At 38.4% G+C, this 72,089-nt stretch overlaps 1 protein-coding gene and 1 long non-coding RNA gene across 2 annotated transcripts in view; one reads left to right on the forward strand and one right to left on the reverse strand.

The window, feature by feature from the left end:
- Positions 1-894: 894 nt before the first annotated feature.
- On the reverse strand, positions 895-17,258 carry LOC309504999 (fragile X messenger ribonucleoprotein 1 homolog B-like). The gene is made up of 15 exons (XM_082178350.1): positions 16,965-17,258; positions 15,444-15,496; positions 15,127-15,220; positions 14,924-14,995; positions 14,237-14,385; positions 14,006-14,099; positions 13,804-13,920; positions 11,077-11,247; positions 10,884-10,962; positions 10,662-10,774; positions 8,014-8,100; positions 6,390-6,588; positions 5,717-5,902; positions 5,406-5,485; positions 895-3,623 (listed from the first exon to the last, which is right to left on the reverse strand). Exons 1-15 carry the CDS (start codon positions 17,013-17,015, stop codon positions 3,456-3,458), a joined length of 1,713 nt encoding a protein of 570 aa, XP_082034476.1. The 5' UTR covers positions 17,016-17,258; the 3' UTR covers positions 895-3,455.
- A 27,324-nt stretch (positions 17,259-44,582) lies between these two features.
- LOC309505175 overlaps positions 44,583-72,089 on the forward strand; it is a 336,588-nt gene continuing 309,081 nt past the window's right edge. Inside the window, exon 1 of the long non-coding RNA XR_014208353.1 lies at positions 44,583-44,831. This is a non-coding gene — a long non-coding RNA (uncharacterized lncRNA). The remainder of the gene's footprint in view (positions 44,832-72,089) is intronic.

Here is a 72,089-nt window from a genome sequence, read left to right on the forward strand (position 1 = left end):
TGTATCACAGATTCCACAAAAATATGAAGCAGCACAACTGTTTTCAACATTGATAACCAGAAATGTTTCTTGAGCAGCAAATCATCATATTAGAATGATTTCAGAAGGATCATGTGACACTGAAGACTGAAAAGTCAGCTCTGATCACAGGAAAAAAAAAACATTTTATAATATATTCAAATACAAGTTATTCTAATTGTAATAACATGCAATAACATTTGCATAAGAGGCTTCTTTCAAAAACAAAATCTTAATGACCCCACACTTTTGAATAGTAGTGTGTATTATATACATATACATATGTGTGTGTGTGTTTGTGTGTGTGTGTGTGTGTGTGTGTGTGTGTGTGTGTGTGTGTGTGTCTGTATGTATGTCTGTATGTATGTCTGTATATATATATATATATATATATATATATATAGCAGTCAAAACATGAAAATCTCACATCTTTAACAAGAGTAAACAATCTTACCTGACATGATTTTCCTTTTGAAATAATGCACAGTAATTGCTATACAAAAGACAAAGACTAGTTAATGGAGCCGCTACATACAGGGTGAGTTCAGGTAAAGCATTTCAACGTCAAAAGAGTCCCAACTTACCCTATGCCATCATTCATTAGTTAAAGGAGCAGTTGCAGCGCCATTGTTGTGCAGGATTCTGCTGAACTCTGCACGGCCTGTGCCGAGAGCGCCACCAAGTGGCGGAACAAAAAAACGACAGCTACAAATGACCCGAGCACTGGCAACATGCATTTAACATGCAGAGGAAGCCGCTGGTGTTACAGAGAGGACTAATTAAATCTGCTGTCGCCTTTAATGACGCGCAGATTTATCGCCACATACGGAATTGTAAAACGTCCAATTCCCTGCGAGGAATAAAAAACACTTCAGATTGCAGAGGAAGATCAACCTTTATTTATTGAAACTGCTTGCATACAAAATATATTGCACTATAACCAAACAATGTCAACATAAAACCCAGTCTGTTCTGCTATTATGTACAAAGAAATTATTACCCAAAGTGCAGTAACATACAAGGTCAGTCTACCTCAGTTCATTATCTACAGTATTTCATGTTTTTTTTTTTTTTTTTCTTGTTGTTTTGTTTTTCTTTTCAGCTCTTTTTTCAATCACAATAGCCTATGATGTGTGCAAGAGATGGTTTTACAATTTGTCATTTTCATATACATTCCAAAAAATAAATAACTAGAAAACAGTCTGTTTGGCAACACTTCAAAGATTCGGAACAGTATTATTATTAATTTTTTTTGTATTTTTTTTTGGAACAGACTGCAGTGAACTGAGCCATCTTGCCAGTTTACAGCCCGCCGTGGATGTGCAGGTTTTTAAAAATACTGATAGTAAACCATTTAACACCTTATTTTGAAGTAAAGGCTAAATTTAAGAGCCACGCGAGAGGGGCCGGACACAGCCGGGACCGCCTCGGTTTTCGAGAGTGGTTTGTCTTTCCCGACCCACAATCCTCTGCCGCCGGTCACAGGTTCTTTTGACGTCTCCGAAGCCGTTCGTTCCGTTTTTCACAGGCAAATCACTTTAAAACTGGTGTAAAAGCTTAACAGGTAGAGCTGGTAATCTGCCAAGGTGACTAGCGAGAGTACAGGAGCATAAAGAGAAGTCGAAACGTATAGGAAAAAGAGCAAAGAGGATAACAAACGACCGGTTTTCTTGCTGTACAGTCAAAGGAAAAGCAGAAAAAACTACCATGGTTACCGTCACAGTAGGTTTCGAAAGAGTCGTGGGTTAAGAAACAGCATCGCGTCTTAAAAATGTAAACTAAAGTTTAATGCACAAGCACTAATCGGATAAGACAGACGGTTTTCATATCAAAGTTAACATCGTGTCGCCCCTTCTTCTCCCTCTCGAAGCGAATTCAGCTGCAAAAAGTACAGTAGACTCAAAATTAGCGAAGATATCTAAACTTCCGTTTAGTTATGTTGACAGCATACATGTGATTCACCTGCCGAGGAAGTCTTATCACATTCTAGTTTAGTATAGGTTTATAGATTATAAAGTACTTGCAGAGTAACACAAACATGATAAGTGCACATTTAAAGTTCAATCTAAAAAGAACAGCAACAATCTCTTAACGGATGACATAATATACAGAATGCAACCCCACAGTTCAACATTTTTCAGTCTATGATGAGCCATTGTTAGGACGAAGACAATGTTACAGAGAGTTGATATAAGTGCTTCAACACCTGATGCTGAAAAATACAGCAGGAACGATGGCAGTTTACTGTGGCCAGCGTGAACGGAAAAGAAAAAGAGCATTTCCACCCTGTTTTGCGAGAGAAATAAAAAGAATCACCTTGTGTCGTTTATCATGATGGGAGGTAAAATAAGAGAAATCAAAGACATTTATTTAAAGGAACCTGCTTTGCTACTTCTATAAAAAAAAAGTATAAAAAAAATCAGAATTGTTCTACAATGCAAAGATATGCTAAACGTCAAAATGTATATTCGGTGATGCTTACGTCACTGAATTAGCGTTGATATTCGTCTCTGGGTGGTTGGTTACAATTTATGACTTCCACAGTTGACTAGGTTAGTTAGGTTAATACCTTTACTACTATGGTGAAATATAATTCGGCCGACTTGATAGAATCCTGCTTTTCAGACATACAAAATGTTCATGAATTACATGCAGCACAGAAGAAAAAAAAAAAACACCTCTTTTTTTTTTTAAGTCGTCGGCTGAGATTTCAACACTCAGTCGGGTGTTGTTCACGTCTTCTTCCCTGATTTAAACATCCAAATTATGATACTATCCACACTAGTTAAAGGCACAGATCCAGACAGGAGCATTTTTTTGTTGTTGTTGTTTACATGGTTTGCCATTTTTTTTTCTTCTTTTTTTTTTTTTGCTAATGATGTGGCTAAGATCTCACATCAGAATGGGCTCGAGTGACCACGGACACCAAAGCGCGTAAAAACAATGTATGCCATGAGATGTGGCATAAACTTGTGCCCCGAGCGCTTGAGTTCATCCTCCAATGTGTTACTTTCCCTTTATTGGACATTGTGGAAAACAAAACAAAAAAAACGTTAAAAACCAATTGCTTGGAAAACATTTTTTTTTTTTTTTTTTTTTTTTTCACGATTCCATTTTCGAGAGACATTTAATCCACAGCTTCTTTAAGTTTCATAGGTAGTTATTTAGAAAGTCAATTAGAAAACCTGTAGCTTCAGTTGTGATCTAGAGACCGGTCTCTCTAATCCACGAAGACTACCAAATTCCAAATTCCACACACCATACACCAAGAGGCCTCGTCTTTATACCCCCACTAACAATTACAAAGTGTGCTTTATGTCATGTCTTGCGACAGCCCTACTGACCTGGTTCTCTTTGGCCTAATGTGTCTCTAATGAAGAAGCATCTGGATTGGTGGAGCTGAGTGGGAGAATGAGGGGAAGGGGGCAATTTATTCTCTACGAAACGCCGTTCACAACGGCTTGGCTGTCGGGGACATCCTGCTTCTCTTTCTTTAGCACTCGGTCCTTTATGGGTCTCTGCCGGTTCCCTCCACTGTCTCCTGCCAGAGCTTGAGAGCCTCGGCTGGTGTGGACGCTCCTCTCGTTATTGCTGTCGATGCGGATCTGGCAAACGAACAGATTGGACAGGTTGTACAAGATGAAAGCTTTCACACATTAAGCAATGCATTTCTTCTTTTTAGTTGGGATGTCAGAAGTACCAGTTCCAAGTGAGTTTTTTGTTGGACACTGCTAATAATAACTCAAAAACTTCCATTTCATGTCAATTGGTTATTTGTTATTACTGTTAAATAACCACTTGGTTCCAAAGTTTGGGGTCAGTACGCTTAAAACTAAGAAAAACTAAATAAATTAATACTTTTATTCAGAAAGGACGTATTAAATTGGTCAAAACGACAGTAAAAACAATATAATGTTACAAAAGTTTTCTATTTCAAATTAATGTTGTTTCTTTGAACATTCTATTCATCAAAGAATCCTGAACGGTATCACGGTTTATATAACGTATTAAGCCTGGAACACACCAAGCCGACGCAGACGAACTAGCGCTGATGAAAGCCGACTGTGTTGTCGCCTCGCGTCGGGGTAAAAAGCTGCACTTGAACACACCGAGAGAACTACAGCCGACTGTCAGCTAGAATGCGCGTTCTGCGCCTGCGTGTAAATGAGACAGCTGTCTATTTCTGCAGATATATTCGTCTATATTCGTCATTCAAAAAGGGAAACCGGCGCTGCCGGCTGCAGTTACACAAACCGTAAACAAAGCAGTGCGTGCTTACCGTTTTGAATATCAATCCTGCTAAACACTGTCTTTATTCCACTCCTCTCGTGTTAATATTGAAATATTCGCCAAGGAACACTCAGATAAGATGACATATCATTAGAACAGCCTTCTATCTGTACCGTTTTGACTTTGCTCGCTATTTTGCTATTATTCTCGTGCACTGACTCGGTCACTAAGCTGAACAGCCAATCAGAGTTCCCTCTTTCACCGACGGCCCGACGCCGATTCAACATGTCGAATCGGCCGTTACAAAGCCGACGAGGACCAATTTCAGCCGACGGTGCGGAACACACTGAGAAGATTTAGTCGGCCGACGCACGGAAACTGCCCGACGGCCGACCGTCGGCTTGGTGTGTTCCAGGCTTTAAGCAGCACAACTGTTTTCAGCATTGATAATAATCAGAAATGTAACTTGAGCAGCAAATCAGGATATTAGAATGATTTCTGAATCTGCATTTTCTGAATGATCATGTGACACTGAAGACTGGAGTAATGATGCTGAAAATTCAGCTTTGCCATCACAGGAATAAATTACATTTTAAAATATATAAAAGTTATTTTAAATTATAATAATATTTCAAAATACTACTTTTTTTTCCTGTATTGTTTTAGTAAAAAAAAAAAGCCTTCAGCCTCGGTGAACAAAAAAAACGAAACAAATTATAATAAAAGAAATTCTTACCAAACCTAAACTTTTGAATGGTAGTATAACCTAAAGTAATGTTAAATTTATATAAACTAAATGCCATGTAGTCTTCAATTTGCAAATTTGTATTAATATTTTAACCTTTTAAATAGCATATGTACTTTTTTTTTAAATCGTGAAAATTAACTGGTATTGTAAAAAATATCAAGACATGTATAAATAATTAAACCTAAAACAAAAACAACACAATGTATACTGCAAACATTACTGATAATCTAGTAGGCAAATATAAAAAATAAAGAAATAAATATTGGCATTAGCATCTAACAGCATTTTTTATAGACAAAGAAAAATGGTGTGTATATTGTAAATATTGTATTTAAATTTACTAAGTGTAATCTGCTATAATTATAGTGAATAAATATTGAAATAACTGATTATATATGTTGATTCAGACCTGCAATGAGTCTTCCTGGGGTCTCAGCTTTGAGTCTCTGGAACTACGAGAGCGGGACTCGTTCCAGTGCATGTCTTCAGCTGATTCAAGACAAAAACAAAGACTGTTACAAAAAACTAATACATGACTTAAAAATAAATCAAAATCAAAATGAGAGAAGCTTGTTAATGCAGAAATGTATAATGTACAGTCCATTTATACAATCTAGATTTCAACAGATTTACAATCAAGTATTTCACTTTTTTTTTTTTTTATAACTGTACGTGACATTGTAAAGTCCCTTCAGACAGGTAACAGCTCTAAAAACTGACTTTTGTATCCTCCTCCTCTTCCTCTCCCTCCACGACCCCGGGGTCCACCACCCCTTTTGCGTCCATCAGGGGCCCTTTTGGGGTAACCCATGGACTCCTCATCTGTGGGGGCCAGGGACCAGTCGCTGAGCTCATCTCTGTGGTCGGATTCGGTCTCAGATGCATTGGAGGCCTCAGAATTGGTGCCTGGGACAAATACAGTCCATAATCAAGAAACTGATAATCAGATAATTGACACTATGCTTTAATTAGTGGATGAGTGATGCTTAAATATTAAACCAACGGCTATTATGTTACAGAAAGTAATACTATCACATGAAAACAATTGTCTTTAATAGAAATTCCCGGTTTCACAGACAAGGCTTAAGCCTAGTTCCAGACTAAAATGCACGTTCAAGCTGTTTTAACTGAAAGCAACTTGCACGAACACATCTTCAAATATATCAGTGCCATTGTTTTGTCTCAAGATGCACACCAGTAAGTTTTTTTTTTTTTTTTTTTAAGTCACGTTTATAAAAGCTACTTAAATGTCCTAATTTAACTAAGGCCTAATCCTGCCTTAATTTAAGACCTTTCTGTGAAACCAGGTCAAACTATTTTAAGTGTGATGTTTAGGGCCACCAATTTCCATAACTAGTCAAGCTCGACTTTTATCATTTGAGGCCGGTTATACCTGAGGCCAGTGTCGGGCCCCGTCTCCCTCTCCCTCCACGACCGAAGGGTTTGCCGCCCCCCCGTGAGGGTCCCATTCCATTATCAGCCATGAAGGGTTTTTCCTTCTCGGGTCGTCCCGGCAGAGCTCTGGGTCCTCCTCCGATCTGTCTGAGCTGTTCATCGATCTGCAGTCTCTCCATTCTCAGCTGATCAACCTCCTAAACAAGACCAAAGAAACATGAACAATGCACCGTCACACAAGAACAACGAGGCTAAATCAGAGCAGTGAACATCACATGATTATCTTTGAGGCATTAAGTATGTCACTAGTCAACAATTGCTGCTTTGCAACGAGTACTAATGTGCTCTGTGATCAAAATCTGCTCAACGAGAACAACAAGTATTCTGAAGAAAATGTAAAATGCTTATTCGAGCAGAACTCGTACTAAACAACTGCACAAAACAACAAATGCTAAGGTCTAAAAACAACCCCAGGTGTCTTTGATATTCTGGGGATATATTAAGGAAATTCTGTTTTCTTTGGAATATGAGAGGCTTTGGATTACTCTCTGATTGTATGGCAGTTCTATCAGAAAACTTGCTGATCAACTCAAACACCTCAAAAGCTGTTCGCGCTTTTATAAAGGTGCAGGAAGCGATTTCTGAGAAACGCTGTTGAAAGTGGATAGGACTGAGCACAACAACACGCTTTGAACCAATCAGCAGTAGGAAGAACAGACGGGGAAGGAGAGAGAGTGAGAGACAATACAAAAGCTCACAGGAATACCACTGGAAAAAGAAGGGTGATGATTAGAAATATAATTTTGCTATAATCACAGAATCAAGATATGCTGTTGTTGTAATGTTAGCTGGAACAGGACGGTTTTGAGTGTCATTGTTTGTCTGGAGCTGCTGGCGACTAACAAACAACTCTTGCTTGTATACTCGGTGTTCTGTCTGCTCATTTTTTTGTTCTTCCTTGTCATTCATTCGCCATCTTAGTTTTATTTTGCTTCGCTTCAGCTATGATACAGAGACACTCTAGCATTGCATGTTTGTGCATTTTGGGGGCGGAGCAATGAAGGGAGGGGTGTGTTTGTTTGTGTTGATTTCAAATATCAACAGTGTTTTCTAGAAATTGTATTTTGATTATTTTTAAAGAGCCTGTCTGGTGCATTCATTTGCGCTCTCCAAAAATTCATTAAACATCTTATTTTGTGGATTTACGACGAGTTTAAGGTTATGGTGATTTTTAAGAATATTATTTTCAGGAACTCAAATTCCTCTTAAGTTTTGTCTAAAGAACTATCTTAAGAGAAAACAATATGATAATATTCAAGAGAAATGTTTTAGGGAATACAGTATTTTTAAACTTATTCTTCAGTTAAAAAAATAAAAAATAAATTGCAGTTAAGAATAATTTTATTCTCAAGAATGTTTGTGAGAATGCAGCCCATGGTCTCTAGTCAATTCTTTATTTCTTTTTTGTTGCTATTTTATTGACCGCCAAACGGAAAATGTAAATTAAACGGAAAGAGCTAAACACCAAAGTTTAATAGTCAGGGTTTTTAATCAATAACCTCAAGTATGACCCAAGTATGATCAATAGTAATTATCCAAGCAACCTAAAAAGTGGTTCTTACCTTTAGATAATTCAGATGGTAGTCCAGCAGAATACGTGCATTTGAAATGCTTTCCTTTGTCCCAACAAACACAAACGGCACCATTCCCTGCAGTTGCAATTAAAGTATGCAAAGTCAGTATGAATGATCATTTGTCAGCATGAATGATAAATTCCATATTGGATAAATACACAGTCGACTTAGGAGTAGGATGTATATATATATATATATATATTAGGGATGCTCCGATCAGGATTTTATCAAGCTTTATATGTTTATAAGTGATATGTAGGCTCTCTGAATGATTTCATGTGATTTCAAGTGACATACTTAACCCTTGTGCATCCTTATGGACACTTTTGTTGTTTTCAGTGTTTTTGTAAAAAAAAATTATCACTTTGCCTGTGTGCCAAAATTTGCCACAGGTCTGTAGTTTTAAATAAATTGTACTATTTCACTAGCCTGTAAATCCAGACCTAAATCTAAAAGATTAATGGTCTGGCATCGACTAATGAAAATCGCCCAGCTCGAGGGGCGGCACCAAGCATGCATTTGAAAATCTCACAGCACGCAATTGGATAACACTACGACCAATCACAACAAGAACCCCCATACGCTTAGCTACCAGCAGAGCTAACTGGTAGATTAGACTCTTCCGGTCGGCAAAACAGCAAAAACACCCTACTTGCAAAGGAACGATTCGAGCGCCGTCTTCTGTTCCTCTTTTGGGAAAAAGCCAAGTCTAACTCGTTCATTGTAGCGGCCAAAGCCGTTTCAAACCACTGCTATTTAGCCAATGTTTACTGATGACTTCGACGTCACACGCTGTCGTCATCTGTTTAGCTCGCGTCTGGCCCGCCTATATCAGATAACCCGATGTGATTGGTGCAGCTCAGATCGAGGGGCATATTTAATGAGCTCCATGGCTCGACACCAGAGTAACTCGCTGAGCAAATTCAACTTGTGCTCTCGCGAGAACTCTGGTTTACCAGGGTACTATTTCACCCCCATTTCCTTTAAAAAAAATCTTCTTCTTTTTTTTTTTGCACTAGGTACACAAAATACTTTGTCCACATTGAAACCAATTAAAACTGCTATTTTTAATCCCGGGGCCATTTAACTATAAAATGATGGAATCTTTGTTAAGAGGCTTTCATTCTGTCGGCAAGGCTTCAAAATTATGATTTTTTACAATTTTTTACCAAGATGATGCCATTTTTTCAGGTTTGGCCTATAAAGCAAATACTCGCTTTATTCCTGTTTTCTGCTTCGGCATATTATAGAGCCAATTGGATAATTTATGCAACGATAATTGTGTGGGTGTTTTGATATGGATGTCAGAGTGTGGTTTGTACGTGTGCAATAAAAAAAAATGTGTGTGTGTACGTGAGTGTTTGTAATATTTGAGAGAGAAACTCAACTGCAAATCACAAATCCAACCACTGTGTGCACCGGTGGAGTTTTGCTGCATCTAAATGGGGAAAATCTGTTACTGCGCCCAAACAAGCTCTTACTGAAAGCTCATTTTTTGAGATATCAACCTCAAATTTGGAACACAACTTGTTTAGATTTATGGCTTTGATTTTCTAGCCGTTCAAAATGTTTCATAGAACATACATTTTATATAAAATAATGTTCATATATAATTTTCATAAACTTAAACTTTACTTTTACTTTCTACAATTTATTTACTTCAGCAATAATCTGCCAAGAGTCGTCTTTAAAATGAGACCAAACTTAAGTCTGTGCTCCCAAGCTTCACATTTTTATGGAAGTTTTTTTGACAGACGTTTCTGTCCACTATGGACCTATGTGCAACTTTTTTAAATTGATGCAGAAGGGTTAAAAGTAATGGCTTATAAAAAATAAAAGGTATCAAGTACATGGTCTCATTTGATAGAAAACCTTTAAAATTGAGGAAAATCTTAAGTTACAACACTGTGGAGAAAACCCCAGAAAAAGTGTTTTTTTTTGCTAGTAAATCAAGTTTGGGCTTGTTCACAATCATGACAACTGCATCTGGGCCAAATTTTGTCAGTTTCCATTTGTTGAAAATTCAAATGACGTTGGAAAACACTGAATCATGATCGCGACGCGATCGGATCCCCGAGGTTCCATATTAGACAAGCAGCATGTCATGTTTCTCCATGAGGATTTTCTCCAGATCTACGCATCATGTTATGTTGTGAGTGGGCTCAATTGAATCGCGACAACCTGCTCTAAATAAAGATGTGCGATTTACTATAGTTTACAAATACTAATTGCAAAGTTACAAAACAGAACGTGGTGCAAAAGCCTCATCTGTATACCGTTTACTTGCATGTTTTACGTGATCAAATTGCGATCGGTTCGTGACTATTGGCCATTATCAATCTGCGTCCAATCGATCAGAGCAACTCTAATATATATATATATATAGCTCATTAAATATATAATTCATTAAAAAAAGATTCAATGCCTCAAAATATATATATATATATATACACACACACACACACACACTCACTAGATTGCATTGTGGATGGCTTTGAAATATGTATTCCTAAAATTGATTAGTAGGCTAATGCAGTCTTCAACAATTACTATGAATTAATGCATTTTCTCATGCATCATCATTTCTGCCACCCATAAATACAACAACGAGTGTGTTCAGCCGCCCACTCACTGACCTCCTCTAATGGAGAAGGCTTTTTGTCATTTTCAGGTTCCACTCGAACTCTGACAACTCCCGATTTATCCACAACCTCTTGAATCAGCTTCCCACTCTTGCCAATGACTTTTCCTGCAGGACGGGGGTAGAAAATAATTTAATGATTCACATTAACCATCTTGGTGCAGGACAGAAAGTCCAGTCCGTGAAGGAGAATGTTGTTAATTTTGTTTGTCCTCACCGACTAAATTCTTAGGAACTTTGATAATATCTTCAGAAAACTCCAGGTAGCTTCTGGCCTTCCGTACAGCTTCCTGGTCCTGGAATTGAAATCACAAAGACCCATCTCAGATATGAGTTTTAGGCTCACATATTCTAACAGCCATCACAGTTAATTGACTTTACATACAGAAAGTCCCCAATAAAGCAGTTACCTCTCCATAGATGTGAAACGTGCAGGTCTCTTCATCCAGATCTATGGTTGTGACTCCAGGAATCTTTCGGGCTTGCTGGATATTCGCCCCATGGGTGCCTATGGCCAATCCCATGAGGTCATCACGCACCACAAACTGCTCATGGAACCTTGAAGCCAGTTGCCGAGAGCTCTGGAAGGGAATTTTTTTATTTATTAAATAAGCGGATGTTGTACTTAATGGAAAACCATGATGGCATGTGTTTTAAAAGTGGTTATTTGTTTAGATTTAAGCAGTTTAAATGTTATGGTTAAAAACATGCATGTTCAGTTCAGTTGTGGCTTTTGAGGAGGATATGCAAGGACGCGTCTACAGCATTAGATTTTGAGCACATATTCACGTGTGAAATTTCAGCGCTGCCTGATACACAAGAGTGCTCTCTGTACGAAACTCAACAGTGGGTTCAAAAGCCCTCAGCAGGCCAGCTACACTTGAACCGTAAAAAAAATCAAATTAAATCCAGCACTGTTTAGTCACAAATTTGATAGCATTTTCCAAATCAAACGCACTTATGCAAAGAAATAACTGCATTAATCAAGTAGTTGTTAGATTATGGATATAAAACATTTATTCAATTAAACAGAAGTCAATAGTGAAAAACTAAAAATCAAAGAAGAGATGATTTTTAAAGACATTTCAAACCATAAAAAAACATACAAATTCAAACATTGGTTGAAATACTACAATTTAATTCATTAAAAAAAACTATTCAATGCCTCATATGCGCTAATTTGAAATATATATATAAGTGTCTTCCATACATTGATTTATGTGGCAGCCTCTATTTGTCTCTATTTAAACTTCTCATAACAACATAAAAGGTCTTTCAAGTCTTGTTTTGCACCATTGCTGTTAAAGGAACACTCCACCGTTTTTTGAAATAGGGCTTATTCACCTTCTTTCCTACATTTAGATAGGTGGGCAAATGCATTTTTGTCTCAGTGCATGCATTGTTTTAGTTTGACAGGGTCGGCGCTAGCTTAGCTTAGCACAATGAATGGAATCCTTTGTTGCCAGCTAGCATGTCCTGAGTAAAAGTGATATAATTTTTTTTTAAAACCCACCTAATTACTTCTTGTGGCTTGCGTATTCACAACAAGTACAAATAGCGATGCAGATTAACACTAGGCGATTTCCTATGCAGATAGTGACTTGGGACTATATTAGGGGGAAGAGATATCACGCCCAAGTAGCAGTGCTTCGCCTGTGCTTCCCCCTAATATAGTCCTTAATATATAAGTCAATATCTGCCTAGGAAATCGCCTAGTGTTAATCTGCATCACTATTTGTACTTGTTGTGAATACGCAGGCCACAAGAAGTAATTAGGTGGGTTTTTTTAATTTTTTATATCACTTTTACTCAGGACATGCTAGCTGGCAACAAAGGATTCCATTCATTGTGCTAAGCTAAGCTAACGCCGACCCTGTCAAACTAAAACAATGCATGCACTGAGACAAAAATGCATTTGCCCACCTATCTAAATGTAGGAAAGAAAGTGAATAAGCCCTATTTAAAAAAAAAGTGGAGTGTTCCTATAAACAAACTAAAATCGAAAGCGCAACAAGGCTTTGTGTCCTTATCAAAAGACTGTTTGCGCTGCGCAAAGAGAAGTGCGCACTTCTCTCACGCGATAAGCACGTGATTAGACCCCAGTGAATGAATGCAGTGAACTTCATCTGTGCATGTGCTGAGTTTAGCGTGCATTTGGGAACATAGCGGTCACCAGTAACGCATTATTTCCATAGTTGCCGAATACAGCATTTCACTAGATTTGTAATGAGACGCATTTGAAAACTTGTTTCCGCCAAAATAGGGACTACAAAAGCAGCAGCCGGAAGTAAACGGTTAACTGTCATAGGAATAATTTTACATTATTATTATTCGTAGTAGTAGCATGTAGTGTAATGTAGACTGAGACACTATATCACAACTAAAAAGAGGTTTGAGTTCCCTTTAAAGTTCAGGTACAAGTGAATGCACTGACTTTTCCTTTGTTCAATTTGCACAATGAATATGGGTTGAAGCTCTTAAGTTTGAACTCTCAAAAGTGCACCAGATTTATGAATTTAACTTCAAAATGTACAAAGTTATATATAAACATAACTTTGTATGTGTAAATATATGTGTGTGTGTGTGTGTGTGTGTGTGTGTGTGTGTGTGTGTGTGTGTGTGTGTCCAGGCCAATCCGTCACATTCAACTGTGTTTTCAAGTGTGTATATGTATCACAACATATAATACACAAGATTTCATTATACACAAATTTAAGAGTTAAAACAATACCTATATGGAGCCAATGCATCTGTAAATATAGCTCTGCATATCAACAGAGTATCATATTATGCCATAGCAGGAGCATGGGCCATCACAGTGGTGCATATATGCACGTAATACCCTTTTGCACCTTTTAAATATAGACAGCCATTCCATGCATTAGTGTGTCCAGTGATATGCTGCATGACTTTATAATAGTAAGTAATAAACCAGCGAAATTCATGATAACACTATCAGCCTTCCTTGATTCAGCTACATTACAGCAATAAAATATGATTGCACTACTGCAAAACAACAAGCATTTTACATAAAATGATCCAGTGACCGCTTGAGAGTATCAGTTAGGTCTTTGTGGACTAGTTGTGAGTGAGTGTGTTAAACCTGACACTAAGCGTCAGGGAGTCCAGGACAGTACCTCCAGCTGTCTGGTTGCTTCCTCATTCCTCAGTATCAGCGTCAGCTTTGTGCGCAGACTCCTGAAGTGCATGTCACTCAACATGCCTATTCGCTTGGAGGTGACCTCATTAACAGACTGAAAGAGAAAGAAAACCATCCACTTAAGAAAACTTCAAAATCAGACATGCATTCAAAACTGGATTTGAAACATTCCAAATTACCAAAATAACCAACTGCTTTTCTTCCGAGTCATAAGTGACGTTAAAGGCTCCGATCGCTTTTTTAAAGTCTTTATGTGCCGAGTCTTTTGCACACCTATCCAAAAACAAAAACAAAACACTAGTTAAGATTGTACCACATACACAAATTTGTGTGATAGCATCCCCGGTTTAAAGTTTGAAACAAAAGACAAACAAAGAATCCACTTCGATATTTAAAAGACATGAACTTACATCTGTCTCAAGTCTTCAGGAACATCTAGTCTGATTTTGAGAAAGGTGTTCTTTGATGCTGCTTTGTTGGGGTTCACAGGTCGTAGCCTCTCTAATGTGACGATTTCATTTAGCGTTGCATCACAGGCTGCGTATTCTATCACATAAAACTAAGTGCAGGACAGAACAACAAAACAGTTACAATACATCACATAAATCAGCATTCAACTTCATGCCTATGTATAGTATTCAGGAGAACCCTTACTGTAGCTCACTATCATTTTAATAAACATGTTTAAGTGTTACATATTTTGCTTGTACTTATTTGTACATAAACTACTAAAATGGAATCTTCTACTTTTATAGACATTATGTAGCTCCGCCCCTTTTCAGTCTTCCAGTTTGTATTTCTACAGCATGAAGGTAAAATCTTATGAATTTATGAATGAACCACTCATTTTGAAATCTTCCCGATCTACTGGCATTTATGACAAATTCTTCATGCTTCACATATTGTAATGCTCATGATAAGTATATCCATTTCACCAGCTAATTGCTCTTCGACAGCGATGCCACAGAAATACAGGCTTCTCACTGAAACGAAGTTCAAAGACAAAATTGTGAAGATGCTTGTTTCTATGGCGCATAAAGTCTATAGAAAAGGGGCGGGGCTACATAAGGTCTATATAACAACACAAAATCGCTTACCTCGCCTTTCACCATGCGAACTTTGGCTAGCCACCATCCACAAGGCTCCTTATCATTGGCCCTGGAGTAAACCTGTGGAAGAGACAGGTAAATGTGTTAAATACGCAAAAAAGGGCACTATATAGACTTTAGTGCATGTGTGTGATATTTGTTTAAGGTTTAAAGAACGTTTTCCATGTTGAACAATCTTTGACAGCCCATACCTCCACTTCATCGCTCTCGTTTATCTCTTTCTGAAAGCCGGTTGGAGGTGGAAACCGGACATCTTGGAAAGAAATCTGTCGTTCTGGCTGCCAACTGCAAAGCAATTAAAAAAACTGTTTATTTTTTTATTTTTTTTAATTGAATTAGATAATTTCTTACACATTGCATTAGGAAACATCACCATCAGAAATCACAAAGTTATATATTCACGTATGACAAGTATATATTTATATTGAAAACAATATAAAACTGTGCATCTGAAAATGAAACTATTTTTGACCCCACAAGGCGTTCGTGTGCTGAAGTTGGTACTCACTTGTTCTCAAAAGACACTGTGACTGTACTCTCCTGAACATCCTTAATATAAGCCTGGAAGAAATAATGAGGTATTAATTATGCACTTAATATCTTGATCTTGTCTCGAAACGTAGACAAGACTGCATGTTTGGAGGGCATCAAAGGTGCCTATAAACAACAGTCTTGGAGTTTTTTTCTACTTTACACTTGGAACAAATTAGATATCTTTTGAAGGGTACATTTTATTGGTTTCGCAAAAACTGGCACCCTTTTACCTGTCATCTTGATGGAAACCATACTAATGCATCATTTTGCTAATGTAATGTTTAAACACTTCTTCCTCACACCTTTTCAATTCAATGTAAACAGGTCTGGTATGGGATGGTTTGTGATGTGCTGTTTTTTCTTCTTCTTTCTCTCCAATTATTTGATTGTTTTTATATTATTTGTATATGTATGTGCAAAAGAAGGTTGCAAATCCTTCTTTAAAAGTTGTCTTCCAATAAAACATTATTTAAAAAAAAAAAAAAGTCCACACTGAATGATATACAGAATTGTATCATTCAGAGATATTAAATTCCTTGACTTTCACATTACTTTTCTAGCAGTCCTTTAAAACAGGAAAATTATAATTTCCAGTTTATTATTATTTAGAGTGGATTATATGAATTACTATGAACTTTGTAGGACTGTCTGTATTCATTTCAATTCCTTTCCCCAGGTATGGAAACAAGCATTTTTAAAACCCCCTGGTATTCCATAAACAAGGAAAATGGCTGATTTGTAACCTTTTACATTACTAGAATAGCCATCCATAAATACAGGCAAATTATCATTTCTAGTTTATTATTATTAATACTATTTTGAGTGGGTCGTAACTTGAAAAATATTATATAAACATAAATTGAATAAAATATTTTCGGGTTGTATTCATTTCAATGACTTTTCCCAGGCGTGGAAACAAGCATTTAAAATTCACTGATATTTAACGTTACAAGTTTTCCATGAACATGAAAAGAAAAAAAAGAAAAGAAAAATTGGCTGCTTTATTAGCTGCTACAACATACATTACAACTTCATTGTCCTAAACTGTATAGATAACGCCATTTTAAAGCATTCAGACTCGGGAAACATATCAATTAATTTTAATACCATTTACATTGTCATGTAAGTTACGCTTTAAAGATCTAGAACCATACAGATGTTAAAATATAAACTGAAATACATTACATCAATCGCCCATTAAGTGGAGAACTCAGTGTACCATACACAGATCCAAACAAAACCGAGTCAGCTGACAGATTCCGGTGTCAACACTCTTGATATGCATTAATAATACACATGATATCGAATAATTTCGATGAATCTTTAACGCCTGTTCATGCAAACACACGTCGAAGAGGCCTCGAAGGCCTACTGCATCATCGTGCATTAGAGCCCTGCATTCACGACGGACTGGATCAATTTAACACACATTATTAGCATCATCCGTTGAGTTAGGCACACACAGGAGGCATATAAGACGAGATCTGAAGCCCACCTTGTAGAAAGCTCCACTCGCCCCTCGCACTTCCACCGCGAGCTCGTCCATGTCTCCAGTAATCTAATACACAACTGATCACAGCTGCAGCAGACGCGCGCGCTCTGTAACACACAGCAGCCTTATGCTCGGACGGTGTCGTAACTACCGTGTGTACCGATGTTTGTGCTCGTTTTCAACGAAATGAAAGCAAAACATTGATGTGTAGACGGTCTGCAGCGGCCGCTGTTGAATGCATCGATGTAAACACAAGAGCCTCCCTATTTCCCCCCCTGTCACGTGACACAGGCCCGCTTCCCTTCAGTCGAGAAGCCACGCCGCCGTCACGTGACACGCGTCAGATTTGCTCCTTCTGCACGCCACTTTTCTGCAATTAAATTAGCTTGACGTGCTACGGATAATTTTTTAAAATCCAAAATAAATAATATTCAAAATCGCTTTCCCGTTCCCGTTCCCTTTTTTATTTTTATTTTTTTTATTTTTACGTTTTAACAACATTATACAACACTATGAATAACAACCAGGAAAAAATAATACATCTAGGCCTATAATAATCGGCACACATTAACACCAAAGTTGGATTTCTTAGGCAGTAGCCATGTTTTTAATAATCCTTTCTATATATTTTGAAGCCAAGAAGTACATTTAACACATTGTGAATCTTGAACACTGTAGTAATACATTTCGGTATTTTACACCAAAATAATGGAGAGGATGACAATATTGCAGTGTGAGATCCTCCTGAGAACCAGGGGAAATATATATATATATATATATATATATATATATATATATATATATATATATATATATATATATATATATTTTTTTTTTTTTTTTTTTTTTATGATCTATTTTTCTATGTCATTTCATTATTTAGAGCATGGGAAACAATTGGTAAAATTATATATATGAAGAGTTCAGATGCAAAAGCCTCTAAGTGCCATCTGAAATTTTCTTCTAGAATGATCATTTTTATAAAGCTTGTATATTTAAGTTATTTCACTTAAATGACAATTAATAGGTAATTTGCATTGCCATTTAAGTGAAATTATTGAATTTAAATATACGAGCTTGATAAAAATGATCATTCTAGAAGAACATTTCAGATGGCACTTAGAGGCTTTTGCATCTGAACTCTTCAAATATATATAAAGATGGTTCTCAAATATGTTATGAAAGATATAATGGAATTAATTGATATACCATTTTACTTTATGCAATATGTGGGTGAAATGGCCATAAATGAGTAGTCCCATTCAATACAATGAATCTATACACTGTAACTGTTTTGTATATTAATGTGTTCTTGGGGCAATATGTTATGAAAGAGAAGTGTAATAATGGGAGTAATAATCAGCAACTTTTCCACAATAATAACTAATATTTCATAGGAATATTTATATAATTGATTTTCCTATTCACTTGTTTTGTCTCCCAACATGCCTGATAAACATGATTCAAGTCCTGATGTCCTCTACAGTGGACATGTATGAAATCAATGCCCTGTTAGATGTTCATTTATGACAAACAAGTAGAAAATAATAAAACAATTAAAAAAATATATGATCATATTAATAGGGATAAATTTGATCACTAAATATCAGTCATGTTTAAAGACCAATGAAATGTTGTTGTCATGGTGAAACATCCAAACATTTTGTATCTCTGAAAAGCTCTTTACAGGACATCAGACTTAAAACTGTGACACATGTTTTCAGAGAAATTCACTCAAATATAATGTCCACTACAGTGGACAAAAGTCTATTCCTGGGTCCCTGGAGGATTTGACTAACACCTTCTCTTTGAATAAGGTTACACATGGCTTTATAATTATTTTTGTGAATGAATGAAAAGCAAATTTTAGCAAATGAAGTTTACGGTACCACAAGTGGGCAATTCAAAAGAATGACATTCAAAAACACCTTCAAACAACATTTGACTATCTGAGGAGGGGACTAAACCAAAAGCAACCAAACTGCTTAAGAGTAAATGACAAGTTAAGGCCTCCACGTTCATGTTTCCTGTAACATCTTCTTGAAAGGATACATCCTATGATGTCATTGAGATTCTGCATATCCAACATCTAAGTTACACTACTGTTCTTACAGTGCTTGAGGCAGCTGTAGTTTAAAAATAAAAATAAAATAAAAATAAAATAGACCTCCAGCTGCTGCCTTGTATGATATTATTCTAATAATTGTATGCCTGATGACTTTTTAAAGGAAGATATGGAACATCTGCTGAGGAAAGTTAGAGAAGAAAGTCAAAATACGGGACTAGAACTGAACACGAAGAAGAAGATCATGTCAACTATAACATCGATAAATTCAAGCTGGATGGACAAGAAATTGAAATGATCTCAAGTATGAACATTTTAGGTGCCCTTGAGACCACTGATTCAACTAACACTCAAGAAATATTATGTTGTTGGGCAAGACGGCTATGAATATTCTCTGTTGTCAAGTTTGGTTGAAAAGGCTAATCGAAAACAAGACCAAAGGAATATTAACTTATTTAAAATGTGGTGCTGAAGAATCCTGTGTGTGCCATGGACAGCAAGAATGACCAACAAGTCAATCATAGAGGAAATATCACTCGAAGCACAAATGATGAAACTGCATTTGTCATATTTTGGTCACAGGGTTAGAAGGGAAAGATCACTGGAAAAGGACATCATGATTGAAAAGCTTGAGGGTACAAGCAGCAGAGGAAAACCGCCAATGAGATGGATCGATACGATCACAACAATGACAGGACGGATGCTGGAGGATCTCATCAGACTAGCACAAAACACAATCCCTTGTTCAATACTCAATAAGTCGCCAAGACTCGAGACCAAATTGATGGGACATGACCATAACATGTACATTGATCAGCCACAAAATTAAAACCACCTGTCTAATATCGTGACTGTTCCCCTCATACTGCCAACAGCTCTTCCATGCCAACAGGGGCTTCCATGATTTAGCACATCCCATAGATGCTCAATCGAACTGACATCGGAAATTGGAGGCCAAGGCAACAGCTTCAACTCAACCATGTTCCTCAAACCCGTCCTGAACAATTTTTGCAGTGTGGCAGAGCGCATTATCCTGCTGAAACTTCCATCAGCCAAAATCATTGCCATGAAGAGGTGTATGTGGTCTGCAACAATCTAGGTAGGTGGTATGTGTCAAAGTAACATCCACATGAATGCCAGGACCCAAGGTACATCCTGCTGCCATCACTTCCCCAGGTAAACAATACACATGTACCCGGCCATCTACCTGATGTAAAAGAAAACGGGACTCATCACACCAGGCGACCTTATTCCATTGCTACATGGTCCAGATCGGATGCTCATGTGCCTATTGTTGGCACATTCGGCTGTGGAAAGGGGTCATCATAGCCATGGGCACTCAGACCGGTCTGCGGCAAACTGCGATGATTTTGCCTAGTTTAGCCCTATTTGTACGGTAATGGTTTCTCGTAGGCCTGGTTTCCAGGGCTTAGATAAAGCCAGGATTAGGCCTTAGTTTAATAAGGACATTTTACATTTACATTGTAATGTAAGCTGACGCTTTTATCCAAAGCGACTTACAATTGTTATATATATGTCAGAGGTCGCACGCCTCTGGAGCAACTAGGGGTTAAGTGTCTTGCTCAGGGACACATTGGTGTCTCACAGTGGATTCGAACCCGGGTCTCTCACACCAAAGGCATGTGTCTTATCCATTGCGCCACCACCACCCCCACACCTACCCCCACCCCTACCCCTACTACCACCACCCCTACTACCACCACCCCCACCACCACCCCTACTACTACTTAGGACATCTAAGTAGCTTTCATAAACGTGCCTTAGAAGAATATACAGTATTACTAGTGCGCATTTTGAGACAAACAATGGCAATGACATATTTTAAGATAAATCAGTGCAAGTTGCTTTCAGTTAAAACAGCTCAAACATGCATATTAGTCCAGGACTAGGCTTAAGCTTTGTCTGTGAAACTGGGGAATGGGGTCGTAAGGTATTTTCAATATTTACAGGGGCAATCGTATTGCCGTCCGAATCCAGAATGTCAGTGTTTTTCTCCCACCACCCACTTAAAACACCCCGGCCGAATTACCTACAATTTTTTGATAAACATATAAGGTCATGTGGCGATTAAATTGCCATCTGGATCCACATCTCTGAGTTTACAAGAAGACATTAATTCAAAATTCACTGTTTGAATCCTTTTTGTCCACTGCCGAGCACCGTACGATAACGATTGCGCTTCGCTGTAATTTGGATTCATTTAAAAAATGTAGCCTATAAGCCTACACTTTTATTACTGAAATGCTGGAAAGTATTTACAAGAACAATATTTCATCACCGCTCAAAGGAGAAAGAGAAGAAAAGCACATAAACATTTGAAATACACACCAAGCAGCTTTATGTTTACCTCATGTAAATATGAGGATATATTAACTTATTCCCGCTAATTTCAAAATTTTTTAAATGACATATTGAGATAAAATACTTGACAGAAAACTATCTTAACTTTATCGAGTCTATCTTCCTATTTTTAAACAAATAATCACATAATAAATAGGATATTATTTTCCTTTTGTTAAATTAAATTAGTGCTGTCAAATCGATTAATCGCGATTAATCGCATCTAACATGAAAGTTTGTCTTCTCTACTGTGAATACATTTCCATTCAAATGCGTGAGTTTTATCACTGAGGTGCCATGCAAGTATATTTTTCCAGACTTCCACATGATAAAAAAAGTTACCATCCAAATAGGGCTTAAGACATGTTCCTGGATCGACATATTTTGTTGATCCTGGAACAACATTCCTGTCTGAAACTTTAATCATAACCATACCTTCCCATAAACCTAACCCTACCCATCATTATCCTTAAAATCTCCAATTGGTGAATAACACTGTTGTTCGCCTAAACTTGACATAAACTGTAAACTTGTCCCTCAAATCTGATTGGTTGATTTGAGGGTTATTGTTTCAGGATCAACAAAGATGCAGGAACATGTTGCACTTTGTGAAATCACGTTCACTATGTTCTACCTTTCTATCATGGGCAGCATTAAGTTTTCCAGCAATTTGAGCAACATAGCTCTTCTGTGATTGGACTAGACGGGCAAGCCTTCGCTCCCCATGTGCATCAATAAGCCTTGGGTGTCATGACCTTGACGCAGGTTCACCAGTTGTCCTTCATTGCATCGCTTTTGGTAGGTTCTAACCACTGTATACTGGAAATTCCTCACAAGACTTGCGGTTTTAGAGACTCTCTGACCCAGTCGTCTAGCCGTCACCATTGGGCCCTCGTCTCACACACAGGTCTTGTTTTGCTTGCCCATTTTTCCTGCACGCATTGATACTGTATAGAATTTACTTTTTTAATGGTCGCAGAGTAAGTTTTAAACCAAATGTAGTATCTACTATACAGAATGTGATTTTGGACACAGCATGAGTGTTAATTTTCTGCCTAATATATCCCAACTCTTGACCGGTGTAATGATATAATCAATGTTATTCAGTTCAACCGTCAGTGGTTTTAATGATGGGCTGATCAGTGTATATGTATGTGTGTATGCATGTATGTATGTGTGTATGCAGTTTGGCAATATTCCACAGGTTGGTTTTCAGTTTGCGATGTTTTATGTTTAACACATTTTTGTTTCTTCTGCTACTCTTCTGCTACTGCACATTGCAATTGTTTCAACCGTAAAAATTAAGTTTATATGATCAAAGCTGAAGTTTCAGCATCATTAATCCAGTCTTCAGTGTCACATGATCCTTCAGAAATCATTCTAATAAGCTGATTTAAAAAACATTATTATTATCAATGTTGAAAACAGTTGTGTAGGACAACTAAAAACTTTTTTTCAGGATTCTTTGATGAATAGAACGTTCAAAAGAACAACATTTATTTGAAATAGTATATTTTGTAACATTATAAATGTCTTTACTGTAACTTTTGATACATTTAATTCATCCTTGATGAATAAAAGTATTGATTTATTTGATTTATTTCCCGCAAAAAAATAAAAATTCTTACTGACCCCAAACTTTTGAACGGTAGTGTACATGTTACAAAAGCTTTCTATTTCAACATTGATAATTATGAGAGATGTTTCTTGAGCATCAAATCATCATATTAGAATGATTTCTGAAGGATCATGTGACACTGAAGACTGGAGTAATGATGCTGAAAATTCAGCTTTGCATCACAGGAATAAATTACACTTTACTATATATTCACATGCAAAACAGTTGTTTTAAATTGTAATAATATTTCACATTATTATTATTATTATTATTTTATCAAATAAATGCAGCCTTGGTGAGCAAAAACAATACTTTTAAACTTTTAAAAACATTAAAAATCTTACCGATCCAAAACTTTTGACTGGTAGTGCATATACAAAGTAAGTGTGCACATGTTAAACTGCATTCTGACACATCTATTCATTGCATTTTTGCCTGTAATTTTATATTACACCACTGGATGTCAGTATTGTATAATGACTGTTTCATGAGTCCAATCACACCGCTATACAATGTAGTGCTCTGTTTATAAAGTATATCATTCAGACACCATGTAATAGATTATACAATATAAGGTTTCTTTTTATCATTAAAAATATACAAGATTAAATTGTCAAAAATGCTGAGCAATGTTTCCTTCGTTTTACTCCCCCCCCCAAAAAAGTCCATAGGAAATGCATTACTCATGTTAACCAACAGCATCACACCCACTCTTTGTTTCTAAACTAGTCACAACACAATCCAATGTGTTCACTCTCACTCACAGCTGCCGCTGGTGTTGTCTGACCACATATCGCTGAATAGGAGCGAGAATGACGTATAGGCAAGAGGAGAAGCGTGTGGCTGGTGTGAGCGACATGGCTGCCCTTCTCAAGCCCCTGCTGAAAGTGATAAGATCAGTTGTGTTATGCTCTTTGGCAGGGTGGGCAGCTTGATGGTGTGAGCACTGAAACTCTCTCTTCAGACAGCAGGTGGCCTGCCAGAATTCATCAAGCAATCATGTGTGCTTGATACAGGAGGTGAGGAGGTCTATCGGTGGAAGAGATACAGCGCTGGATGAAGTATACTGTAGGCAACATAAAACCTGTACTTGAGTTAAAAACATACATTTGATGAAAAATACTCCAGTAAAAGTAGGAGTGAAGTAGGAGTATATATATTTCCTCACTGTATATATATATATATACAGTGAGGAAAATAAGTATTTGAACACCCTGCTATTTTGCAAGTTCTCCCACTTAGAAATCATGGAGGGGTCTGAAATTGTCATCGTAGGTGCATGTACACTGTGAGAGACATAATCTAAAAAAAAAAATCCAGAAATCACAATGTATGATTTTTTAACTATTTATTTGTATGATACAGCTGCAAATAAGTATTTGAACACCTGAGAAAATCAATGTTAATATTTGGTACAGTAGCCTTTGTTTGCAATTACAGAGGTCAAACGTTTCCTGTAGTTTTTCACCAGGTTTGCACACACTGCAGGAGGGATTTTGGCCCACTCCTCCACACAGAGCTTCTCTAGATCAGTCAGGTTTCTGGGCTGTCGCTGAGAAACACGGAGTTTGAGCTCCCTCCAAATATTCTCTATTGGGTTTAGGTCTGGAGACTGGCTAGGCCACACCAGAACCTTGATATGCTTCTTACAGAGCCACTCCTTGGTTATCCTGGCTGTGTGCTTCGGGTCATTGTCATGTTGGAAGACCCAGCCTCGACCCATCTTCAATGCTCTAACTGAGGGAAGGAGGTTGTTCCCCAAAATCTCGCAATACATGGCCCCGGTCATCCTCTCCTTAATACAGTGCAGTCGCCCTGTCCCATGTGCAGAAAAACACCCCCAAAGCATGATGCTACCACCCCCATGCTTCACAGTAGGGATGGTGTTCTTGGGATGGTACTCATCATTCTTCTTCCTCCAAACACGTTTAGTGGAATTATGACCAAAAAGTTATATTTTGGTCTCATCTGACCACATGACTTTCTCCCATGACTCCTCTGGATTATCCAAATGGTCATTGGCAAACTTAAGACGGGCCTTGACATGTGCTGGTTTAAGCAGGGGAACCTTCCGTGCCATGCATGATTTCAAACCATGACGTCTTAGTGTATTACCAACAGTAACCTTGGAAACAGTGGTCCCAGCTCTTTTCAGGTCATTGACCAGCTCCTCCCGTGTAGTTCTGGGCTGATTTCTCACCTTTCTTAGGATCATTGAGACCCCATGAGGTGAGATCTTGCATGGAGCCCCAGTCCGAGGGAGATTGACAGTCATGTTTAGCTTCTTCCATTTTCTAATGATTGCTCCAACAGTGGACCTTTTTTCACCAAGCTGCTTGGCAATTTCCCAGTAGCCCTTTCCAGCCTTGTGGAGGTGTACAATTTTGTCTCTAGTGTCTTTGGACAGCTCTTTGGTCTTGGCCATGTTAGTAGTTGGATTCTTACTGATTGTATGGGGTGGACAGGTGTCTTTATACAGCTAACGACCTCAAACAGGTGCATCTAATTTAGGATAATAAATGGAGTGGAGGTGGACATTTTAAAGGCAGACTAACAGGTCTTTGAGGGTCAGAATTCTAGCTGATAGACAGGTGTTCAAATACTTATTTGCAGCTGTATCATACAAATAAATAGTTAAAAAATCACATATTGTGATTTCTGGATTTTTTTTTTAGATTATGTCTCTCACAGTGGACATGCACCTATGATGACAATTTCAGACCCCTCCATGATTTCCAAGTGGGGGAACTTGCAAAATAGCAGGGTGTTCAAATACTTATTTTCCTCACTATATATATATATATATATATATATATATATATATATGACATATATATATATATATATGACATATATATATATGTATGTGAAGACTTAAGATGCAAAAGCCTCTAAGTGCCATCTGAAATTTTCTTCTAGAATGATCATTTTTATAAAGCTTGTATATTTAAGTTATTTCACTTAAATGACAATTAATTGGTAATTTGCATTGCCATTTAAGTGAAATTATTGAATTTAAATATACGAGCTTGATAAAAATGATCATTCTAGAAGAACATTTCAGATGGCACTTAGAGGCTTTTGCATCTGAACTCTTCAAATATATATTTATTATTATTATTATTATTATTTATTTTTTTACCAAACTTTGTATAAAGATGGTTCTCAAATATGTTATGAAAGATATAGTGGAATGAATTGATATACCATTTTACTTTATGCAATATGTGGGTAAAATGGCCATAAATGAGTAGTCCCATTCAATACAATGAATCTACACACTGTAATTGTTTTGTATATTAATGTGTTCTTGGGGAACATATGTTATGAAAGAGAAGTGTAATAATGGGAGTAATAATCAGCAACTTTTTCCACAATAATAACAAATATTTCATAGCAATATTTATATAATTTATTCACTTGTTTTGTCTCCCAACATGCCTGATAAACATGCTTCAAGTCCTGGTGTCCTCTACAGTGGACATGTATGAAATCAATGCCCTGTTAGATGTTGATTTATGACAAACAAGTAGAAAAAAAACTTTTTTCATAGTTCCATAAGAGGGATACATTTGATCACTAAATATCAGTCATGTTTAAAGACCAATGAAATGTTTTTGTGAAACCTCCAAACATTTTGTATCTCTGAAAAGCTCTTTACAGGACATCAGACTTAAAACTGTGACATATGTTGTCAGAGAAATTCACTCAAATATAATGTCCACTACATTGGACAAAAGTCTATTCCTGGGTCCCTGGAGGATTTGACTAACAACTTCTCTTTGAATAAGGTTACATATGGCTTTATAATTGTTTTTGTGAATCAATGAAAAGCAAATTTTAGCGAAAGTTTACGGTACCACAAGTGGGCAATTCAAAAGAATGACATTCAAAAACACCTTCAAACAACATTTGACTATCTGAGGAGGGGACTAAACCAAAAGCAACCAAATTGCTTAAGAGTAAATGACAAGTTAAGGCCTCCACCCACGTTCATGTTTCCTGTAACATCTTCTTGAAAGGATACATCTTATGATGTCATTGAGATTCTGCATATCCAACATCTAAGTTACACTACTGTTCTTACAGTGCTTGAGGCAGCTCTAGTTTAAAAATAAAAATAAAATAAAAATAAAATAGACCTCCAGCTGCTGCCTTGTATGATATTATTCTAATAATTGTATGCCTGATGACTTTTTAAAGGAAGATATGGAACATCTGCTGAGGAAAGTTAGAGAAGAAAGTCAAAATACGGGACTAGAACTGAACACGAAGAAGAAGATCATGTCAACTATAACATCGATAAATTCAAGCTGGATGGACAAGAAATTGAAATGATCTCAAGTATGAACATTTTAGGTGCCCTTGAGACCACTGATTCAACTAACACTCAAGAAATATTATGTTGTTGGGCAAGACGGCTATGAATATTCTCTGTTGTCAAGTTTGGTTGAAAAGACTATTCGAAAACAAGACCAAAGGAATATTAACTTATTTAAAATGTGGTGCTGAAGAATCCTGTGTGTGCCATGGACAGCAAGACGGACCAACAAGTCAATCATAGAGGAAATATCACTCGAAGCACAAATGATGAAACTGCATTTGTCATATTTTGGTCACAAGGTTAGAAGGGAAAGATCACTGGAAAAGGACATCATGATTGAAAAGCTTGAGGGTACAAGCAGCAGAGGAAAACCGCCAATGAGATGGATCGATATACGATCACAACAACGACAGGACGGATGCTGGAGGATCTCATCAGACTAGCACAAAACACAATCCCTTGTTCAATACTCAATAAGTCGCCAAGACTCGAGACCAAATTGATGGGACATGACCATAACATGTACATTGATCAGCCACAAAATTAAAACCACCTGTCTAATATCGTGACTGTTCCCCTCATACTGCCAACAGCTCTTCCATGCCAACAGGGGCTTCCATGCCAACAGGGGCTTCCATGATTTAGCACATCCCATAGATGCTCAATCGAACTGACATCTGGGGAAATTGGAGGCCAAGGCAACAGCTTCAACTCAACCATGTTCCTCAAACCCATCCTGAACAATTTTTGCAGTGTGGCAGAGCGCATTATCCTACTGAAACTTCCATCAGCCAAAATCATTGCCATGAAGAGTGTATGTGGTCTGCAACAATCTAGGTAGGTGGTATGTGTCAAAGTAACATCCACATGAATGCCAGGACCCAAGGTGCATCCTGCTGCCATCACTTCCCCAGGTAAACAATGCACATGTACCCGGCCATCTACCTGATGTAAACGAATACGGGACTCATCACACCAGGCGACCTTATTCCATTGCTACATGGTCCAGATCGGATGCTCATGTGCCTGTTGTTGGCACATTCGGCTGTGGAAAGGGGTCATCATAGCCATGGGCACTCAGACCGGTCTGCGGCAAACTGCGATGATTTTGCCTAGTTTAGCCCTATTTGTACGGTAATGGTTTCTCATAGGCCTGGTTTCACAGACAGGGCTTAGATAAAGCCATGATTAGGCCTTAGTTTAATAAGGACATCTAAGTAGCTTTTATAAACGTGCCTTAGAAGAATATACAGTATTACTAGTGCGCATATTGAGACAAACAATGGCAATGACATATTTTAAGATAAATCAGTGCAAGTTGCTTTCAGTTAAAACAGCTCAAACATGCATATTAGTCCAGGACTAGGCTTAAGCTTTGTCTGTGAAACTGGGGAATGGGGTCGTAAGGTATTTTCAACATTTACAGGGGCAATCGTATTGCCGTCCGAATCCAGAATGTCAGTGTTTTTCTCCCACCACCCACTTAAAACACCCCGGGCCGAATTACCTACAGTTTTTTGATAAACAAATAAGGTCATGTGGCGATTAAATTGCCATCTGGATCCACATCTCTGAGTTTACAAGACATTAATTCAAAATTCACTGTTTGAATCCTTTTTGTCCACTGCCGAGCACCGTACGATAACGATTGCGCTTCGCTGTAATTTGGATTCATTTAAAAAAATGTAGCCTATAAGCCTACACTTTTATTACTTGTTGTTTCTGTAAACAAATTGTAGAGTTGATCGTGCTAGGTGAAAATGCTGGGTTGTTTGGGGTACTGTAAACACATTCTTGGGTTCCTCATGCTGGGTCAAATGAGTTGTAAGGGGGTCATTCACAAATAAACAGCTGGTTGGGTTATTTTGACCCAGCAACTGGTTTATTACCTTTTCATTCTTTGCCGAACTTTCTGGATTCTTCTCTTCTGACTCGAGGAGCACGCCACTCGGAGCGGGCAGTGTTTTATGGTGAGTTAATATGAATGTGTACCTATATTTTTAACAAGTTGTGGTAACAGCAAGCTAATTTTACTGTTCAACATACAGTCTTTGATATGGAAGTGTGAGGGGTAACGTTATTCTGTGAAACATAGCCATAGCTAGCCGGTTAGATTTTTTGACAAAATGCCGCATCGTTAAATCCTTAGTTGTAAAACCAGCTATATCAGCAGCCTTTTTGAAATATGCTGTTTAAATTGTAAATTCATCACGTAATTATCGTATTCATTGTGGACGTTGCGTATTTCTAAATTCATACAAGCGCAGTATGTTTTAGTCCCTAGGGCTCGCACGTAAAATCTGCGGGAAATTAGTCTCGGCTAATGTAGAGTGAGTTGTGTGTGGAAAGTCTGCTGGCATATTTTAATTAGTCAGAAGAAGCGACTGGGGTAAGTTCCAGCACAGTCTGCGTGTGTCTTCTGTAATGTCTCTGTTAGAACCAGTATCGTTAAAAAAAAGAAGAAAAAAAAGAGCTTGATCAATATATATTTTTTTAAGTAAATGTAGGCCTATGACGTGCAATCTTTGCAAACAGCGACTGGGGAAAGGAGAAATGAATCGATTTCATGTTAAGCATTTTCTCGCCCTGAAAACCCATTACAAGTTGTTAAGACTAAAACTAATTTAGTATTAAGACAGTGGTCATGGGCCAGGTGTGCTCGAATAATTTTTTAGGCCAAATAATCGTTTTTGCTATATTCACAACAGCGCCATCTTTGATTTTTAACAGGAATGAAAGCGAGGCTGAGAGGGATAGACATAAGCATCTCTAAAAGCAGGTTGTACTGCTATTTACTGTGTTTTTTAATTGTTCTGCTGAAACAATGCAAATATATCTTCCCGAGAACTTTCAGTAGACAAAACTCCCCAGTCAATATGAGCTTTGGAAAAAGAGATCTGGGAGTTATACAGCTTTTTACAGCGGATCTCATTAAAACACGGTGAGTTTATCCTTCACAGCCTCGCTTTTATACCGGTCAAGCTAACAGATGACACCGATTTAAAAACGGATATGACCGGGGGGCGCGCAAAAGAGCCCTAAACCTTGGTTACCAATGAACACCAGAAAAGTCAGAAATGCTACTTTAGAAATATGAATTGTTATATACAGCACTGCCTACTGTTTAAATGTTAATGCCACTTTATGTATTATGGTCAAATTGTTTAGCTGCTAAAGGGGAGACAGCTTTAAAGGTCCTGCCAACTCTGCTTCCCCCATCCATCTACGGGAGAGGAGGAAAGGTCTTCAGACCCACCACAGAGGAGGCCCAGAGGTCATTTATTGACATGCAACCTGTAAGTTTTGCTTTAGTGTTTCTACTTTAATAAGGGTAGACGTTTGCACTGTTTAATATGCTTGATAACTATGAAAGTAATTTAGGGTTAGAAAATTTACTGTAAAGCTGCAATCCTCTCTGCCATCATCTCTGTTTGAAATATTAAATAGATTTTTGTTAGTTTTTAAAGCTACACCTATAATAAGTGTTTATATTCAGACTATTTTAGACTGGCGGAGGAGCACAGTGCCTGCGTGACTCGTCATAGATACCCTGGAAATCCAGAGTTCTCGCGAGAGCACAAGTTGAATTTGCTCAGCGAGTTACTCTGGCGTCGAGTAATGATGCTCATTAAATATGCCCTTGTATCCGAGCTGCAGCAATCACATCGGGTTATCTGATATAGGCGGGCCAGAGGCGAGATGACGACAGCGCTGTGACGTCGAAGTCATTAGTAAACATTGCAAGATGGCTATGGATGAACACCAGTTGTTTGAAACGGCTTTGGCTGCTACAATGAACGAGTTAGACTTGGCTTTTTATCTAAAAGAGGAACAGAATACGGCGCTCGAATCGTTCCTTTGCAAGAAGGGCGTTTTTGCTGTTTTTCCGACCGGATACGGCAAGAGACTAATCTACCAGTTAGCTCCGCAGGTAGCTAAGCGTATGGGGCTTGTTGTGATTGGTCGTAGTGTTATCCAATTGCGTGCAGTGAGATTTTCAAATGCATGCTTGGTGCCGCCCCTTGAGCTGGGCGATTTTCATTAGTCGATGCCAGACCATTAATCTTTCAGATTTAGGTCTGGTTTTCCAGGCTACGTCATAGACATAAAAAGAGAGAAGTAGCTCCGGTTACAATGTTCTTCCGCAAGACGTATGCAGTTCTGTTCATTAACCGCTAGAGCGCCAAAAGTTATGGATTGCAGCTTTAACCAACAAAAGTTATGGAAAGCTGCAATCTGTAACTTTATTTGGGATAAAAATTTACAAAAATCAGTTATTGAGCAAGTACATGAAAGATCAGTGTCCTTGCAGTGTCCCAGTCGCCTTACCTTCCCCTGATTCGCAACGGTATTTATAATTTGAGCTGTCGGGTCCAGTTTCACTGGAAATGTCTGTCTGTATACAAATAATATACAGTACAGCCATTATATCACATGTCAGAGTACTGGTGATGGTGCTGCGTTTGTAACTTGTTCTTACAGCAGTTATTTATAAATTAAACTTGTCATCCACATCAACAAAATAGCTTCAAGTACCCTGCAAGTTTATGTTTTTAAACAGAGATGGCAAAAGTTATGGATTGCAGCTTTAAAAAAAGCAAACAAACATAAATTCATATATGTTCATATATGCAATATCAAAATACATTTTTAATGTGAAACCAAACCTGTAAATGAGAAAACAAAATGAACTGTAAGTAAACAACCATGAACAAAGAACAGAAAATTTTTAGCCGAAGAATAACATTTAAATGAGAAAACTATTGGACTTTATCACAGTACGCGTCGTCACATCCGGCTCTGATTAGTAGTGTAAAGGAATTTCCGCCTGGATTATTGTCAATGGACAGGCGCCAGTTTTGAGAGGAAAATTATACCCGTTTAGTTGAACTTAAGAATGATCGTCAATATTAAAACTTTAAAATCTTAGACTTACATGATACACCATGCATGTCATCTTTCATTTTATTGTGTAACATTATCTAAGCGAGGCGATCATCAGCGCTGCCAGTCAGGAGATTAACAAGCAGCTTTGTGGGTTTGTGAGTTTTAATGTTAAAGACACTATCAACATTACAGTAATATTTTGACTTTTATTGCCTAAATGTAGTACAAAGTACTCTTTTATTACTATCATTCAGTTTGCAAATACTGAATTTAAATAGACATTTTGTTTGGTTTTCACATTTGGTCATATTTGGTAATGTTTGCAACATTTTTTTTTTACTTCCACAAAAAAAGCTTAACTTGCATGTCAGTTATATTGCAACACTCTAAGTGATTGTGTGTAATCAACAGGTGGGGACCAGCTTGGTTGAATATTTACAAAATGAGATGACTGGAGAATGGGATGAGACGAGGTGGACACGTCAGTTTTTTCTGGAGGCTGTTCATTTTTGTTTCAAAGCTTTTTTTTGTTTTTGTCAAATACACAAAGCAGTGTCTCCCCGCCTGGGAGTTTCTCCAGCATGCCATGTATCAAATTAATGGAAAAGAGATTTGAGGACAACAGTTGTTTCAGGCTCACGTGATATTTAGTCGCATTTTAAATGTTTGTTGCTGTTCTTAATAAATCAACACATCTTAATAAATGAAATCGTAATCGTATAAGAGTTCAAATGAGTTGCTTAATGACTTTTAAAGGTGCATTGTGTAATATTTAGGAGGATCTGTTGACAGAAATGCAATATAGGCTACATAACTATGTTTTCAGTGGTGTAAACACTTAATGAATCGTAATACAACAAATATTTGTTACTAATTTTATTAAGGCAATGAGACACGAAATAACCCAGCACATGGAGTAAGACTTAACCTAGCAAGAGGGTTAATTTTGCCCACTGGTTGGGTCAAACGAATGACCCAGAAATATGGGTTAAATGGTAAAACCCAGCACTTGGGTCAAACCAACCCAGCGCGTGTTCTGTCCAATAGTGACCCAGCGGTGTGGTTAAGGTTGGGTTATTTTTTAACCCATCAGTTTTTAGATTGCAGAAAGTTTTGGAATATTTTTCCACTCCCCAAATTAGTCACTACCAAAACACAATAATATCTAATTTCATAAGAACGCTTATATAGACCTATAGTCTACCTTGTAAATATATGTTTTGTATTTTATTAAAAAGTGTTAGGTAAATCAATAACGATTACAATTTTAACAATATTTCAAGTATTTATTTATGAGGCATAAAGTTGATAATACTGATTTCAAAGTTAAGGATTCATTAGTTTGAATATACTATGAACCAAACATATAACATTGATAATTCAATATACTTTATTTTTGACAAAACATCCCATGTTTTGGTCGTGACTGCACATTGTCGGTAGTGACAGTAATGTTTTGGTAGCGACTACATCACATTACAGAACTTTAACTCACATACTAAAACAATAATAAAACATACTAAAATACTAATGATTTGCATAACTGTACTAACATTTTGTTTATTTCCGCCAAACAAAGGATTATGTTTTTTTTTTTTTGTCATTACCAAAACAATGACGTCACAACCGAAACTCACGTGTTTCAGTCGTGACTGTTTCGGTAGTGACAATTTTAGATAATTTAGAGGCTAGCTCATAGATGCTAATCAGCACAATGTTAGCTAATATAGTTCTGAACAGTTGTACACACATAAAAACTAAATTTTATGGAATAACACCCAAAAAAAGTTTGCTTAATTGCAGAAAAAAGGTGTTCGGTAGTGACGTTCCTTTAAAGATTTTCAGACTTTTGAACACAATCTACCTCAAAATGATTGGACCTTTTTATATTCAACTGCATTTTTGGAAGTGAACTGGAAAATCTCCAAGGTAGGATATCTTGAAGTTGCAAAAAATAAATAATACTGAATTTATTCAACTTTATTTATTTTATTTAAGGTTGGTAGGTAACTTCAAAGTATCAAGGAACATGTTTTAGATGTAGTAAATCATTTTTAGAAGAGTAAAAGTACATGTTTCCCACAATGAAAATACTGTACTGGGATTATAGTACATATATTTAAAGACAGAGAAAGAGACTAAATCAAGATTAGAAAATGATTTTAAAAACATTTCAGAAGAATGAATAAACACAGGTGGCTGGCTGCAGTGTCACGCCAGTCTGGCTTTCTTCATGTCATGTTTAAAAATGCATGAAGGCCTTTTGCACAGATGTTTTTTTTTTTGTATGTTATCATCACCTCCTAGACATAATTAATGTTCATCCCTTACCACCGCCTAACAGCAAAATTTATATTTCAGTACTAATCCCGTCAGACGTCAATCAACCGTTTCACGAAAAGAAATTGGAATGATTGTCACCTCGATAGACAGACAGACCTTTGAAACACATCTGAGGTGACAGACACCCAGGGACAAAGAGAGCACTTCTAGACCGTTAGAATGATGCAGAAAGTGACGGCCAGTGTATAATTTAGCTGACTTGTCCATCACCGGGCTGCGATCAGGGCAATGTGGGGCCAAGGCCTTGTCTTTTTTTTTCTTTTGTTATCTGACTGACTTGCTTCTTAGAACTTGTCTTCCACTGTCACACATGTACAAGCCAGCCCAGTGAAAACATGTCTTCACAATGTTAGAGAAGCTCTCCTGGCGACTGAAGGTGTCTCAGCTGAGGTGCAACCGCTCAAAGCTATTTTCAACTATTTTTGAAGGTGAGGCACCTTTGGATCTGCTGGAGATCAATACAGAGCGGAGCAGAGGGGATATCGATAGAAGAGGTTATTTTAAAGCCAAGAATATCAGAAAACGGATCTGTATCTGGGGCAGGCTATACATGTGGAGCACATGTGCAAACAAACGCACATCAAAACCTGAAGTGTGACATACTGTATATACACAAACACACACAAACATGGAGAAAAAAGAAAAACTCTGAAGCTAGTTGTAAACAACCCTGACCTCTTACAGTGTTAACTCTGTCAGAAACACAGAAAATTTGGATTTACTGCACAGCTTGACTGCAAGCTTACACAGTAACAGGTCAACTCAAACAGTCATTATTTAGCGTGCTCATATTGTATTTTATGTATGATAGGAACAATGTGTTTATTCTGTTGTAATGTTTTAGGTCCGACGAAGATGATAGAGATGCAAAAGGTTCCAAAACAAATGTATTTATTAAATAAAAACAAACTTAGGTAATCCACAGCTATGAAGGCAGCGTAACAGTGTGTAACACAAGAACAATGCCAGACAAAGAACGGAATGAAATGAGGAACTTAAATACACAGAAGGTGAATGAACTCAATGATGAACAGGTGACAACTAATTAATCACAGACCATGGTAAATGAAAAAGGGAAATGGAACAAAGGAAAACAAACTAAAAGTCCATGAAAACAAAACAAACAGGCAGTCTGTGACAACTGTACATTTCATTTTAAATACATGCTCTTGACAGAATCTTTTTTTATATATATTTTTTAAAGTTGCATGTAAGAAAATGTTATGCTTGAGTTAAAGTGGAAATCATGGTTTTTGGACATGGTTCCAAAGAAAGGCACTTAATTGTATTGAATTAAAAGTATATGTAAAAAAAAAAAAAAAAAAAAAAATACTTGCAGATCATAACATTAAAGGACTACTTCACACGCTTAAAGGGATACGTCAGGGTTTAGCATTAAGCTTTGTATTAGTAGAAAACCTGTAGTATTTTTGAATTACCGAGCTTTCCACCCTCATATCCCCCTGAGACGAGAGATTTATGTATTTTTTGTCTGGAAAAAATCCTCAGATGACGCAAAAATCGTCACATTGGTGTCTCACAGTGGATTCAAACCCGGTTCTCTCACACCAAAGGCATGTGTCTTATCCATTGCGCCACCACCACCCTTGCACATTCATCGAAATACACATTCATCTTTCCAGAGGTGAAGTATCCCTTTAAGTACACTTTTAAAAATGTTAACACTTTCTTTTTTACTTTAAAGTTATTTTAAATTATTGTTTTAATAATCTTTGTTAATGCTTTAAAGAAGTACACTTATTTTGATGTGCTGACTAAATTACCCAGACAGCAACATAGAGTCGGCCCAGATTCGGCCCACATCTGGTACGTATTGAATCCACGTGTACCAAATGTGGGCCGGATCTGGGCCGACACAGTGTTGCTGTCTGGGAAAGCACATATAAAGTACTTATAATTTTAACTCTAATGTTCTATTCAATTTTTCATTTAAATTTTATATATTTTAAATGAATATTGAAACTACATCATTACAAATGTGTAATAGCAAATATATTTAAATACATGATATAAATGTTTCAATAGAAATTACATTAAAATCTATTCTATTTTATGATAAGTGCTTCTTCTTCTTCTTCTTCTTATCTAACACAATCCTGAGATTTATTTGCCACAAGTTTGCAGCCTTCTCCTCATTATATAAGTTATGGTTTTCCTCACTAAATGATGCATATACATGCAACTTCTCTGATTTGAATATACTCATAAATTTAGCTGTGGCGCAGCATACAAATGAGACCATAGAAATGTATTTTTAATCTCTGTCGGGACATAATGAAGGATTTAATTCCAGGAATGAAGACTTTGCAATTACAAAATGTCTTAATATAGAATCTCAAATTTACATAAAAACTTGACTACAGTTTTTCACGTGTACACAATTTCATGTAGGACCATTAAAGGGACAATGTGTAGTTTTTTTAAGTATTTTACTATCTAAAATCAATATTTTTATTTTTATTCAAATATGTCCTCAATGGTGTACAAATACCTCTGCCAATGATCTGACTTATCCTCGTAAACAAAGAATTTATTATCTTTATTTACATGGGACGGGTAGGTCCACGGAGGCTTCCATGTCGTTCCTCCATCTTGAAAAACTATAATAGCAGAGAGGGACAAAAATTACTAGGCCAACGTTTTCGTTCAGAGCCAGCATCACGTGACTGAACCGGACAAGAAGATTTGAGAGACGCTTGTCACTGCCCCGGCAAGTTTAAAAGGCTGCACTGCACGGTTATTTATAATAGAGGACCATACTTATGTGGAGCCACAGGACCGGAGATTGCAAAAAACAAGGGTTAATGTCGGGATAGCTTTTTCCAGTTGGAAAGAGTTGATGCAGGAGAAAGCTTTCAAAAGGGACGCTGAAGTTGCCTGCTTTCTTCTCGACAGGTAAGTCAATGTTACGGTCTAAATTACAAGCTTTTTTTCATTGCTTTGGCTTCTCTGCCTTTGGAAACTTTCAATTCTATCAAACATCCGTTTGTTCGTTGTGTCAAGTTGCAGTTTGTTTGAAGTAACAAACCTGTTCACCAGAAGGAAAACTCGATGAAGTGCTATTAGAAGACATCCTGTCATAGCTTTTTGGTACATAACGGCTACCGTAGAAGCAACACGCATTTGAAAAAGCGAGGCGCTGTAGAGCACTATTCGTTTGAATGCAAAATACAATTTCACCGCTAGATGGGAGAAATTCCTTCACATTGTCCCTTTAAGGACCATTGACTTTTTTATCGTTTTTCTTGATATAACTGTGTCTAAACCAGCAAGACAGCTTTTTACCAACACTTTGAATACTAACTATGAAAAAGGCTGGTATTTTACCTGTGGCAAAACATGAATAAGCACATACATTTTAAGATACAGCGAAGTATATGCATTTTGCTGTTGCCAGCAAGTTCAATGAACACGTTTTTGAAGACAGCAAGAATACATTATTGATGTAAACTTTGATTCATAATTTAAATGAACAATGTATTTTGATTGCTATGTGCTCTGTTATCCACGTTTTGCAAGTGGCAGCCTGGAGCCAAATCCATTACTGAGCAGGAGACATTATGATGTGGATTACCGCAGTGAAGCGTAGTGCTTGACCACTGTCCATATTTATGTCAGCGCAAATTCAATCACAGACTAGTATCCCAATGCCTGCATGGAATCTGCAGCTGCACGATTTACACAGAACTCAACCAATTATTCACAAAATACAATGCACATCCTCATTCCTTAGGTGTTACTCTGTTAAATATCTTGGCTAAAGGAGCTGTTCAGCCACAACATCAGTTTAAAGGGCACAACACAGAAAGATAATTCATCATGGGTTTCCTTTGAAATTCTAATGGGTTTGAAGTTTTTGATGTATGAGTAAAATAAACTAAAAAATTGTATTACACAGTATTGGCACACCCATCCAAAATCATTCATAACCTGTGTCTGTCCTCATATATGTCCCCTTATTGGGAGATACACATGCTACTGTCACCTTATACACAGATTGTAAAAGCATCGCTTTCTTTAAAGTTAAAAAATATATTAATTTGTGTTCCGAAGATGAACGAAAGTCTTACGGGGAACAACATGAGGGTGAGTAATTACTGACAGAATTTTCATTTTTGGGTGAACTAACCCTTTAACTATTAGATCCTGTCTTCTGTCACGGGTGGTTAAAATACAAGTAGTGCATGAAGGAACCAGGACACAATCTATAACACACACAGGAAAACGCACACCAACATTAACTTAGACAGGACAAAGAACTGAACAGAACACATGGCTTATATACACAGGGACTAAAGTGTTAATTGACTGAACTACAGGCGATCCGAATGATAATCAAACAAGCAGAGAAACTTGGTAAACTGGCAGACAAGGAAGACAGAATCAAAACACAAAGAAACATGGCCAAAACAGAACACAACTCTGACACACTGGTTTGCTGTACAATTACTTACCATTACACATTTTTCTTCACTTTATTACTCTATTATTTACCTATCAGCTGCAAATTAAATCTGAACAAATATCTTAAGTTCACCTGCAAACTACATAAATCGGTGATACATATAAGACTACCAAAAGCAACCATTACCATCTGACCACTTTAAGACCTGATGATCACCAAAGCCGATGTTTCGCATCATCTAGGTCTGTTTGCCCAATTTTTTATGCGTTTTCGGATACAGACCTACATGGCCACTAGTCAGATACATGACCGACTTGAGCAATGATGATGTTGGCAGTCAGAGAGATCACTAATTGGTGAACCAGTGGACGAGAAGAATAGTGAAAGTGATGAAAGCGAGCATATGACAAAGTCAAGAGAGCACACAGAAAATGCTGTTTACATTTTTATCTTATCTGAGCATTTCAATGGTGAATATTTACATAAAAACATGGCCACCTGGAATTAAGAAAGTGAAGACCAACTGTTGCTGTGAATTCAAGCACAACATTTTTGCCCAGACACGACAGTTAATTGCTAGTACATTTTCTGGGCCTCCCTGTACTGTTTTTTAACATTGGCAAGTGAGGACCCTTGGGGGAGATTTTTACCCCAGTCTCTTCTGTCTCTCCGCTTTACTACCCACTAGTGATGCCCCTGAAACCAGGCACACCCCTGAAGCAGGCGATGCAAGGTGCAAGTCTGCTTCCATCACTGCCAGTTCTTTGATGTCGGTTTGGTGTGTCCCGGGTTTAATAGACAGTATCTGTGGCCAGTTGCATACTGCTTTGGCTAGCCACCTATATTTTTTCTTCAAGATTGGTCATTACTTTTTAATAATAATAATTCGTTACATTTATATAGCGCTTTTCTAGGTACTCAAAGAGCTTTACATGGAAGGGGGAATCTCCTCAACCACCACCAATGTGCAGCATCCACCTGGATGATGCGACGGCAGCCATATTGCGCCAGAACGCCCACCACACACCAGCTTACTGGTGGAGAGGAGACAGTGATGAAGCCAATCAGTATATGGGGATGATTAGGAGGCCATGATGGACAGAGGCCAAGGGGCAAATTTGGCCAGGATGCCGGGGTTACACCCCTACTCTTTTTTCGAAGGACATCCTGGAATTTTTAATGACCACAGAGAGTCAGGACCTCGGTTTAATGTTTCATCCGAATGACGGTACTCTTTGACAGTATAGTGTCCCCATCACTACACTGTGGTGTTAGGACCCACACAGACCACAGGGTGAGCACCCCCTACTGGCCTCACCTCTTCCAGCAGCAACCTAGTTTTCTCAGGAGGTCTCCCATCCAGGTCCTAACCAGGCTCAACCCTGCTTAGCTTCAGTGAGCAACCAGTCTTGGGCTACAGGGTGATATGGCTGCTGGCATGCTAAAGTAAAACTAAAGTAAAGTTATGAGGTAGATTGGTCTAATTTGAACCCGGACTTGGCTAATACTTGTAAACAAAACTAGTTTCTAAGACACAGTCTTAACATAGTGGCTGTTTTAATTCAACTGGCAGTTGGTTTAGGTCTTGAGGTAAATGGAGGCTTCAGAGCTGGTGGCGGAGGCAAGCCTGGACTATGGCCATGGTGCTAAGACTGAGGGGCTGGGTAATTTGGGCAGGGTAACTTGGGCAGACATGGCATGCACATAAGTGGCCAAGACAGAAAACTCAAGGACAGCCTTCCAGACAAGACTCAACAAAAGGAGCCTCCGTAACAGGAAGGCACTCATGGATAAGACGAGTGACTGAAAACTCAGGGACTGTAGGGGCCTTTTGCCAGTGTGTGGGTGCTAATGGATGCTCCCGGCGAGAGCTGATTCTTGGTTTGGGGAATGCGGTTCTCCTCCATTACACCCATCATGTAGGAAGAACCACTTAGGCATAGAGTTAATAAACTTGACTACTGACCATTCTACTTCTAGAAAACAATACTTTACTGGTTAATTTAATCCTATCCACAAAAATATATTTTAGGGCAATCAAATGCTATGAAGATAAGTGGGTAAAACACAAAAAAATATCCACATATATAGTTATTTCCTTGACAGGAAGAAAGGAGCTCCATTGCTGAGTTCATAATTAATTGATTATTCTGTAACATCAGGCACAATAAAGATAATAGAGAGGCCCAATTGCAGGACAGTTGCCCCAAACCAGAAGCCCCTATGTCCATCATGACATCCATCCATCCATCTTCTTCCGCTTATCCGAGGCCTGGTCACGGGGGCAGCAGTCTAAGCAGAGATGCCCAGACTTCCCTCTCCCTAGACACTTCCTCTAGCTCTTCCGAGGGGACACCGAGGCGTTCCCAAGCCAGCCGGGAGACATAGTCCCACCCCCATCATGGCATTTGCTGCTAATTCTAATTAAGAAGTTGTCTCATTATGACAACTGTAGAAATTGTGTCCCATCAGAAGGCAAACCAAAGTAGAGCAACAAAGCAACAAAGCAGAGATAAAACATACCCATTGTGATCTGTCTAAAGGGAACAAAAAATGCCTTAAAGACCTTGTTTGACCAGTGATGCTATGGTCTTTAAAGGGTCACTGAAGCGAAATAATTAAAGCATCTCCCAAGGTAAAACGAAATGGATTTGATCATAATGCTGAGCCACTGGCGCAAGGATTGTTTAGATCAGTTGCTGACTCAACCGCCTGCTATTATCCCGACTGTTTTGCAACCAGAGGCCTGGAGATTAAGACAGAGTGTGGATCCTAATACTTGATATTCAGTTTATGTAAATTTACTTTTTTCCGAAGCATGATCTCTTGAATTATTCATCCGCTGAATCTATTGAAATTTGGGTATATTAGATTTTTAGACAAAAGTGTTGTATGTAAATAAACCTTTCCTACAAAAAAAGTTCCTACAAGCTGTGAGGTTATTTATTATGTCCGATATTTTTATGGCAGCAAAGCATTTTGATATAGATGCCCAAATGCAACCACCTAATTAAATGCCTGGATAAAGTAGTGTCTAATTTCTGTTCTAAACACTTGAGTTTATTTGAAGCTTGAGCAATTGTCATAGAATGAATAGTTTGCTATGAGGAGCAGCAATAATTTGAAATCATTCTCTTTGTTTTCCTACAATCTGCCAATGGCGATTCAACACATCCGCAGTTCAGCATCACAGCATGCACAATCAGAAAGCACAGGCATTAAACACATGGTCTAATCAGTAAAGGATCTTCAAAGGCATGAAATTAAAGTGCTGTTGAGATGAGAAGAGTGGTCTGCGCTCGGCAGACCTCTATATTTGAGGGGTTGGATAGGAAGGTTGATGTATTTTCACTGGCTGTGGTTTATAGTGGTTGGAGAATGTCTGAGTTCATAAGTTAGATGTACTTAAGGTTACTTTAGCTTTCATTCTCTGTCCTTACAGTGAGCTTTCTTAGGCCTTTGGGATGTGAAGGCTTCTCTTGATGGTTCATTGCTTGTCTAATTAAAACTGTTGGTGCATGGTTCTCTGCTTCATGGGAGGAAACAGACTTAAAGGCTGGCGTTGTAAAAATTTGATTATACTAAACTTGGTAGAATGTCATTTATTATGCATCAAAGGTTCTAAAGTAATTCACAATTTAGAGTAAATCTACACTTATAGATTAATTGGTACTTCATAAATAAAGAAAGCAACACATACTCATATCCAGGGTTTTTCTTGAATGATGTATGTCATAAATGCAATTTTCTAAATGTTCTGTTTATACAAACTGTGTCTCACAGAAAACAAACTCACACGGCAAGTGTATTTTATATGCTACGAGTCTTATGATAAACTATTTTGAAAATTATGATCAAATGCTAAATTAAAGGTGAAGTGTGCAATTTCTCAAGCAGCACCAAATGAAAAATAGTGATGGTTTTTCAAAGTGGTTGCCTGAATGACCTGCCCAAATCTCAACCTGTTGTTTGAGACAGTTTTTCTAGGATGATTGTTATGCTTAAACAACATTTTTTTTTTTTTTATCTACATTGATACTAATAAGAAATGTTACTTGAACATCAAATCAGCATATCGGAATGATTTCTGAAGGATAATGTGACACTGAAGACTGGAGCAATGATGTGGAAAATCCAGCTTTGCATCACAGGAATAAATTGCATTTGAACATATATTCGAATAGAAAACCATTACATTGTAATACTATTTCACTGTACTATTTGTACTATATTTTTGATTAAATAAATGCAGGATTGATGAGCACAAGAGACTTCTTTCAAAAAAATACAAAAAAAAAAAAATTAAAAAAAAATTAAACTACAGACCCCAAACTTTTTAACAGTAATTCAAAATGTTGTTTATTATTACAACAATATTATTCACAGAATTGTTATTGGTGAACCCTGACAATGATATATAGTACTAGGCTAGATGGTTCCAAAAGCATTGCCATGCTTACAACATTTTTGAAAATTGTATTATGTTTTATGTATTTTTGAATTTATTATTTGATAAAATCCTTGAAATGTACTGTATGAAAGTAAGCATAATCATTTCGCTTTTTTTATTTATTTATATAGTTAGGCTGAAAGGAACTAACCTAAATATTACAGATTTTCTCTAAAATGTACCACCCAGTTGCACTGGAATGTTTTAAATTATTCCAAACATGATATATAATTCACTCTGAAAATTATATATTGATTACTAACATTGTTAGTAATGTAGGTTACCCCATCCTAGTAGATGAGGAGAGACAGAGAGAGAGGAAAGTGGAGGGAGAAGGAAAAAGCGAATGAGAAGGACTATTTAGTTGGGAGCTCTCACACAGTCCTTTTACTGAGTGGTACTAGTTTCCTATGAAACCTCTTGAGCCCTAGAGACTGCAGTAAAGAATAGCTGTTTACATCGTTAAGTCAAGTCAAGTTTATTTGTATAGCGCTTTTCACAATACAGATTGTATCAAAGCAGCTTCACAGTATTAAATTAAAATAATACAACAAAGTTTGTTTCAAGAGGAATTTATTGATTGATACAATTAAATTAAATATCCCCAAAATATCCCCAACTGAGCAAGCCAAAGGCAACATCACTGATTGAAGTCCATTCCTAATTTATTATAATTCATTACCATGAGTGTGGAGTACAAAATCCATTACCTCCACAGGACAGAGTTCACGGTTCGAAAGGCATCTTTCTTTATTGATGATCATTCAGATTTTTTTCATTCAAAGGTTTGCGGTCAATTATTTATTTATTTATTTATTTATTTATTCTCAACAAAGAGACCCACTGAATTGGTCTAAAGTGACTGTGAAGACATGATGTTGCCAAAGAGTTATTTTTCAAATAATTTCTGTTCTTTTGAACTTTCTATACATCAAAGAATCCTTAAAAAAGTATCACGGTTTCCACAAAAATATTACGCTGCACAACTGTTTTCAGCATTGATAACAACAACAACAACAACAACGATAACAATAAAAATCATAATAATAATAATAATTAATTTTCTTGAACAGCAAATCAGCATATAGGAATGATTTCTGAAGGATCATGAAAGACTGGTAGCCTGGCAAGCCAGACCTACATCAAGATGTTAGGTCTGGCAACTCACCATTAGCACGGCTCAATCCGAGGCACGGGATAAACGGTTGTCTCTCAAAATCCCTCTGCACGCAATAGGACAGCGCTACAACCAATCAGAGCAACGAAGTCGGCAAAACTCCGAAAACATCTTCCTTTTTTATAAATGACTTAAGTGCCGTTCTTTGCTCTTTTCTCAAAGAAAAGCTTAACTCCAAGTTCTCCAGAGTCGCGGCCAAAGCCGATTCGAAAGACCGCTGTTCGCCAGCAGCAGCAGCCATTCTTTGTTTTCAAGTAGCAGGGAACCGTCGCAACTCTGTCGTCATTATGTTAAGCCCGCCCCGCCTACTCTATACACGATGTGATTGGCTTGACCTGAGTTTGGTTTTTCCAGCTCGAAAGTCAACGGAGAGTTGCTAGACCACACTGGCTGCAAAATAAATGTTGCTGCCGCTAGGGTGCGTCTAGATTTCTAGGCTAGAATACTGGAGTAATGATGCTTAAAATGTAGCTTTGCATCACAGGAATAAATTACATTTTTTAAATATATTTGTGTAAAAAAAAAAAAAAAAACCTTTAGTGAGCTTAAGGCTCAATCCCAATTCACCCCTTGCCCCTACCCCTTGTTTTCGAGTGTACCCCTTGGCCCTTAAAACAGAGTTACAATGGCAAAGGGGTTGAAATATTCCCCTACAAAATGGAACAACCCTTCATGAGCCCGATACATCGTCAGTCGTCGACGATGGCTCTGACGTTACGGAAGCGACGAGTTTTTACAGGATGTCTCCATGACAACGACTGACAACGATACCAATATGCCGTCCTCCGCTGTGACAGTCTCTGTCGTATGGGCTGTAAACATCTTTCTGCACTTTCTGCACTTGTCTACCGCAACTCGGACAAGAAAACGGAGACGTCTTCAACGCCTCCGTTTTCTTGTCCGAGTTGCGGTAGACAAGTGCAGAAAGTGCAGGATGGTATGCAGTCTATGGTATGCAGGATGGACAGCAAACATATTAACATATTTTTTTGCAATTAGCCTAGCTAGATTGTGTGACATGTTTGCTGGTCTGATAAGATGGAATACCGTGAACAGAGATGGGCATAAATACATGGACATTTATTTAAAATACAAATACAAAATACTGTCTGGAAAATATATATTTAAATACAAATACAGTATTTTGTATTTTGAAAATACACTAAATACATGTGAAATTGGCCATCCAGTGCAGGTATAGGTCACAGTGAATGAAGAAACTACATAGGCCTATTGCTGGCCATTACAAATAAACTTGTGCAAAATAGCAGCCATTTATATACTTATTTCTGACCAGGCTACAATGTAGTCGATTACTTGTGGTGAACTATTAATTTATTAAAATATAAAATATAACTATTAAAAATTCATACTGTGTGTAAAACTGTGGGAACCTTTTCTGCTGTCTAGCAAAGAAGAATATGACCCAAAATCTTAATTTTACTTCACAGTAACAATATATATCATGGTTACACAATTCTCAATATCGGTTTTGATACAACAGCAAAAATGTCAAACTCTGTTGAGGCTTTTTTTTTTTAAAACAAAAAAACATTTAAAACAATGTTTTAAATACATGTATCTGAAATACTGCCCATCCCTGACCGTGAACATGTACTGTTTTGTTGGCTGCTATAAACGTATATAACTAACGTTATTCATATGAGGAGATGCAAAATTTAAACGATTTTCCTGCAGTTTTAACTAGTAGAGATCCTTCTTTTAAAACTAATGACGTGAACTTAATTCCTTTTCTCAGACTGGTCATCCTAGGTCATACTGCAGACTCAACAACAACATGCCCATCCTGAGTTTGTGGTTTAATGTAGAGGCTGAGCTGAAGCAGGACTTTCGCCTCAGGAGAAGAGCCATGCATGGTCTGCAGAGGCTCCTACAGAGGGAACAGGACCATGGCTGGGGTAACAACCTGGAAGTCCTGATCTACGTTTACTGGCTGGCTCATGGACTGTCCTACTCAGTTGTATCCGGGGTTTTCAATGTGCCCAAGTCTACAGTCCATCGCATCATCCACAGAGTTGCACGAAATATAATGACCAACCTGAAGCGAGCCATTTCTTTCCCATTGGCAGGAGAGCTTCATGCAGTTGGTCAAGGATTTGTCCAGCTATCAGGAAGCTCTGCATTCAGCAATGTTGTGGGAGCAATAGATGGCAGCCATGTCAGAATTAAACCTCCTCAACAGTACAGATTAGACTACCTGAATTACAAAGGATTCTATTCACTAAACATGCAAGCAATATGTGAATCTAATGGCAGGTTTCTAGATATCTTTGTCGGTTACCCAGGATCAGTTCATGACACACGCATCATGAAGAACAGCAGCTTTTACAGGGCAAGACAGTATCCTCCCACAGGTTACATCCTTCTGGGTGATGGTGGCTATCCCTGTTTGGACACACCTGTCTGCCTAATCACAGTTTACAAGGAGCCAGTCAATGGGCAAATACAAGGGCGCTTCAATTATTATCATGCCAGGGCCCGCAGCATAATCGAAAGAGCTTTTGGGAAGATGAAAACCAGATGGAGGTCTACCCTTTTCAGAGCCTTGGAGGTTAAACCCAAATTTGCACCTCTGGTTATTGCGTCCTGTGCATTTCTACACAATGTGTGTCTAGATAATGAGGACTTGCTGGAGCCAGATGAAGATGCAGATTTGGACATCCTTGAACCCCAACCACCCCGTGAGCCCCTAGCGGTTAACGAGAGCTCTGGGAAGCTACAAGGGACAGACTGGCTGCCCTGGTCTCAGGCCATGTGCAAGACCCTTAAGGATGTCTGTACTGTGTATATAGTTTGTTAGCTATGTGAAAAATGGCTATTTGCCATTGTATTTTTTGTTGCTGATGCTGCTTATGGATGTGAATATGTGATTTTACAATGTTTTTACAAATTATTTTTATACTAATAGCACAGATAGTTTGCATGCTATTTGTTTACAAAATCTTTTTATTGACAATATTGCACTTTCTTACTATATATATATATATATATATATATATATATATATATATATACAGTATATATATGTGTGTGTGTGTATAAATACATACACAATACACAAATGACTTATTACCAAAGTTGTTTTGCAGAACTTTTGCACTTCAGAAAGCGGTTCTCATTTTCTGATCGGAAACAGATGATTCGTCTGGTTTCCTGATGTGGAGTCCCTGGAATGATTGGAAGTAGACATTGTTGAGAATAACGGTTGCCAGTGCTTGCCTTTTCTCCATACTGTGACAATAATGGTTACTGTAAGAGCCAATTTAATATTTCAATAATTTGTATATTAGCCTAGTATTGTTTGTTTGGAGTGTTGATTTTTCAAGCACTAACTGAATGTATCATATTTGTATCTTTCTTTGAATTCTGATATTTCCTTTGTTTTCTGATGTATAATTTCTGTTCTGTTTCTTTAATGGTTACGCCCCCTGGGGTGTGGAATATTGAACTTGAAAAAGTTTGTGCACAGAAAAAAGGAGAAACAGTTTTCTTACCGTTTGGTCTGTCATTTAAGGATAAAACTTAACAAGTAATTGTAAGTAAAGGTTTTGTAATTTTATGTTTTGATTCAACTCGCACTTGTTTACGGATTTTTGACTGACTTCTGTGACGAGTGAGAACAATTCTTCCTGCTAATACCAGTGAAGTAAACCTAGGACTTTACATTTACATTAAACTTATATCACACATCAAACTTAACAACTCACCAATTAAACATTAAAAACATAGCTTCATTGACGTTATTGAATTGGGATTGAGCATAAGAGACATTTTTCCAAAACATTAAAAGAATCTTACCAACCCCAAACTTTTGAATGGTATAGCTGATTATGCTTTAGAGATTTTATACACTCAACAACATGCATGTTTAAACAAGTTCACAAGATGCAGCTCTAACTAGTTACCTCCATGGGTGTTGTTATGCACTTTATTGCTAATAGGCTTTGGGAGTTTGGCTGTATACTGAAGAGAATATGTTTACTGAAGAGAATATGTTTTGTGAATAAAGAAAGCCATGATGATCCTGTTAGTGGATACTAATATGCTGAGGCAAGCATTATAGGAGGCTGTAGGTCTGGTCATGCCTGTAGGCATGAAGAGTCCACTGGGTTATTCTTTCACAAACATTAATGAACAATTACATCGACAGACCATGAAGAAACCTTCATCCACCACTGTTGCTTGAAGACACGTAAGGATAGTGGCCACTCAGCGTTTTGACACTGGAACAGAAATGTACTGACATAGCCTACTTTAGTGAAATATATTGCTGAACTAATCTGCTCAATTCAGCATGGCACTTGATGGCAATATATTTAAGTTCTTGTTTCTTGATACCTCTGGGGATATTTTGCCTCCTGTACTAGCAGTGAATTTTAAAAACTTGACTTTCATTAGTCCAAATCATTAATACAAACAGTAAAAAAAAAAAAAAAAAGAAGATATGTTATATGTTACATACTAGAAAAACACTGCAACAATATATTTTTTATTATACAAGTGTCTCTGGATCTATGTATATTTGATCATTTATGAATCAGTGTATAATGGATTATGAGGATGCACACTGAAAAAGCAAATGCATGACATAAGTAATTATATACATTCAAAATAATATAAATGTTCTCATTATATCTTTATAAATATATTAATAGTAATACTTATAATGAATTATAGCCCTATTTATACTTATTTATAAGCATGGACTTCATAGAAAGTTTTGAAAGTACTTCAAAATTTCATGTTTAACTCAATGTGTTACTTGCCATTTCTTTGCTATTATTTGTTAAATTTACTTGCAATTTCTGAGTGAAATTTGTAAATCCTCGACAATATATTTTTTTCATTTTATACACATGTTGCTGATTTGAGACATTGGGCCCTATCTTGCACCCAGCACAATTGACTTTGTACAGCGACGCATGTTCCATTCCTATTTTGCACCCGAAGCACAGTGGACTATTCCCTCGACAGACCCACGTCGGTAAATTAGGGAATGAACTTGCGCTCCTGGGGGCGGTTCAGCGAAAAGAGGAGGGGTGTTCCAGCGCAAACGTTCCCTGATGCTATTTTGCAGTTCCAGAAAACAATTCCGCCACAGACCAGGAAAAACCTAGTCTAAATGTTGGAGATGCTATTGGCTGCATTGGGCGCATGCTTGGCCATAATGTAGCGTGTGCATACACTTTGCTTCTCTCATCTACACACAGACGCAGCAGTTGACATTTTTGCAAACCATACATAATTACAAAGAAAAATATTCTACATGAGGAAAATCATTGTGGTGTCCATGAAGTTGTGAAAAAATAGGCATAAATCTAGCTTACACATTTACTCAAATTATTATACGCCTGTTTAACCGAAGCTAATTTGGGTGTGTTTCTCCATCCCCATTCAATGTCACTTCTCTGTGTTTTACGTCCCTGACGAGAACGTCGGTCTCCTCGGCTGTGAACCGCTCCTGGCGTGCGCCTGGCAAATCCACCGTTAAAATAGCAATCTGCCATGGAACAAGCGTGCCTGCTCTTAAAGGGAATGTGAGATGTCGCTCTGATTGGTTTATTTCACGTTATGCCCAAACCACACCTATGAGTAATGAAGCTACTTCAGACCAACCCATTTTAGATTTGCGTCGGCCGCAAGAGTCATTTACCCCGCCGGTATAATAGCAACAGCGCCCGAGACCCGCCCACAAAGTTACTTGCGTTTCGCGTTTGATACTTGCGTTTCAGATCGTTAAAATAGGGCCCCTAGACTCAAATACATGTCGAAATAACTTTCAAAAGTAGAGGTAATTTTTTTTTTTTTGAGATGCGAAAGCTAGGTTACCATACCTCAGTTCTATGACGTATCAGCATAAAGCAAGCATCCTAAAGATTTTTTTTTTTTTTTTTTTTTTTTTTGCTTACACAGGGCTCAAGCCTGAGAAATTAGATATTGGGGTCTACTGAAGATGTCAGACTTAATTAGGTGCATCAGAATAAATGCTGTGTTGTTAGCACAAAAATAAGACTGTTTGGCCCAGAAAAAGCAGGAGGCAATCACTACCACCCTTCCATTACCATAAACTGTTTTGAATTATGCAAAGAAAGAAACATAATTAGTTCCTCTGGTGCAAAAGCAGAGACAGAGGTGGATATACTGTCCCACATCTTTGCAAACAGAAAAATAACTGCTCGTAAAAATAGACCGCTTTCATGTGTGTGTGTGTGCGTGTGTGTAATACACAGAAGTTCTCTGGTGCACCCAGAACAAAGTGTGGAACAATAAGACTTTCTTTTTTTTTTTTGGCTAGATCAAGGGGAATCATTTTTTAAGAAGCCTTACTTCATATACTGCTTTCTCTGATACATTAGTCATTGTACAAAGATCCCCAACCCCTCTTGTTTTGAAACAAAAGCTCCCTAAGCTTAACCCAGAAAAAAGGATGACAAGCATTAAGTTCTTTATTATTTGAATATAGAACAATGGTTTTGTTTGCCAGACTTGCACCTGGTTGCATCAGTTTTTGTTATGCCATCTGCAGTTCTTATCCTTTGCAGACCTCAAGGATGAGACCTTGATAGTCAGATCAGCATTTGGAAACTGTGTTTCACTTTGATGAAACATCACACCATGCAAAACAACGAAACACACTTCACTGTCTTAAACTTTAAATATAGTCTTTGTCCTGGTGAGGTGAGGTGAGATACCTGACAGTGTGTTGAAAGATCAGTGCCGAACAAGAGAGTCCATAAGGAAAAGGAAAATCTAATTTTGCCATTACATGGCATTAATGTGGGTTGCATTTAGTTTTGAAACACTTTTATACTTTTATATATTCACAAAGTTAAAATGTAATGTGGTTTACTTTTCAATCAATTAAAAAGTAATAGGTATAGGATATCTTTTGCAAATATCATTTAGTATATGTTTCTCTTTAGACATCTACAACAGCGGCACACATACAACTAATACAACATTCATTAAAATACATTAAAATATGCAAAATACAGAAAAGCAGATCTGCAAGATTTGAAAACAACAACTTTCCCAAAACTTAATGGACATAATCTTACATGCAAGACTAGTTTTCACATTTGTGTGACAATTGTTCACTCATGGGTGATAATTCAGTTGTTGAGCTGAATTAAATTGTATTATAGAATAAATGTGTTAACAGTTAAAAATAAATGGTCTTTAATATATTGAATTAATCATATGCATTAACATTCTAACTTTGACAGCATTTTATAAAAAGATAAAAGGATGAGTTGGTTTTATCATTTAGACATTCATTCTGGCAAGGACATAATATGGGCTTCCAAAATTGTCTCGTAAAATCAGGTTTTCAAGATGATACCTTTTGAACCTTTTGAAGTTCTCATGCACCTGAGGGATGAACACAGTGATGAAGAATGGTGGAGCTTTAGAAATGGTTTATATGCATGGAAATAATATGAAGTTCAAAAAAGTGAAAGGGGGTCATGAACACATTCTGTTTCTGGACTACATTAGTTGCTCAATATCTTTGTTGTTGTGTACAACTAGCAAGGACACCGCAACACAGAGACATATTGGGCCTAATTGATCAATCTAACGTAGAAATGAGCGCAAATCCCAGCACAGAAATCATCTCACGACAAAGTTCACATGTGATTCATGAAACATTTGTATGCTGCCAAACCCATCATACGAATGATCATATGTTGATAAATGTGGCGGCTCAAAACAATCGTCATTTGAATATCACGCTCAAAAAAATTCACGATTCAGAAGCCTTGCCCCTAGAGTTTACAACATGGAGAAAATAATCTAAATGAACAAAATGCTCTAATAACAATTCTCCACCAGTCACCAGTTCAGTTCTTGGTCCCCTCCTCTTCTCCATCTACACCACATCACTGGGACACATCATACAGGCACATGGTTTCTCCTACCACTGCTATGCTGATGACACACAGCTCTTCCTCTCATTTCAACCAGATGATCCCACAGTAGCTGCACGGATCTCAAGCTGTCTGGCGGACATCTCGACATGGATGAAGGAACATCACCTGCAGCTCAACCTGGCAAAGACTGAGCTTCTCGTCCTCCCTGCCAATCCGTCTCTGCAACACGACTTCACTATCCAGCTAGACTCATCATCAATCACCCCATCAAGGTCGGTCAGAAATCTTGGAGTAACCTTTGATGACCAGCTGACCTTCACAGATCACATTTCAAAGACAGCTCGATCATGCAGGTTTGCACTGCACAACATCAGGAAGATCAGACCTTTCCTAACTGAGCATGCAACACAACTTCTCGTCCAGGCCCTGGTCATTACTAGGCTTGACTACTGCAATGCTCTTCTGGCTGGACTTCCATCATGTGCAACTAAACCTCTACAAATGATTCAGAAGGCTGCAGCTCGTCTTGTCTTCAACGAGCCCAAGAGGGCCCACGTCACTCCTTTGTTCATCTCACTGCACTGGCTACCTCTCTCTGCTCGCATCAAGTTCAAGGCACTGACGCTTGCTTACAGATCTGTCACAGGCTCAGCTCCCTCCTACTTTCACTCACTCCTACAAGTCTACATCCCTACCAGAAGCCTTCGGTCGGTCAACGAGCGACGTCTCGTGGTCCCATCACAGAGAGCCACAAAATCACTTTCCAGAACATTCTCATTCACAGTTCCATGCTGGTGGAATGATCTCCCCACCGGCATCCGGAATGCAGAATCCATGACAACATTCAAAAAAGAGCTGAAAACTCTTCTCTTCCGTGAGCACTTAACCTCATAAAAAAAAAAAAAAAAAAAATATATATATATATTTTCCTGTAAATTCTCGCTTATCGGGCTTATGCTACTCTGAATAATGCCTGAACTTCGTATTTTGAGCACTTCTTGCGTTGTTTTTTGCCTCTTCACGATGACTTGCTTAATTTAGTCCCAATTTGTAAGTCGCTTTGGACAAAAGCGTCTGCTAAATGACTAAATGTAAATGTAAAATGTCACGTGAATGCTTCACTTTGCGTGTCGGAATGTTTGAACCCAGACCACTACTCTACTGGTTTTTGGAAGTTTAAGTCCATTTACTATTTTGTTATATATATATATATATATATATATATATATATATATATATATATATATATATATATATATATAAGCCTACAGCCTATGTTACATGATTTTACATATATTCTGCCATATAAACAGCATACAAACCATAAAATAATTAGACTGTTTGCTACACTGTTTATATAACTCTGTTGGTATTTTTATAATTATTAATAATTTAATTGTATATTTAAGATAAACTTTAATATGTGAATTATATTATAATTAGTAATAATTTAATTGTATATTTAAGATAAACTTTAATATGTGAATTATATTATCAGAAAACTGAACATTTAGCATTGTCAGGCTTTTATTTGTGCTTAATACATTAAACAACAGCGCTGCGCACTCGGGTTTATGCTGTTATAAATTTGACCTGCCACAAGATGGCGCTGTTTTCGACCATCCCTACACTGACTGAAGACGCCGGAGATGGAGACTCAAGGTAGTGATGGCAGTGTAATGGTGCGTTCACACCGGACGCGAATAGAGCATCAGGCGCGAGTGATTTCAATGTTAAGTCAATGCAAAGACGCGTTACGCGCGTAAAAAATTCCTGCGGCGCGGTAGACGCGAATACGCCTCATTCGCGCGTCAAGTTCGCGCGAATAGCGCGAATTGAGCATCTGGCGCGTTAATCGCGAATGATTTTATTAGTGCTTTTGTGCATTCACGCGTTTGACGCGAATTCGCGTCTGCCGCCCGAGTTGAAAAATCTGAACTTCTGCGTCAATTCGCGCCGCGTTAACCAATCAGGAGCCTGCTTGCTGCTGTCACGTGGTGAAGTGACAGTTTATAATGTTATTTTATGTTTGGCCTCAATAAATTATTTTGTAATATGACTAAAATGCACAACAAAGCAAATCTTTCACATAAAAACTCGATTTCAATATATGAGATATACTCATTTTGTATTGAATGCAATTTATTCCATATCTATATGAAACATTATTAATCTAATGTAAAGACAACAAATACAATTTAGTGTATACAAAGTAAAAAAAAAATCACAGGACAGGTTTCCCTTTTGGAGGCTGGCTCCATTTATTATCAAAACAAAAATAAATGACAGATTAGGTGGGTGCGGGCGAGGGTGAACCTCGCGCCGGGCTGTACAGCGCGGGCTCGTCAGGCAGCGACCACTCGAGGCCGAGGCCTTATTCGGCTTACGCTGTCCTCGTCAGCGTCCTCACCGTTAGGTCCACCAAACCTAGCTCCTGGACCAAATTGTGAAACTCCTGAAACCCTCCGGAGGGTCTGGTGGACCCGAGTACAGCGACGATGTCCCCTACGCAGCTGTTTCTGCTCTCCAGAGCATATACGAGCGGTGACTCTCTCGATTAATGCTAACGCTAATGCTCGATAAACATCGAAAAAAGAGGGCCGCCAACGGGTTTCGAAACTTTCGCCTCTGACGCGCGTAAATTTCGCTTCAAACTACGCGCAAATTAACACAAAGTGGTCAAGCGTATAACTAGATGCGGCAGGCGCAAATTTGACGCGCTATTCGCGTCCGGTGTGAACGCACAGTGAGTAATCCTCTTCCAATGAACGAGTCTAGACAGTGAACAGAGGTGAAGAGTGTGGCTGAGTCCCAATTCGCCTACTCATACTACGACCTAAAAGTATGTACTTTTTTTGTGATGAAAAAGTACATACTTTTGAGTGTGTAGCAAAAGACGTTCTGGGACATTCTTCGATGATGTCATGCAACGTAAACGAGAACGTGGTTGCCTAGTTACGCACACCGCGACTGTTAACAAAACATTTTACATTTCATTCATTCTTATATATCAATATAATTTTATTTACTATTCCCATCTTTTTTTCCACAATACATTTACAATGTGTTTTACCAAATTGAGGAGTGAAGCAGGGCGTCGTCGTAGATCAACCAAACGCAGATCGTTTGTGAGGCGGCTGGTTCTGACGTTCATGTGCAATGTGTGTAACGAAAGCTACTTATTTTCTGAGTTAAAATATTTAAAGTTTATAGTGAACCTATTGTTTAACGTATTTTATACTTAATCTTATACTTATGTATAATACTTAAAAATACCCAGATGAAAATGAACCATCCTTTTACTATAGTAAAAGTGTAGTAACCATGTTTCTTTGGTTGGACTGATAAAGTTAACATGTGTACAGCCACAGTATTACTACAAATAAGTCAGACAGAAACATCAAAAGAAATACATAAAAAAGACACTTGCATGACACTGTACTAGAGCCTTTTTATTTATTGTTTTGTAGCCTGCAATGAGGCGCTCAGTATCTTCATCGGACCCTACAAGATAAACACAGTACTTTTTTGGCACAACATAAACCCATTAATATTACGAGACAATAAAATATAACTTTAATTAGGGTTAAACATTTGAATTCTTACACTTAAAAACTGAGGGCGCATCTCCGCTGCTGCATCCGGCTGCCATGTTTACATCACCACCACAAAGCTCCTCCCTCCCGCACGCAATGGGTTGTGGGCAATATTAGCCGTTAGAGTGTGCATTGATCTGCACTTCGAATTCTAACCGGAAATAGTAGACCATCCGGGTATCTTTGGAATACTCATTTCAACATACTACGATTTGGGACGTATTAATTCTAGTTTCGCATACTATTTAGGACGGATAGTATGCGAATTGGGACTCAGCATGTGTCTTTATAGTGGTGGTGATGATAGTGATGATGAGGTTCAGGTGTGTGTGTGATCAGGAATGACGTGCAGGTGTGAACAGAGGAGAGTGATGGGAAGTGTAGTGCTGGAACCTGGCAGACTGACAGCAGAAGGTCTGGACTCTATCGCAGCTTTTATTGGCCAAGGACCGCTCAAGATGACGTTTGACTGACATGTAACGCAACCAATCTCAGTTCATTTTGTTCCGCGTCATGTTTAGGAGCGTGACAATATAATGTCGATAACAGACCGACGTGCATCTAATAAATTATTCATTCAAGAACATTGTGCAAGTTTACTGCATCAATGGAGCCTTGTGTTTTGTTGATCCTGGTAAGCGCTCATTGTCACAGTTGTAAACACAACGGCTTTCTTCTTCCACAAGGGGTTGTAGCGTCACAGCATTTGTTTCCAGATGGACCGATAAAGAACGCGACACTCACGTCTCCCGGACATCCAGTAGATTTCAACCAATCAGACCGCGACTTCGAAACTCCTGAAGTGTTTCCAGAAAAGTGTGCCATATGCATCAGACGTTCAGCCAACAGTCCGTGACGTCTGAGGCTGAGACTAGCAGACCTGGAACACATCACACATCAAGTAAAGGAGCATAAGGAATAGTTATTTTAAAGTAATGTCTAGAATGCAAATATATACATATCCAACATATACATATCCAACATATACATTGTCTCTAATGCTTAACAGTTTATTCTGACTGAATGTAAAATGTTTAGGAATATACTATGTTAAGTCCTTCAGTTATTAATTACTGAATTCTGAATGTACAAAGCAAAATTATTACTGGAGATGCTACATCCTGAGTCAGCCTGACAGTCTTTAATCTGTGATAACTGACACGATAAACAAACCAAAGCCTCAGAAATATAAATCCAAAGTAATAGCAAACCAATTGGCCCCAAAACCACCAAGATCACTTATTATTATTCCTGAAAAGGGCCAATATTTAGTTATTTGCCTATACACAAGGCAAAGGCTTGTGCAGAGTAAAAATCCTAATACTTTTTCTTCTACAGGTAGAAGTTCTTCTTACTTGAATACTTTTGTTAGCACCCAGACTAAAAAGCAATTATGAGAAACTTCCCACAGGTCCAGTTTAATTTCCGTCAGTCTGTCATAGTTCCAAAGTAAATTTAACCAGTCTGCGACTCAGACATGACAAGCAGTCTAGCAAGCTGTGTTTATTAACATTTATTAAAGTCCGCCCAACAGAGACTAACAGCTCATCTTTCTGACTAGGTGAGTTAATTACACTATTGCTAATGAACTCACTCAACTTGCTATAGTTGTGAGTCAATTGCAAGTCTGTTTCAACTGGTTCAATAGCACATATATATAACTACACAAACTGAAATCACACTTTTGCAGTAGCACATAAGTTTAGCCATCTGCTTTTGCATAATCATTTTTAGATGAGCTGTATAGCTTCAAACCAAGAAAACTGGCACCACTGTGGTTCACTTTGCTTTAAATGCAAGTCAGGGGGTGAAGCAGAGGGCCCTCTCACTGCACATAAACAGAGCAGTGTTTGTTTCGCTTCCCAGCCTGACCTTTGGAAAAGCATTTCGAGAGCTAATTGAATAAAGCCTAAATACTTTGTATTGCCAAAGCCCCAAAATCCCTACAGACAGCGCAATGCACAACCCTTGAATTATGCTGAAGACTTCCTTAATTGAATTTCTGCTGGGGCTTTAGTTCAATTCCATAGTTTTATCAAAGGAAACTTGCTCATTTCAAATAATTCAGTCTGTATGAGAGGCCAAATCTGAGCAGTGTCACTTTCTTCTCAATAGCAGGAACACTTTGTGACCTGCACACCTCGTACAGGAATAACCTCTACGCTCCAGCAGAGGCTGTCAAAAAGCATCTGGATCATGATGAACCCAATGCAAGAGCATTGTGTAACACACAAGCTGACAGATGGAGCACTTTGCATTTAAACAGCAGGTATTCCCTGTTAGTGATCATGCAATAATGTTAAGCATGACTTTTTGTATGTTGTTTGGCCTTATTAGGAATTCCACTGAGGAACTAGGAACAGCTTTGATAATTCTTGCATTGTTTGCAACCAAAAAGCTGAACACTATGTTTTTTTGCTTATATGGGGTTCAAAAGAAAGTCTGTGGTAAAGAAAGGTCAACCACAAGGTCAAGAATGTTCTCAGAAAATCACAGAGGCACCCCTCAAAGCTGCATTTACTTATATTGAACCCATTCAGAGTCTCTATCCAATACAGAGCCGTGAGGTGTGCAAGGGTCAAAAGGAACACTGTCAGACTCAGTTATGATTAATCGCAGTGGTTCCCAAAGTGGGGGTCGCGAGATGATTTCTTTTCAAAAAAGTGGAAACAATATATAGGCCCTATATATATTTTGTTGCAATTAATTTAACCCTTTCGCACGTACGATCACACCGGGGTAGATTTTCTGTTTGGCAAGTAAATCTCAAAAGGCTATCCGCCACACTGGCGGGTGAATGTTCATACCAAACTATGAAATTTTCAGCGCGCCCGCGCTCTTCTGCCTCTAAGAACGAGCAGAGGGAGAGAGACAGAGAGAGAGAGCGAGAGCCCCGGCCGCGCGCGCGCGCACTCACTATTCAGAGCGGCCCAGCGTCAAGCTTCCCCATACTTTTTGACAAGCGTCCTTGACAGGACGGCCAGAGCTTCTTTGTTTGCAGCTCAAGTCGGCGGCGGTGTGTACACAGTTAACGCTCTATCTGTTGACGGCGCTGAGGAAAAAGCTCCCGCCACTGGAAGAAGCGGTCGCCGCCCATTTGTGTCCTGCTGGCAGTTGGAAGGCTGCGCACCCATCTTAGCCGTGCAGAACGTCTTCAGCACTCGCGGATCGTGCATACTCCGCCGCTGGCCAGGCTGCTTCTGCTTTACACACCATGGCCGTTCTTTTCTCGAGAAAAGGAGTTTTCCCATAGCGTTCGCAACGCAATACTCGTTCCCTTATCTCTCAGGGAACCGAGGTTACGTTCTGCCTTCCCTTCCACATGAGTCAGGTAACAAAACTGACAAAAAAAATAATAATTTATTTCACCCCAATGATAGTAATATTTCATATATTTCTCACATTTTGATCAATATATATATCGATTTTTTTTATTATACATTTCAAATTTTGCTCTGGACATTTTTTTTACGTTTGTATTCAACATAATAGGCCTACCATATTATCTCAATTAAAAGTACTGAAATGAATGTATATGTGACAAAAAAAAAAGGCTGTTTATTATTTTGGCTGGTAAAAAATATGCTTGGCTGGTGGATTTTTTCATCTACCAGTCCCCGTGGCAGGTGAGCCAAAAAGTTAATTTCGGACACTGGGGTGGGCGAGGTGCAGGGTCGCGGGGCAGCAGCGCATTTAACATGGGGGTCGCGGGCTAAAAAGTTTGGGAACCCCTGATTTATGTACCACCTGTTTGATTTTAACATCTTGCGTGCAGCTAACTGAAAAAGCAATCCCATTGGATGAATTCGTCCAATCACATTTGCCATTTATCTGCCTCGACTTTCTAAAACGCACAGTACCTCAATCATGTTTTAGTATTTTTCTCTAAATGCACACGACATACAGTATATAAGCAGTCTCTATTTAATAAAATGCATAATGTGCTTGTATACAATAAATGAGAGTGCATGACAGGCTACTACAGCCCTCCAACCTCCCACCACATTTCCCTCTTATAACACTATGAACCACTATTGCTCCATTAATAATTGACTATGTACATTGCAAATACAATCTGGATCATACCTGCATTACTTTTATTTCGTGTAATTTACAACGTAACGGCGTTGCATGCTCGTAGTTTCTTTTGCACTTGATCAGTGAGGCGAATCGATACAGCGCGCGCCGCTCCCCCCAAACGATCCTGTACTGTAGGTGGAGCCTGAAACTGATCGTCCTCCTTGTGGTGGTAGTCAGTACTACTGGCCTGTCCCTCACAGGCTCAAACACGTAACCAAAATGACTCATTTTCGTGTGTATAGGACCTGCAGTTGCAGCTGCCATATACCTTCGCAGGTCCTACCATTCCAGTGACGTCATCAGAATTGCCACCTTTCTTATACTAACAAACGCAATTTTTGTGTTGCTTTTAAAAAAAGCTATATTGATATTTTTAATAATTTTTTTTAGTGTAATTTACTTTTAATTGTCATAAACAACACGTTATAAATTTTTTTTTTTCAGTTCAGTTCATCTTTAAGGTACAAATCTTGCATAGTGAGTGCAATTTTTAAGCATATTTTTTAGAAGTACATAAAACGTATACTGAAAGTATACTTTCTTATTTTTTCGTTTAAAAGAAGTATACTAATAGTACACTCGAACAAACTTTTTCTCATAAGAGGAGGTATGTGTATAACAGCGGTGTTCAATCCTGCCCCTGGATGGCTGCCATCTAGCAGAGTTTAGCTATAGCCCCAAATTAAACACGCCTGAACCAGGCAATCAAGGACCTCAGGATCACTAGAAACTTGGAGTGCCTGTAGCCTCTAGACCCTGCCCTTTCCATGACCAAATCGTTTTTGCACGTCCTGACATTCCCAGATCATGGAGGAAACATCTCCCCAAGTCATGATATTTCCCATGGACAACTAATGTCCCCATTTTAATATATTTGTATATAAAATTAATGCCAATCCGAGGTCTGAAGCACTGTGACTGTCTTTGGCTACAGCTTACAAACTCCTGAATAAGTAACAAGACTTTTTGTTTTGAGGCATCATTACTCAGATGTTTGGCTCAGTCATGGGCCCATAGGCTCATGGACCTCAGCCACTCAAAATCTCTAGGAGCATTGGATTTGTAGTCTCATATGATTCACGCTGACAGAAGGGGAAGCAAAGAAATGGATGTTTGGCATGTTTCCCAACCCTCTGCACGCTTCTTCAACTATCACAGCCACTGCAGCCCGACATGTCCAAGATTCTTGTCAGCTGCTGTAGTTATTGTACACGGGGGCCAAGCAAAGGAAGATGTTGACAGTGGATCTTAATAGTAGATGCATGGTGCATTGCACCACAATATCAATGAGAGATTGAGTCTCTGCTTGTGTTCCCTGCGACTGTCAGTAACAATGTGCTCTCACTCCTTCATACTGTCAGGGCTTTATACAAAAGGTTGAAAAAGCATCTAGTAGTTAACAAGTATTCAGCAGCGTTTCAGACTGTTGCACTCAAATACAAAACACAGGTGCTAATATCTCTTCGATTTATTGAACATGGTTTGTTAATTTGAAGCTGTATCAAATTACAGTTCACATTTGCTCAGCTCGAGGTCACTGGACGGCAACAAACTTTCAATGATGACCTCAGGGGGTCTGTTCATGAGCCAAAAACTGATTCAAAACACGATCTAATGACATGTCAGGCTGTCGCAGCATTTAAAGTACATTATTATGTGGTTACACAAAATGTATGCAGTTTACATGCACTTTAATTTGAAAAAGGCAATGTTTCATTGAGAGAAATATTTCAGTATGGTAAGAAGCATATTACGAGTAAATTTCAGTGTAGTTTTTCTTTGTGAACTTTGTTCATTTGAATGGTCTGAGATTAATATGCACCACCTTAAATCTGCAGTCTGCAGTTTTTCCTCTTTGTCGCCATCTCTGTTCGAAATCTGCAATTGCAGTTATTCGCGGAATTATCAACTTTACGTGGGTTGTGCCTCGGCACGGCACAGCGCGGATGAATCCAGTGTTTTGAGGAGAATGTGCTGCTGTCAATCACCGCACTGGTGTGGATACTGTCATTCGGAATCACAGATTCTACTTTTTGGAAGTATGACCAACATAAGAATTTTCACCGGAAAATGTCGTCTGAACAAGTAAGTAACATCCACTTTTGTTCTGACCAACTAAGGGAAAAAAAGCATTGCAGTAAATCACGCCGATTTAATCTAATGATTGCTTATCATATCAAGTCACCGTGCAAATTATACTTTGTTCTCAAATTTTAACAACATTAGCATTGATTGACTACATTTAATGCCCTTCCGATATTATCCTTGTTTTCGCATGGGCCGGTTGCAGTCTCTTTTTTTCTCCGAAGTCTTTCGCGTTTTACAACGGGTGAATCTTCAGTTGTCACTGGTGATTGTCGTTTGAACCTTTCTGGATCCGCCATCAAACTGATTTAATAAATTTAATTATATCAAGTGCTGTGAGAAAAGGCTATAAATCTCCACCTCTAACATCCTCACAAGCAATATAGCCTACTAGCCGAGACTCCTTTATGTGTACAGATGTGACGTAATGACGCAAAGAAATGCTCGAATTTCCCGCGGAAATCCACCAGTACCACTGGAATTAAAAACATTATTACAAGCTTCCCGTTTTGAATCGAGCTCAGGCAAGCAGAGAGTTTTGAAGACTGGCTGGTTATGTACTTGCTAAAAAAAATATTTTGGATCATTTTTAACCCAAAAAAGCTACGGACTGCAGCTTTAAGTCAATCAATTTCAATGTATTATATATTAAATACAATGGCCATATGTACCATATTACATGATTTGTAAACGAATATATTTTGGACTTTGCAACTTTGCATCATTAACCAGCTCCATATGTTTGGTTTTACTAATGTAATAAGCTTGCTCGGTGGCTCAGCTGGTACAGGATTGTACTTGTGATGTGGAGAGCTCGTATAAAAGACGAGTCACAATAAAAAAGTTCAACAAAAAAAGTTCAAAAACAAGCTAAAATGCCAAGGTTACGATTACGTTTTTATGTCACATTTGCTTTTGTCAACACTATCAGGTTTAGGCTTAGTGTATGTGCATGTCATTTTAAAATGGAGCATTGAGCTTTTTAGCGCCACTCACCGGACATTTCAATTCAGAACTGCTGTAAAACGTACAAACACCATTGTAATAAAACGTTGCCTTATTCACGTTCATCTGTAAAATACAAAACATGCTTTTAGCGCCACTTACTGGACATTTCACTTTGAAACTGTCGCGAAAAGTGCACAAAGCAACGTATTTTGTGTTTTGCAAAAAAGTTGTAACAGGTATGTTTTTCTAATGAGCCTGGGCTGGGAGATTCTATACACAAACCCAATCTTGACTAATTACTCTCAATGGATGCTCAAAACTAACAAGAGTCAATAAATGGGTAATATGGATGACTTTCTTTGAGAATGAAGGCCTCACATGCGCAGGAATGAGTCATGTTTCAAAAACATTCCACAACACAAATCAATATCAGCACGATTAGACAGAATTCTGAGCTCCATCTGCCTGCATGTACTGTGGCCCTCACATGCCGTCCTGAGGGACAAGACTGTTTACATACAAAGTTTAACTCTACTTGTGCGCTCACAAGCGATACTTTCTGGTCTACAACATAGTGAATGCAAAATGAGACAGATATTTCTGTTGTTGGAGGTGGGGTGTATGTTGCAGTACGCAAGTTGTTAATTAGTAATTATTTATTTCTAGCTTTGGGAAAACGAGTGTGAAGAATAGCAGGGAAGTAATTAAGTTCTCATCTTTGAGATTGAAATGCTTCAGTGCTAGATTGTGAGAAGAACTGGTAAGTGCTTGTCTATAGGTCTAATGGGACTTGTTATCCCGTAATGATGAGGAACGGCAGAAAAAAAACCCCAAACATGCTCTGCTGTAGAAATGATGGGAGTTAAAGCAAGATCATGGAAATGTAAAAGCAAACCAACAACAATCTTTTATGTAGAAAATAAACTTTTGTAGCAATTTAATTGCACCCAGTGAATGCTCAGATTTTTTAAAAGCTGTTTTTAAAGTTATTTTTTATTCGGCTGAGAAATATATAATATTGCAGATGCTAGTGCATTTGTAACTTCCCATTATATCGCTCTAACTATATACAGCTTTTATGCTTTAATGTTTCACTAATTTAATTAGTGTCCATAAATAACATCAACTGATTTAACACCCGTTTTAATGTCTTGAATCCCTTCCACCATAAAAGTAGTTCCACTAAGTGTCACTAGGCAACAATGTACTCAACAATGGCTCAGGTTTGAACATATTTTGTATGTATTTGACCATTTAGCCGCACACAGAAAGATGCCTGTCAGTGTGTGAATACAAAATTTAAGTTCTCTTTGGTGATATATTGCACTTGTAATAACTCTTTTTAACATCAAGCTTGCCCCGCTCTTTAATACATGTTTCTTTATCGCTCTAATGTGTCAACAACGCCTGCCCACTAATAGCTTACATGCATGAGAGATGTGAATGATTTAGAAAAAGTTAAATCAATTCACACTTTATGTCATCGTCACGATATAGGCTATATCATCATATCACCCAGTCCTAGCAAACAGTAATGCTTAAACATTTGACTAGCCAGTTGATAAAACCAACAACTGATTAACTATCGAGACTGACTGGCTAACACTATTTTTCCCTGGCCAGTGCTTTTTTTATTCCTTCATGTTAACCGAAAGCAAATCGGAATGATGTTCCATTTTAACTATTTTCAAGCTGCAGCTCACATGCATGATAGTTTGGGTAAAGGGGCCTGGACTAGTTGATACAGGAAATCAGCAGCCTAATAAACAGGTTGACTGGCACAAAGTATTTTATGTATTTAAAAAAAAAAAAAACAAACTAAAATACTGAACTTAAATGCATTTAAACACAAATTTTTTTTTTCAAAGGCTTTAAAATACAAAATAGAATTTTGTATTTCAAATAGTATTTTAAATCTGAAATATGCTCATCCCTGATTGCATATAATCTTCACTGTATAAATTACCCAATTTAAGAAAAATATTATAAGTCAGATGAACATTAAAGGAGAAGTTCACTTTTAAAAAAACTTTTGCTGATAATTTACTCACCCCCATGTCATCCAAGATGTCCATGTCTTTCTTTCTTCAGTCGAAAAGAAATTAAGGTTTTTGATGAAAACATTCCAGGATTTTTCCACATATTATGGATTCCATTGGGACCCAAACGGTTCAAGGTCCAAATGACAGTTTCATTGCCGCTTCAAAGGGCTTTAAACGATACCAGACGATGAATAAGGGTCTTATCTAGCGAAACGATCGGTCATTTCAAAAATAAAATAAAAAGTTGACGTTTTATAAGCACAAATGTTCGGCTTGCTCTGTTCTGTGATGCGCGTTCGTGACGTCACGTAATACGCAATTACGTTGAAAAGGTCACGCTTGAAAAATTGAAGAAAATGTTCTTTTTGGCTTTTTAATATTAAAACACTCAGGATGCGCACACGAAATGGGCATTTTAAACGATAAACTGACACAAATACATTTGAAAATGTTTATATGGTCCTCCTTCCGCACATTTGTAAACACATCAAACTTGACCTTTTCAACGTAATTGCGTATTACGTGACGTCACGAACGCGCATCACAGAACAGAGCAAGGCGAACATTTGTGCTTATAAAACGTCAACTTTTTATTTTATTTTTGAAATGACCGATCGTTTCGCTAGATAAGACCCTTATTCATCGTCTGGTATCGTTTAAAGCCCTTTGAAGCGGCAATGAAACTGTCATTTGGACCTTGAACCGTTTGGGTCCCAATGGAATCCATAATATGTGGAAAAATCCTGGAATGTTTTCATCAAAAACCTTAATTTCTTTTCGACTGAAGAAAGAAAGACATGGACATCTTGGATGACATGGGGGTGAGTAAATTATCAGCAAAAGTTTTTTCAAAAGTGAACTTCTCCTTTAACTGCCATTGTGCAAACAGCACCTGCATTTTCGCTGTTGATTTCAGGCCCTGCTTGCAGTTCTCTAAAGACTTGTGCCTGGATGTATTTCTCATTCTCTACACATAAACCTGGCTCTCTTTACACCCACTATGATCCTTCCTCCTTATAAATTCCTAACTTCATCCCTGAAGCACTAAATTACTCAACTGGATCATACAGCCTAACTAAATGAGAAATGAAAAACAGGTGAAAGCCAAATAACTGACTCTGTCTGCTCCTTCCACAAGCTTGAATTGGCAATGAAAGTTGGCTAGTCTGAAGATTATGTAATACCACAGCCTCATCTGACATGACTTAAGCACCTAACAGCAATTCTTGCAAAGCATACCTGATCATTACTAATACTGCAATGCACACAACTTGTTTTCCATGGAAAGAATAATTTGCTTTATATAACCATTGTGGCTTGTTTCCGTTGTGTTGTGGCTTATGTAAGGGTTCGGGTAGAATAAGTTGGAATGTAGTTGCAAAGTTTCTAGTAAGTAGAATGTCTATTGGGGCGCATCAAAATAAAGTGTTAGCAGCAGATATTTAGCATGACATTCTACAAATACTCTATGCACTCCTATTGGTTTATGATTTGATGGTTTTCGTAGGAGAAGTCACAATTCAGGGCTGTGCTTCAAAACTTCTGACACTGCCAGAATTTCATAAAATTGGATCGTAATGGTCATTAATTGGCTGTTGACGAACATGTCAAACTAGCGATTAAAGACTTTTGAGTCAGGATATAAAAGGAATCTTTAAGTTTGTCTCAGATGGCCAAATTTTGGCCAAAATCGCACAGTGTGAAACTGGCTTAAGACATAGTTTTGGAAGTACTTGTAAAATTTTTGAACTATGGCTGAATCTTTTAAAACTTTCTCTGAGTCCTGCTGTGCTAATAGTGACTGATGGCCCCTCCTGAGCACATGACCCATGTTATGAATATGCATGAGCTCAGGACAGGCACTGCCTCAGGAGTGGAGTGGTAGGAGGTGAACAACAGAGGGATGGAGTGATTGATGGCTAAGTTTTGGGACGTAACGTCAGTTGCTCTACTGAGCCAGAACGGTCCCCCCACTAAACTAAAGGTCAAGATTTGAAGCCTGGGAAATCTAACACAGTCAATAAACGCTGCTGCATAAAGCATTCATCTCGTTCTCTTTGCTTGTAGGAAATGGCTCTGAGTCAAGTTGCTTTGAGGCAGAACAATGTAAAGCAAGCAAGCACAAATGCATATAGAACAGTTGTCTGTCTGTCCATTAAAAGGTTGGTATTATATAGGCAACAAATTACATTACATTTACAACACAAACCAGAATCTTTTTTCTTTTAAATGCTCAAATATATTTTCCCCCTTTTCAGTCCATTCATATTCCTTATAAAGATTTTTCCATCTGTCAGTTGAGCATTTACAGATACCTGAAAGCACTGATTACCCCAATCTAAAGCCCTGTAACAGTTGATCCACTTCAAGAAAAAGTGATTTGTATTTCCATAAGGAAATACCAGTGCTTGCAAGAGACCAAAACAGTTTTAAGGTAATAGGTAGGCTTACATTCTGTGTAAATGATATGCAGCTACAGAGTTTTGTCCTCCAGCAACTGAATTGCATTCAGTTATTTAGGGTTCTCAAAACAAACCTAAACCTGAATGTTTAAGGAATATCAATACAGTGCTGCCTTGCAAACAACTTAATAATTAATACATATTTTTAAACAAAGAAAGAAAAAAAGGAAAAAAGAACATATTCAGACACTACTGCACACTACTGTAAATGTACTGAGGGAACCGAGAGAGAGTAAGCAGGAGGTAGTGCAGTGCTCAGTGTGTCTTGAGCTGTTCTTAGCAGGTGTATTCCATCTGCATTCCTTCCTCACATGCTCTGCACAGCAGTAATATATTTATTGTTAATATCTCAGCAAAACTTTCCAATATGAAATGCATTAACATTCTTGATGCAGAACCATTCTGGACTACCAGCTGAGCCGAGCCTAACATATTCTCCAAATACATGGACATAAAGATAAATACATTATGGGCCCTATCTTACACCCGACGCAATGCAGCGCCAAACACGATGCAAGTGTTTTTTGCTAGTTTCAGTCCGACGCATTTATCATTTTCACGTCCTGCTGTTTAAATAGCAAATGCATTTGCGCCCATTTGTGCGTTGCTATTTTGAGGCAACAGAAATAGAGTGCATTGACCAACTGAAACCTTGTCTAAAGGTACATTTTTTTAAAGTTTTTAAATTGCGCATTACGCGCGTACATTCTGCTTATTGAACACACAGGGTTGCACAGCAGCACACAAACATGGCAAATATTCAAATGAAAAGGATTACAATGTAAACGATTATTATTGTGTACATAAAGATATGGTGGCTTGCGCCCTGTGCTTAAGACCATGCACTTAGATCCTTAAAATAGGGCCCTTTATGTTTGTTCAGGACATAACATGCTTTTCTTTTCTTTTCTTTTCTTTTCTTTTCTTTTCTTTTCTTTTCTTTTCTTTTCTTTTCAAAAGCACATCAATACAGCATTTAAGATGATCTATCTATGTCAAGTCAGTTCAGAAATGAAATGTCCAATGAGGGGCATTACTGCATTTAGTGTTAATTTCATATAACCATAATATGAATATAACCATATCTTTCTGTGATATGTCTAGAATTTATAAAAAAAATTAAATGTCAGTCAATATCAAAAAACGTAAACAGTGAAAGGGGTGACACAATGTAGAGACATGATGTGGTATATGATGCCTTTCAGTGCATTTCAGGCATGAATATTTAAAAATGATTTTTTCCCACTCAGAATAATAAAGCCTTTTCTGTCTGTTTTTATGCTCAAAACACCACAAGATTTCACAGTATGTTTGAAAGAGAGAATTGCCTTTTTTTTTCAACAGCTCTATTTACAATATGCATTTTCTGAAACACAAACTCATCGTCGCAAACCTCAGACCTCTTTCAAAAATATATGAAATTGACTTCAGGCTTTGCCTTCAGATGACACACCATCAAATACAGTTGCATGAACACCCATCACACACTGTGAGACACGATAAGCTCTTGCTAAAAGGAACTAAGCTTTTCAGAGAGAACTATGTGCTTTTTGAACATTTCAATATCACACTGTTGTAATTACATAAATTGCAGAACATGAGTAGTAGAAAGAACACTTTCACTTTACTTGAATATGCAGCCTTCCTTCCTTCCTTCCTTCCTTCCTTCCTTCCTTCCTTCCTTCCTTCCTCCCTTCCTTCCTTCCTTCCCTCCCTCCCTTCCTTCCCTCCCTCCCTCCCTCCCTCCCTCCCTTCCCTCCCTCCCTCCCTCCCTCCTTCCTCCCTCCCTCCCTCCTTCCTCCCTCCCTCCCTCCTTCCTCCCTCCCTCCCTCCCTCCTTCCTCCCTCCCTCCCTCCCTCCCTCCTTCCTTCCTCCCTCCCTCCCTCCCTCCCTCCCTCCCTCCTTCCCTCCCTCCCTCCTTCCTCCCTCCTTCCTCCCTCCCTCCTTCCTCCCTCCCTCCCTCCTTCCTCCCTCCCTCCCTCCCTCCTTCCCTCCCTCCCTCCCTCCTTCCCTCCCTCCCTCCTTCCTCCCCTCCCTCCCTCCTTCCTCCTTCCTTCCTCCCTCCCTCCCTCCTTCCTTCCTCCCTCCCTCCTTCCTTCCTCCCTCCCTCCTTCCTTCCTCCCTCCCTCCTTCCTCCCTCCCTCCTTCCTTCCTCCCTCCCTCCCTCCTTCCTTCCTTCCTCCCTCCCTCCCTCCCTCCCTCCCTCCCTCCTTCCTCCCTCCCTCCCTCCCTCCCTCCCTCCTTCCTTCCTCCCTCCTTCCTCCCTCCCTCCTTCCTCCCTCCCTCCTTCCTCCCTCCCTCCTTCCTTCCTTCCTGCCTCCCTCCCTCCTTCCTTCCTTCCTCCCTCCCTCCCTCCCTCCCTCCTTCCTTCCTCCCTCCCTCCCTCCCTCCCTCCCTCCCTCCCTCCTTCCTTCCTTCCTGCCTCCCTCCCTCCTTCCTTCCTCCCTCCCTCCCTCCTTCCTTCCTCCCTCCCTCCCTCCCTCCCTCCTTCCTCCCTCCCTCCCTCCTTCCTTCCTCCCTCCTTCCTTCCTCCCTCCTTCCTCCCTCCCTCCCTCCCTCCCTCCCTCCCTCCTTCCTTCCTTCCTTCCTCCCTCCTTCCTTCCTTCCTTCCTTCCTTCCTTCCTTCCTTCCTTCCTTCCTTCCTTCCTTCCTTCCTTCCTTCCTTCCTTCCTTCCTTCCTTCCTTCCTTCCTATTTTAACAATCTAAGTGCACGGTCTAAAAGCACACGGCGCAAGTGCACTTAAGGTGTGTCCAAATCCACTTTTGCTAGTTTGAAGACGGGAAAAATGGTCGGCGCGTCGTGGTCTAAAAGGGTTGTCCCTATCCTCTTAATGAGTAATGTTTTGGGCGTAACATGCAATAAACCAATCAGAGTCTCATCTCCCATTCCCTTTAAAAGCCAGTTGTACTCGCGCCATGCCGGATTCGCTATTTACATGGCGGAATTTGCAAGCGGAAAGACTGAACGCTTCTCTAGCGAGGAAACGGATCTGCTCGTGCACGAGGTTAAAGCACGCAAGCAGACCATCTACGGGACAAGCCAGATTCCACCATCTGTACACAATAAAACTATTTTACATTGCAATCCTTTTATTTTTAATATTTGGCTTTGTGTGCTGCTTGGCATCCCTGTGTGTGTAATAAGCAAAGTGTATGTGTGTTGTGCACCCGCCTATAGGCTCATATTACTAATGTGCCCTTTAAATAACAAACATTTAAAAAAAACTACTGCGCCATTGACTTTAGACCAGGTTTTTGTGGGTCAATGGCGCAGTCTATTTCAACAATGTGCCTGAACACACCTAGTTTTCAGACCAGCACGACCATGGGCGAACAGATGGGCGTAAATGCATTTGCTATTAAAACAACGTGGCGCAGGACGTGAAAATGATAACTGCGTCAGGCTGAAACTAGCAAGAAACACTTGCGTCGCGCCTGGCGCTGCATTGCGCCAAATGTATTATACGGCCCGTAGACATCACAGGAAACTAGGCTAAAACTAAATTGGAGTGTATTGGAGTCTTTGAAATTCTACAGCTCCTTTGGTGTCCAGGGGGGATATTGGCTTTAAGGTAAAGGCGAGGTACCCAAAGCGTGACTGTGATTTTTCCTATGAATATCAATATGTGCAAGCTTAAAGAAAACACTATCCTAACACCTGTCTTAACTCATTTAGTGTGGTACAGTACGTTAGTCTACATGTCAAAGGGAAAAGCTGTTTAAATAGATAATTAGATTCTTATGCTGATGCGATATGTATGTTCTCTCCCTCGTGGCCTATTCCTCTGTTGTGTCTAAGTGTCTAACAGCCGCTGGCATCTTTATCTCATTGAGTCTGATGACCCCCTCAGCCTTGATGGAGGGAAGATATGGACTGGAGAGAAAAAACAATCTTTTCATTCTCAATGAGTGTTTATGTCCAAGTAGAAGTTTAATGACACAATGCGAACTCAGTGACCCGAACTGTGCAGCCCTGGATGTCAATTAAGAACACTGGACCCATGAATCACTGTACACCTGCATTAACACAGATAATGAAGCTCAGGCACTTAATGAATTGTATTGTTACATAAATAATTGGATGATGTCTATATTTGGAAGCTTTTAGCATACCACAGGTTGGAAGAAACCAGTTTAGTCTTTGCATATCCCTGTTACTGAGTTCCTGTGTTATGAGTTGGTTTTCTTAAAAAAAATGGGCTCTTTGGCCTGAAAAAGGTTGACGACACCCGTTTTAAAACCATATTGTGAGTATACATAATGGTAGTATTTATTTAACTAAATTATGCTTATAATTGATTGATTGCACTTACACTCTATTTTTTTAATACCCAAATCCTGGGTTGAGCCTTTTGGGTAAATATTTTGGGG

This window comes from Leuciscus leuciscus (genome assembly GCF_965113295.1).
Source record: "Leuciscus leuciscus genome assembly, chromosome: 8".
Classification (NCBI taxonomy): Eukaryota; Metazoa; Chordata; class Actinopteri; order Cypriniformes; family Leuciscidae; genus Leuciscus; species Leuciscus leuciscus.

Coding starts and splice junctions, on each gene's coding strand:
- LOC309504999 (XM_082178350.1), bottom strand. CDS start 17,015: ATGGACGAGCTCGCGGTGGAAGTGCGAGGGGCGAGTGGAGCTTTCTAC. Junction 15,221..15,443: donor ACAGTGTCTTTTGAGAACAA/GTGAGTACCAAC, acceptor ATTGCTTTGCAG/TTGGCAGCCAGAACGACAGA. Junction 14,996..15,126: donor ACGAGAGCGATGAAGTGGAG/GTATGGGCTGTC, acceptor TCTCTTCCACAG/GTTTACTCCAGGGCCAATGA.